Source organism: Pseudophryne corroboree, chromosome 7 (genome assembly GCF_028390025.1).
Source record: "Pseudophryne corroboree isolate aPseCor3 chromosome 7, aPseCor3.hap2, whole genome shotgun sequence".
Lineage (NCBI taxonomy): Eukaryota > Metazoa > Chordata > Amphibia > Anura > Myobatrachidae > Pseudophryne > Pseudophryne corroboree.
In genome coordinates, this window is record NC_086450.1 from 508,059,619 (window position 1) to 508,131,707 (window position 72,089).

The window sequence follows — 72,089 nt, forward strand, 5'->3', positions numbered from 1 at the left end:
ATACAAACAGGCTGATTGGGGCCGGAGATGACGTCACAAGAAAATCGGCTGTGGAATTTCCATAATATGTAAACGCGTCTGCCTCCGACGGATCAGGACCAAACCGTTCATGAGCAATTGCAGTATTAACCAGGCCAATCCACTTCGGCAATATAGGAGCTTAGGAAGACACATGGGTGTATCTGTAATGGATTCAGGGTTGTGCAGAGCACATGGGCCCCAGGGTCCATAGGGCCCACAAGGCACACCCTGCACCCTTTCAAAATACTTATCTCTACGTCGGTGCTGCAGGTATCCAGGAAGCCATCCAGTGCCTAGCTATAGATACACTGGCCAAATCCAGAAGATTGCTAACATACAGCTGATGGCATTGATTCAATACATTCTTAATGTAGAGACCGAATATACATGTCCCAGGATCTAGCAGATGGGTACTGTGATAGAAGCACTGGTAAAGTGGTAAACGGGAGATATGTTTGTCCCAGGTTTCTGGCCTATGTATTTTAAAACACCAAGAAGATATTTGTGGTTGCTCTACTGAGAGCTTTTGGGTTTTTATTAAAAGCCGGATAAGGGTTCCTGGGGTGTGGATGTGAGAGAGAAGGGAGGGCTCCATCCACAAGGCCCATTTCAGGTCTTTAGGCCTTCAGCCTGAGAGCAGGCTAATTAGTGCCTGTAGCTGTAGGATGCTGATATAAGCTCTGTCAGGGCTTGGCTTAGGGTCTCACTACTTGGGAAAACAGACAGCAAGCTTGTTGTGAGACACTGTGATTTACTGACTGTAAGTACTGTGCATATGCCTGTGTTTGTGGTAGGGGCATTAAGTCCTACCACCCTGAGAGAGGGAATCTATTATGTTTAGTTTGTGCCAGATGGGCAAGGATTTATTTTTATGTTTTGTTTTGTGCTGCACAATAAAACTAGCCACGGCTAGATTGCACGAAAAACCCTGAACTGGTGTGCTGTTTTCCTGGCTGCTGTGTGTTTGGAGGTGTCCATCGACCTCAGGAAAGGGTACCCCTACTCTGATTTCCGCACAATCCAGTTTCTAGGAATACCATGGACCACCTCAGACAAGAATGCAGCCATAAGGGGGCAAAACCAGAACAGGTGGCAGACGTCAGCACCTTGTGCACCACAGTTGTTGCGCTTTGTTATTAGTCATGTTCTGCTGAAAGGGATTGATATGGGGGCAAGAAGACTAATGTGTGTAGGATAATATCTCACAGTCCCAAACTTATCTCTAATGATGTGTCACTGTATGTTAACACAATCTTCATTATGTAGGATAACCTGTGTGTTTCCTCTTTATTTCTACACACCGCGTGATGTAAAGCTGAAGTGTCCTCTGTATACCCCTCTCGCCTAATTCCAGGCCACAGGCCTCTACCTGTCCTCTTCTTCATGGTCATTTCCCCTGACCTGCCTCTACCGGGGACATTACTGGGAGACATTCCAGCTCAGACCCTGGGGTGGCCCTGGGAGGAGAGGGTGGCTTTCCCGAGCCAGCAGTGAATTATGTGCTACAGTAGCTCTACTGACTTATTATAAACCACTGAGCTCATTCTCCCATCCACTGTAAAAGGCGGTTTCGTTTCTTTAATATCAGCTGTATATGGTTCCTATTTTGCTTCTGTTTTATTTTAAAGTGACTTAAAAAAAAACATGACTGCAGAGCTGGTAGCGTTGCACTTTCAATGGCAAAAAAGATCATCAAAATTCACAGTTCCCAGCCGAGGGCTTCCGATGTACAGTACGTGCCCGTCACCGCCACGCTGCATTGCCACGCATGAGTCATCCGGTGCTGCAGGGGCGTATGTATAATGGGTGTAGGGTTTGCGATATATACGGGCCCCTGGGACAAGGGGGGCCAGCAACGCACACCCTACACCCAGAACGGTATACCTGCAGTGGATCCCACCCCACTTATGCAGGCAATGCCATATTACACCTGATATATTCAGAAGGACGGCGATGGTTGCACAGTTTTGCTTCTTCTCCCAGTTTGGTCTTACGGGGGGGGGGGGGGATGCAGGCAAGGAGAGGATACACAGGGCTGCCGGCTACATAAATGACTAATACCCCTCACTTGCAGCAAGCAAAAAGCTATAAAGAAGCAGGGACAGCTATCACGTTAGTGCACACGTGAGTTATCCAGTGTGTGCAGTGTGTGCGTAGCCCAGGATTTACTGCTACAGTGCGATACAATCAGGCTGATCGGGGCCGGCGCTGATGTCACACCCCCTACCTGAAAACGCTTGGGAACGTCTGCATTTTTCCAGACACTCCCAGAAAACGGCCAGTTACCACCCACAAACGTCCACTTCCTGTCAATCAACTTGGGTACGCCTAGCAATAAAAAAAATTGCTGGATCTTTCGCAGTTTGGCCTCGCGCGGGCGCATTACGATCCGTACGCATGCACAGTCAATAGATTATAGGCTGCCTTGCAAATTCGCACAGCAGCGATTAGGTCTGAATTGCCCCCTCAGAGCTTGGTGCGTCTTGCAGTTTTGCAGTCCCCATAGAAGCCTATGCTTACTGCTGTCTCCATCAAATCTACAGGCACGCTCTGAATACATTGACGGGATACGTGATTTATACAGTAATTCTCCTACAGCAGAAAATCTGCTTAATGAATATGTTCCATTTATCGTTGTCTATAGTTCTGCTAATTATAGAGATAAACTATTATAATACAGTGGTAATAACATTTTAGGGGGAGATTTATCAAAGCTTGGAGATATAAAGTGATCTGTCATTATTGAAACACAGCCTGTAACATGACAGGTAGGAGCTGATTGGTTGGCGCTTCATCTCTTTCTACTTTATCTCTTTCCAGACTTTGATAAATCTCCCCCCTGGTTTAAATATTTGTGTCACTTCCCAGGACACTTTTTTTCTCCCTTGTGAAGTATACACAAAATGCAAATATTGTTCACGAGGCACCAGAGTATCTCCAGCACAGAAACAGTTAACTTCCTTTTTCTGTCCCCCTTGTATTTATTATGTGTTGTTTGCTTCTGCTCAGAGTTTGGGTTGTGATGGTGAGAGCTGGTCGGAGCCCTCTCCTCTCTCTCACACCCACTCTGCAGGTGCAGGCACCCTGGGGAGCAGTTGCTGAGAAGTTCATGGTTCTGTAACTCTGTGGCCAGTGCTCGGTGCCCTCTGTAATCTCTTACACATTGCGTAGGCTGCGTGGATCATGCTGGTTCTCCTCGTCCTCTGTTTCTGCATCACCTGCACCATCCAAATACCAGAGAACTCCGGGAATATCACTGAGAATACTGAAGGTAAGCGACGGAGCACATCATCTCAGCTAACGCGGATTATCCCATTCTAGGCTCTGTACTCTCTATCATACACATCTCATCTCTGTACTCTCTACTCCATGATGTTCAGCTCTCTGTACTCTCTACTCAAAGATGTTCAGCTCTGTGTACTCTCTACTCCATGATGCTCAGCTCTCTGTACTCTCTACTCCATGATGTTCAGCTCTCTGTACTCTCTACTCAAAGACGTTCAGCTCTCTGTACTCTCTACTCCAAGACGTTCAGCTCTCTGTACTCTCTACTCCAAGACGTTCAGCTCTCTGTACTCTCTACTCAAAGATGTTCAGCTCCCTGTACTCTCTACTCAAAGATGTTCAGCTCTCTGTACTGTTTACTCCAAGATGTTCAGCTCTCTATACTCTCTACTCCAAGACGTTCAGCTCTCTGTACTCTCTACTCCATGATGTTCAGCTCTCTGTACTCTCTTCTCCAAGATGTTCAGCTCTCTGTACTGTCTACTCCAAGATGTTCAGCTCTCTGTACTCTCTACTCCAAGACGTTCAGCTCTCTGTACTCTCTGCTCCATGATGTTCAGCTCTCTGTACTCTCTGCTCCATGATGTTCAGCTCCCTGCACTCTCTACTCCATGATGCTCAGCTCTCTGTACTCTCTTCTCCAAGATGTTCAGCTCTCTGTACTCTCTACTCCAAGATGTTCAGCTCTCTGTACTCTCTACTCCAAGATGTTCAGCTCTCTGTACTCTCTTCTCCAAGATGTTCAGCTCTCTGTACTGTCTACTCCAAGATGTTCAGCTCTCTGTACTCTCTACTCCAAGACGTTCAGCTCTCTGTACTCTCTGCTCCATGATGTTCAGCTCTCTGTACTCTCTGCTCCATGATGTTCAGCTCCCTGCACTCTCTACTCCATGATGCTCAGCTCTCTGTACTCTCTTCTCCAAGATGTTCAGCTCTCTGTACTCTCTACTCCAAGATGTTCAGCTCTCTGTACTCTCTACTCCAAGATGTTCAGCTCTCTGTACTCTCTACTCCATGATGTTCAGCTCCCTGTATGTTCTACTCCAAGACGTTCAGCTCCCTGTACTCTCTACTCCAAGACGTTCATCTCTATGTACTCTCTACTCCATGATGTTCAGCTCTCTGTACTCTCTACTCCATGATGTTCAGCTCTCTGTACTCTCTACTCCAAGATGTTCAGCTCTCTGTACTCTCTACTCCAAGATGTTCAGCTCTCTGTACTCTCTACTCCAGAGGGTTAGGGTTAGGCTGCGGGCGGGCGGGTTAAGCTTAGGCTACAGGGGGAGGTTAGGGTTAGACATTAGGGGAAGGGTTAGGGTTAGTTATTAGGGTTAGGGATAGTGGAGAAATACTTACCGGAATGCTGAAGCATCAGAGGTCTGACCCGGAAAAGACGGTCACATGACCACCAGGTAACGGGAAGACAGTGTTGCATCTGCTTCCGTTGCTTATCGGTAAATCCACTACTGCGTCCCGGCACCCCCCTTTCAATCCGGCACCCGGGACACGTGCCCCATTGTGGTTGTTGGAAGAAGCAGCCAACATTTAAATGTATTTTCCACACTGCTTACGTGATCTGGGGCACTACAAGTACCATCGAGAAATGCCCACTGAGGGCCTAAGCTGCAGGCAATGCAAATGTTCATGGAGATGAGCAATTGTTTGCTGCTGTATGTGAGCAAAAATCCCTAAAAACTCCTGCGAGGCCTGTATTACACAGAGGTGCAGTTGTGACTATGACGCACAGTATCAGGAATATCTTGAAAAAGTGCTGGTCGGCAACTGGCGGTGACTGGGAGGTGGCTAAATAGGCGCAGAGCAATGTTCCGTATTATTGGCGTTATATGGGAGTGTCGCTGAGGCCATACTGTTGGAGGCCATACTCAGATGGAATCCGCACCTGCATAGGGCTGGTGCAAGCTTCGATGGTGCTATCGATGGTGGCATCTACAGGCACATCAGGCGGTATTACAGCGTCTATAGACGCTCATAGCAGGCGTCTCAGTATTTGCACATTTATACGCACAGATGTACACCAGGAACAGCCGCTCTAGCGGTCATAGACAGGTGATCACCATAAGACGCATCTGTGGCCACTTCTGAATGAGGCCCGGAATGTATATGGGGGGTTATTTCCGAGTTGATCGCTCCCTAGCAGTTTTAGCAGCCGTGCAAACGCTATGCCGCCGCCCACTGGGGAGTGTATTTTAGCTTAGCAGAAGTGTGAAAGCCTGTGCAGCCGAGCTCTGCAAAAAGTTTGTGCAGTTTCTGAGTAGCTCTGAACCTACTCAGCGCTTGCGATCACTTCAGCCTATTCCTGTCCGGATATGACATCACACACCCGCCCAGCGAACGCCCAGCCACACCTGCGTATTTTCAGACACGCCTGCTTTTTCCAAACACTCCCTGAAAACGGTCAGTTGACACCCAGAAACGCCCCCTTCCTGTCAATCTTCTTGCGGCCCCCAGTGCGAATGTAAGCTTCGCTAGAACCTGTGCAAAACCACAAAGGCCTTTGTACCCGTACGTCGCGCGTGTGCATTGCGGAGCATACGCATGCGCAGAAATGCAGATTTTTAGCCTGATCGCTGCGCTGCAAACAACGGCAGCTAGCGATCAACTCGGAATGACCCCCATAGTGTTGTTTATTTTACATTCATCAAACGTTCACTCCTAAAGCCGAGAAAATAACGGCCCTCATTCCGAGTTGTTCGCTCTGTGTTTTTCATCGCATCGCAGTGAGAATCCGCTTAGTGCGCATGCGCAATGTTCGCACTGCGACTGCGCCAAGTAATTTTGCTATGAAGAAAGTTATTTTACTCACGGCTTTTTCATCGCTCAGGCGATCGTAGTGTGATTGACAGGAAATGGGTGTTACTGGGCGGAAAGACGGCGTTTTAGGGGCGTGTGACTGAAAACGCTACCGTTTCCGGAAAAAACGCAGGAGTGGCCGGAGAAACGGTGGGAGTGCCTGGGCGAACGCTGGGTGTGTTTATGACGTCAACCAGGACCGACAAGCACTGAACTGATCGCACAGGCAGAGTAAGTCTGAAGCTACTCTAAAACTGCTACGAGGTTGGTGATCGCAATATTGCGAATACATCGGTCGCACTTTTAAGAAGATAAGATTCACTCCCAGTAGGCGTAGGCTTAGCGTGTGTAACTCTGCTACATTCGCCTTGCGACCGAACAACTCGGAATGAGGGCCAACAGTCAAGGGGGTAATTCAGAGTTGATCGTAGATGTGCTAAATTTAGCACATCTACGATCATTTACTCTGACATGCGGGGGGACACCCAGCACAGGGCTTGTCCGCCCCGCATGTCAATCAGGCAGAGATGATCGCAACCCAGAGCATTTCAATGGGCTTCCGGTGTGAGCTTGCGCAGTACGGCCGCTGCGTGTGCGCACTCCACAAAAAGATTCAGACTGCGATCCAGTCTGAATTAGCCCCATGGAAAGCACCGCTAAAGGTGAACGCTGCATTCATCAGATCGCTAAACACGGACTAGAAAAGTGGAAATCAGCGGCCAGCGCATTCTGTGAGTGTAACATAAAAACACTCCGGGATGCGGCAACCACGTGAACAAATACAATCTGTGTGGTTGTCTGCTGTATATTGGCCCTCATTCCGAGTTGTTCGTTCGTTAGTGTTTTTCGCAACAGAGCGATTTGTCGCAAACTGCGCATGCGTAATGTTCGCAGTGCGTCTGCGCCAAGTAAATTTGCCAAAAAGTTAGGTATTTTACTCACGGCTTAACGAAGAAATTTCTTCGTTCTGGTGATCGGAGTGTGATTGACAGGAAGTGGGTGTTTCTGGGTGGAAACTGGCCGTTTTATGGGTGTGTGCGGAAAAACGCTGCCGTTTCTGGGAAAAACGCGGGAGTGGCTGGAGAAACGGGGGAGTGTCTGGGCGAACGCTGGGTGTGTTTGTGACGTCAAACCAGGAACGAAACTGACTGAACTGATCGCAGTGTAGGAGTAAGTCCCGAGCTATTCAAAAACTGCTAAGAATTTTCTATTCGCAATTCTGCTAATCTTTCGTTCGCAATTCTGCAAAGCTAAGATTCACTCCCAGAGGGCGGCGGCTTAGCGTGTGCAATGCTGCTAAAAGCAGCTAGCGAGCGAACAACTCGGAATGAGGGCCATTGTTTTTTAGGTTAATATATTTCCACAGACAGGGACTGCACGTATGTATATGTATGTATGTATGTATGTACATACGTACGTACGTACGTACGTACGTACGTACGTACGTATGTATGGCTGTGATAGGGGATACCGGCAGTCATAAGACCAACATCAGCAAATAAATCGCTTTGCACCGACGCAAATAGCGAGTGTTAGCATACAGCGCCGGCGCAGAAGCCAATTTACGCTGAGTCGGACTCATCTATGGGGGATCTGCCTTTTGTGCGAAAAAGGGCGTTTCAGGGGGAAGGGGGTGATTGCGCGGAGCTGTGATGTGGCAGTGTTATGGCAGAACCGCGGGGGTGTAGCTACAGTTCCGCGCTATTTTCGGCCATGCGTACAGTGAAGGGACGACAGATCTCTTGCACCTAATGATGTGGACGGAGCAGTTTCGCGCCTCAAGCTGTGCAGATCCTCAGTTACCCATTGAAAACTTGCATTAGCATTAGGTAGTAAACAGTGGCACCAGTGAGGTTGGTGACACCCGGTGCGGCCAATAGTAAGAAAAAGGGTGTGCAGCCCGCTCCCCCCTTGTGACACCTGTGGTAGTAAATCATGTTGCCGTGGCATCAAGTAGGCTAAGGCTTTTGCACCTGCCCTGGCAGCAGTACACATTGAGGCATATTCAATTGGCTGCGGTTCCCCACACCTAATTGAATAAGTCCCAGTATATTCATTTATCAACTTCCCAAAGATGGAAAGATATAAGACACACATACAATACAAACATGAGCAGTCGGCTCCAGTACTTAGGGGGTTATTCTGCCCCGATCGCACGCTGCAGTTTATCTCAGCGGTGCGATCGGATCAGAACTGCTTATGCCAGACGGCAAAAGGCTGTCACTGCGCTACGATCGCCTCTGCCAGATTGACAGGCAGAGGCGGTCGCTGGGCGGGGAGGGGGGGTTTGGACGCCGTTTCGTGGGCGCAATCTGGCCAGCGCAGGCATGGCCGGACCGTGCTGGGGGCAGGCCGCAGCGTCTGCGTGACGTCAAACGCAGCCGCTGCGGACTGGAGAGCAACGAGTAGCTCCTGGCCAGCACACTAAAGCTGCACTGGCCGGGAGCTACTCCTAAAGTGCAAATGCTTTTGCACCTCTTCCAGGGGGGGTGCAACACTGACATGCGGGGCAGGATAGCTCTGTGCTGGGCGTCCCCCCGCATGTCTATGGTCATGATCGGATCCCTGCAAAATTTTGCAGGGCTACAATCAACTCGGAATCACCCCCTTAGAGAGGAACCATTTGCAGAACCAGAGGGGTAAAGTGTGGACAAGACCACGTATTCAAATAATTCTGTATAAGGATTTTCTTACATTTAAAGAATTTGAGCAGAATAAAATCAGGAATCCGGTAACAATCCCATCCGCTTGCCCCAGTAACCCATCCACCCTAGCTAGCAGAACCGTCCCATGTGCTCACAAGTAGATAGGTTCGAAACAACCTTAATAGACTTGTGTTATAAGAGAAATCCTGTGGCGTTTTTACAATGTAAGCTTTTCTTAGAACATTGTACAAATCATTTTCATGTTCCCTGTCTCTCGCCTAGGTAACACAACATTGACCTGTGAGTACGTTATCTCCGAGCGGAACTCAGCGAAGTTCAATGTTACTTTTAGCAATGACCAATCATGGCTGACGCTGGAGGTGTACACGTTGATTCTGAAACTAAACACCTCAATTCCACCGTCTCTACTACTCCCAGCAGATGGAAACAGCGTGAGACCCCAGATTTATTCCTGCTCAGCGGACAACAGGGGCAGCACAGTACCCGCAGGTAGGAGGAGCAACCATCAACTTTGATGTTAGTTGTAGCCTGATAATATTTACCAGTCATATTGCAGCTTAGTTACATTGAGAAACCATTTCAGCTGTAAGTTAATATACTCAATCTATACTAGCAGTTTCTGTCCTCCTCTGCATTGCAGTCTGGTCCAGTGTAGCTCCGCCCCTCTGTGCCATTTAGCTCCGCCCCTTTTTGGTCAGGACACGGACACTGCAGGGTGGGGGTAGAAGGAAGCTTCAAGCTGCCGGCGCCGCTACCTGTCAATCGGTGTGACAGGCACAGCAGCCGGCAGCAGTAGCAGGGTCCCAGGTGCAGCACAGGGATGCAAAGCAGGCAGAGCGCCTCTCCTACCTGGCGCCTACCTGCTTTGCATCCCTTTGCTGAGCGGGTAGCGCCAGGCCTGGTCACTGGATAATTATATGACAAGCTCAAATATTCACCTTCTGAGGACCTTATGAATATTAATTATCTGTGCTTCTCATTAATTGACTCACGCCCGCCTCTAATGCTCCATGTCCAATCTCTTTTCTTATATCAAGGTAGGTTGCTATTTAAAACTCGTTGTGTATGATAAGTGGTGCTCCAGCCAATCAGCTCCCAACTGTCATTTTCCAAACACATGACAGGAGCTGATTGGCTGGTACACCATTCATCATATGCAACGCATTTTAAATAGCTAAAACTCATTGGCACACCATAGTGTCTTTTAAGCTGGGTACACACCTGGCAGATCTATCTGCCGACTCACCATTGTGCCGACTGAGTGGCCGATTCAAGTAAGCATACACACTTACCGATCGGCTGCTCGATATGTTGGTCCTGACATCACAGCATGGGTGGGCATTTGAATTTGCCAGCCCAGCAGTGACGTCAATACCTGCAGCCAGTGTATGGGCGGTCGGTGGGTCACCCATACACACAGCCAAACGTGCTTGGACTGGCCCACAGGGGTACAAGGGAAACCACCTGTGGGCCCCACTGCCTGGGGGCCCCACCTCCTGCTCTAAGGATCAGGTTCCAGACTGTGCACTTAAATTATACATTATACATATGTTACCTTATACAGGACTATGGTGTATTCTCTACAGTGCATTGCTGTTATTAATCTGGTACATTATCATGCATGCAGCAGCTGAATTTACTGTATATATTTATGAAGGAGCCCAGACGTTGCACTCTCTAATGGTTAGTCAAACCAATGAGGTGGCAGGCCACACCCCCTCTGCAGACTGACCACACCCATAGCACAGGCCCCTACCACTGCATTCCCCTGGTGGGCCCTACATGCCCCAGTCTGTCACTGCAGCCAAATGTACAGATATATCTTCAAAACCTATAAGCATCGGCTGTGTTGCATGGCCGACGCGATGTCTGAGAACGATGTCATTCACAGACATATCGGGGGTACACACCCGCCGACCTGATCGCGATATATCGTCTGTTCGATCGAACGGACGATATATCGCCCAGGGTGTGCCCAGCTTCAGTATCATGTGTGTGGATGGCCTGATGTCATGCGTGCACCAATGCTCCAATGCAGTTTTCCAAGCCTTTGTATTGCAATGTTGGAATGAAGTCTTCCAGCACAGGTACTGCGGAATCAACGGCAGCTCAAAGAGGAATACTAAAGAGGTAGAAGCAAGGGAGAAATAGGGTTAGATGGAGCGGAGGATGTAATGGGAAACGTGGTGAGAGCCAGAGAGAGAGCAGTCAGGCACCTTGCGGATATTTAGCAGTTTGTGATGCACAGGACAAGAGTTTATTTGATGCCATTGATAGTGCAGGATGTCACTAATCTCACGCTTACACATAAAGCCACTTTCACATCCCTAAACGTGACCCTAATCTCACTATGATTCAGCGAAAAGCCATCACAGACTGCTTTTATTTCGTGTTAACCATTGTTAAATATAAAGTGTTTTTGCCGGGATGGAACACCCTGGGACCTACCTCTCCTCTTCTCCTTATTAAGTGATATGACCTTAGAACGGGTGGTCTTCACAGGGCCATAACTACGTGTGTGCCAGGTGTGCCTGGCACACAGCGCAGTCGCCCTGAGGGCGCAACTGCCCGCAACCCCAAAGTCTGCGCCATTGTAATGAGTCAGACTGACTCATTACAATGCCGCCTGTACTGTGTGCAGCAGCCGCAGCCAACATCTAAAGGGGAGGTGATGTTTGCAGTCAGTGTGAGTGTGCCCGTCAGTGACCCCCGCCTCCTGATCCCTCTGTGCCCGGCTCTCGCCTCCAGATCTTTAAGTTCCGCTGCCAGGCTCCCGCCTCCTGATTCCCCGCTGCCCGGCTCCCGCTACCTGTCCGCAGCTGCCTGGCTCCCGCCTCCTGATCATCAAGTTCTGCTGCCCGGCTCCCGCCTCCTGTCCACTGTTGCCCGGCTCCCGCCACCTGATTCCCCGCTGCCCGGCTCCCGCTCTGTTGCTCCCCGGGTGCACAGATCCCGCACCCACTCTCCGGCTCCTGCCTCCTGACACGCCGGCAGAGGCAGGTCCAGCAGCGGCTCCTGAACGCAGAGGCGGTCCGGCAGCGGCAGCAGCCATGAGGAGGATCTGATGAGATAAAAGAGGGAACTGACAGGGGTGAGTGCCAGGGGGATTTGCCATGTGTGTATATATATATGTGGCTGTGCTGTAATGTGTAAAAAGAGGGACACTGTCTGCCGTACTATGTAAAAAAGAGGGATACTGTCTGCCGTACTGTGTAAAAAAGAGGGATACTGTCTGCCGTAGGCGCGCTTCAAAACTATAGGGGTGTGGCTTAATGGTGAAGGGGTGTGGACACAAAATAGTACCAGTTCATATTACGCTGCACAGTAGTCTCCATTATTCAAATTAAGCCGAACAGTAGCATCACTACACCAGGTAGAGCCCCTATTTTACACAGTACGGCAGACAGTGTCCCTCATTTTTACACAGAATGGCAGTGTCCCTCTTTTTTACACAGTACGGCAGACAGTGTCCCTCTTTTTTACACAGTACGGCAGTGTCCCTCTTTTTTACACAGTACGGCAGTGTCCCTCTTTTTTACACAGTACGGCAGACAGTGTCCCTCTTTTTTACACAGTCCGGCAGTGTCCCTCTTTTTTACACAGTACGGCAGACAGTGTCCCTCTTTTTTACACAGTCCGGCAGTGTCCCTCTTTTTTACACAGTACGGCAGACAGTGTCCCTCTTTTTTACACAGTACGGCAGTGTCCCTCTTTTTTACACAGTACGGCAGACAGTGTCCCTCTTTTTTACACAGTACGGCAGACAGTGTCCCTCTTTTTTACACAGTATGGCAGACAGTATCCCACAAGCGCAGCGAGCCTACAAGGGACTCATTTGCGCTCACCCAGCTGTCGGTATGCCGGCGGTCGGGATTCCGGTGCCGGTATGCTGGCCACCGGAAGCCCGACCGCCGACATCGCATACTACACCCCCTTAGAACATATTTCTAGTTACCTTATAACTGCACATAAATATTCTAGGAAAGAAAAGACTGTGTAACATTTGTGAGGCTGGAGGAAGATATTGCAGACGTGTAGGTACTCCCAGGCTTACGGAGTCCTGTAGGGAGACGGGGGTGGCACTTGATATACCGGCTGTCGAGATCCCAGTGGTCAGCATATCGGCGCCGGAATCCCAACAGACGGTATACCGACACTTAATCTCCCTCTTGGGGTGTCCACGACCCCCCTGGAGGGAGAATAAATAGCGTGGTGCGCTTAGTGCGCCACCGTGCCTGCAAGGGGCTCTTTTGCGCTCTCCCCTCTGCCGGCATTTCGGCGGTCCTGAGGGCTGAGGCTGACCTGGGGAAGCCTCAGATGTAGGGGCTGACGTGTAGGTGAATCGGGGAGGTAGTATTGGGTTCCTAGACATACAGGAGCTCTAGTACCAATTGCGTGACCACGACAACGAAGTTGTAAAAAGGTAAAGTCAGTTTTATTGAACACACAGCTTAAGACACCTTGGATATGCAAAACGTCACAGGAGATGTGCAGTGGTAAATTACAGTACAGTTCCCAGAAGTGCAGGGTAATTAGTGCTGTGGCTTGCAGAACAGAATATCACAGAGTCCTCGCCAAAACAGGAGATGGTAAGTCCGTATGTCACAGCTACCAGCTGAGGAGAGGTATGAACTGGTACTGCCCAGCAGATGGTATACAGAGGCTGGAGCAACACAGATGCACAGAAGTAGATGGTACTTGGTAATTGCAGAGAGTGCCGAATGGAACCGGTATGAATGAAAGGTGGGCAGAACTCACCACTGTAGATTTAGAGTCCGATGGTGACCATCGATGGACGCTGTGGTTCAATGGTAGAATGGTCACTGATGCAGGCGATATGGGAATACCGCTGATAACGTTGAAATAAACTGAAGACACTGTGGAGTACCGCATGCAGAATACCAGCGACTCAGGAGCACTGTGGAAAGCTGGTAGGCCGTGGTAGTACGCTGTGGAGTATGGAGAGCGGTGCTGTAGAAAGGAGGAATTGAAAACGATACCAGGACACCGCTGGAGGCTAGAAGCGAAGCAGGACCAACGCTGTGAGCAGGAAGACGGTGTCTGATCGTAGAGAGTAATCAGGAGCAATGCTGGAACACTGCAGAAGTCAGGCTGCACCGCAGGATGGAAACAGGTGCGCGTCTCTTAGTGGAGCTGAATCACAGGAGCTGGAATACCTGCATAAACAAGCAGTAGAATCCACAAGCAGGAGAGACATGTGTATAGGTTAGACAACCAAAGCACTGATGATTATCCAGCCCAGGAGCAGGATATTTATACCAGCTGGGAAGCAGGCATTGGCTGGATAATTAGACAGAGTCCAGAGTGCAGCGGATAGGTTGTAGAATGTCATGTGATGAGGAAAAACATGGCTACGCCCATGTTTGCATTTGGAGGGAAAGTCTGTTTGTATATTCCATGTGGTAAACAGCAGTAATGGCCGCGGAGGGCAGGAGACGCCATTCTTTAAAACAGTGCAACTAAACTGCCATGACAGCGCTGCGGGATCACAGGGAAGAGACTTGAGGTAAAGATATACAGCGCGATGCACGCAGACAGCGCAGATGGAATCCCGTCTTGGAACGCTGGGCCAGTCTCAGCCTCTCAGGAGACACTTGGAAGGTAAATAATGATGTCCAATAACCCGGATCGTGACACCATTGTATCCAGGAACCATTGGCAGGCTTCCAGGGAGTGGGTCTGATGTGATTTACATTAGTATATTCAGTAAAGAAGTTTGTTAATTAAAATCCTTAAATTATGGAAACCCAGATTGAGGCCCCCACTAATTTGTTACCCATGATAGGGTTCAAACAAGTTAACCATAGAGACTCCATTTTGTATATGTTCTGTCTTTTTGATTCTTAACAACTATGGGGGTCATTCCGTGTTGATCGTAGCTGTGCTAAATTTAGCACAGCTACGATCGTAAACTCAGACATGCGGGGAGACGCCCAGCACAGGGCTAGTCCGCCCCGCATGTCAGTGCCGGCCCCCCGCACAAATACAAAAGCATCGCACATAAGCGATGCCTTTGTATTTGAGGAGTAACTTCCGGCCAGTGCAGCTCCTGCTACTGGCCGGGAGTTGCTCGTCGCTCCCGCTGGCCGCAGCAGCGGCTGCGTGAGATGTTGCGCAGTCGCCGCGGCCCGCTCCCCGTTAACGCCGCTGTTCAGCCCCCTCCCGCCTAGCGACCGCCTTTGTCTCAGAGGCGATCGCTAGGTAACGAAAGCTGCCATGCGCCGGCGCATGCGCAGTTCCGACCCAATTGCTGCGCTGTGACAAACTGAAGCGAGCGATCGGGTCGGAATGACCCCCAATGATTCCAATTAACTGTTAGACATATATGTGTAGCCAGCAATATGTTTATTATTTGTAAAAGCAGTAGCTTGTTAGAGATATGACCTTACAGGGCAGAGAACTCCCTACAAGTTCTCACTGTTCTGTATGTAGCTTGTTAGACTAATAAGTATGAGGACAATGACTATTGTAACGTTTAAAGCAGGCATGTCCAAACTGCGGCCCTCCAGCTGTTGAGAAACTACACATCCCAGCATGCCCTGACACAGCTTTAGCATTCTCTGACAGCAAAACTGTGTCAGGGCGTGCTGGGATATGTAGTTTCACAACAGCTGGAGGGACGCAGTTTGGACATGTCTGGTTTAAAGCCTACACCTGGGTAGTTAGCCATTGTAGAATCGTTATCCAGGACTTGGCTGTACACCCAGACAGGGTAGACCTTGATAAGATGTTCAGAATAAGATAAGAATTCATTAATTGGTTGTAGATGATTGAAACATTGAATCATGTTTTAGAATATATTAATTAGCTTTGTGTGAAATAGGGTGAACTGTATATTCTATATCCTAATTGGTTAAAGCCATAACACCTTCTTTTTGTGTATAAATAAACCACGATTGGGAACCATTTTCAGAACAGATTCATGGTGCTCAACAATATAACTATAACCTATTGTTGAGTGTTATCTGTTCTCCAGCTAGCTATATACATGAAGAATTACTGACTGACATCGAAGGGAATTGTTAGTACAAGGTGACAACTTGTACCCTGTCACCCAGTTGCAGGTGTGTTTGATATCCAGATGACTTTCAGTTATTGGCTTGTATGTGCCACCCTGCAACTTTTACTAAAGATATTGGGGGTCATTCCGAGTTGATCGCTAGATGAAAATGTTCGCTGCGCAGCGATGATGCCAAAAAACTGCACTTCTGTGCATGCGGCGCAATGCGCACACGCGACATACTTTCACAACGGCCGATGTAATTTCACACAAGGTCTAGCGAAGCTTTTCAGTCGCACTGCTGGCCGCAGAGTGATTGACAGGAAGAGGGCGTTTCTGGGTGGTAACTGACCGTTTTCAGGGAGTGTTCGAAAAAACGCAGGTGTGCCAGGAAAATTGCAGGCGTGGCTGGGTGAACGCAGGGCGTGTTTGTGACGTCAAATCCAGAACTGAATGGTCTGTAGTGATCGCAAGCACTGAGTAGGTCTGAAGCTACTCTGAAACTGCACAAAAATATTTTGCGGCCACTCTGCGATCCTTTCGTTCGCACTTCTGCTAAGCTAAAATACACTCCCAGTGGGAGGCGGCATAGCATTTGCACAGCTGCTAAAAACAGCTAGCGAGCGATCAACTCGGAATGACCACCATTGCTTTTCCTTTCTGTCTTCATCACATCCTGTATTACTGTCATTATGCAGAGCTGTTCTGTTGTGTGTTGCACTGGAATATGCCCTGGAAATGCAGATTGCGTCAAGTGTTCTGCAGAGCGTAGTAGGTTGCCACTGGGAGAAATTACACCCGATGTGGGTTTCTCAGATAAAAAAGAGTTATGGTAAAACTTACCTTCGTTAACTCTTTTTCTTTGAGGTCCATGGAATCCACAGGATTAACCTTGGGTATGATCTGGTGGAGACCAGGACTGGAACCGAACAATAAAGCTTTGTGAGCCTCCCAGGATGCACTGGGCTCCTCTCCCTTCATACCCCGCCCTCGTGCTCAGGCACTTCAGTTTTAGTTAACAAGCACAAAGCAGGAGCTGGAGAAAGGAGAGAAGGAAGAAGGGTGCACACAGGAAATCACACTCTCGTAGAGGAGAGACGGGAACTGGTGACCGAGAAAGTAACCCATTGAAGCTAGGTGCGTCAGGGTGGGCGCCCTGTGGATCCCATGGACCTTGAAGAAAAAGAGTTAACGAAGGTAAGTTTTACCATAACTCTTTCTTTTCTTCTTCGGGGTCCATGGTCTCCACAGGGTTAACCGTGTGTTGTCCCAAAGCAGTTGTAATAGACACTACCTTAGGTAGGTTTCCACGTATAGTCTGAAGTACCGCCCGTTCCTAGTGGAATACCAGAAACGGGGAACGACATATGAAAGCTCCCAAGTCAGAGACTCTATGGGCTGAAGCAGTAGTAGTCTTGGCGGTGAGTCACTTGAGGTCTACCATTTCTAGTGGTTCAAATGGACTATGTTGTAAGGCCCGAAGAACCAAGGACAGGTCCCAAGTAGCTATTGGAGGGATGAATGAAGGCTGTATCAGGAGTACCCCTGGAGGAAGGTACGCACATCCAGCAAAGGAGCTAGTCTCTTCTGGAACCAGATGGACAAAGCTGAGACCTAGACCTTGAGAGAAGCCAGGCGATGACCCATGGCTAGGCCCTCCTGGAAGAAGGCTAACAATCTAGGAATTCTGAGAACCTTAGGGTTGTAAGAGTGCCAAATTCGGTGATAAATGCGAGCCGAGGCTGGTTCCCGAGACTGAAGCATAGTTTGAACCTCTGCACTCACCTAGTTACCGCCCTGTTAGACAGTAAAGAGATGTGAAAACATGCAGCACTACTAGCGTAAGTCACATAGGGTGTGTGTCGTTTTACCGGCCGGCAGGGATCCCGAGGGTCAGCATCCCGACGCCGAGATCCCGGCCACAGAATGCCGGCGCGGGGAGGCACAAGCGCAACAAGCCCCTTGTGGGCTCGGTGGCGACCTGCAGTCGACCACAGGTTCTATTCCCATTCTGTGGATGTCGTGGACACCTATTAGTGGGAATAGTCCCTGTTGGTCGGCATGCCGACTGTCGGGATTGTGAAGGGCGGGATGTAAGGGGGAGGTCATGTGACATAACATAACTACATCCTGTCACATACAATGCAGAATAAACAATTTAACTGCAATGGGCACTGATATCAACTACCCTGCTCTGTGGAAGAGACTGGTAGGATGCAGCGCTTGTATAACCTGCAATGTGGTAGAGGTATAAAGGGAGATTTTGCACACTTCTCCTGGAGACCTGCAGAGCTCAGAGAATGGCTGCCCAGCGTCTCTAGGGAGGAGGAAGGAGGGAGGAGCAGCCCAGGGTGGGAAGACCTCTGTGGAATGACATCCTGGCCTGGGGGAGGGGCCGCTGAGGAAGTGCTGACCTCCCCTATGCTGATGTCACCACTGGTTCTCCCGGCCTGTCTGTGTGCCCAGCGCCGGTATACATTACAGTCCTGGTGGTGTAGTGTGGCCGCAGGAACACTTAATGGTCCGGGAGCACCTCCGTGCCGCTGGTACTCTCCCCAGACCAGTGGTAAATGAACTGCGCTATACACAGTACGCCTTACCTGACCCCAGTGGTCCGGTTGCAATTCTCGGTGCCCTTGTGCCCGGTGGGGCTGTTGGTGGATTAGCCCATGCTTCCTCTGGACTGCCAGGCGCTGATTGCTCAAAAGAAAGAAGAAGAAGAAGAAGAAGAAGAAGAAGAAGAAGAAGAAGAAGAAAAAAAATAATTTAAAAAATAAAAGCTTGGTCTGCAGTGTGCGGCCCTTGTTCACTGTAACCCCAAAAAATAATTAAAGTGCCTGAGTATGGGGGCGGGGTATGAGGGGAGAGGAGCCCAGTACATCCTGGGAGGCTCACAAAGCTTTACTGTTCAGTGCCAGTCCTGGTCTCCACCAGATCATACCCAAGGTTAACCCTGTGGAGACCATGGACCCCGAAGAAGATTAGTTACAGATAGCGCTGCCCATTTGACCATTTAACCACAGTACAGTGAATATTGACCATTTTTTTACCCTTCCCCCATATATAGACCTAAACATTACAGCGTTTGACCCCGGAGAGGATGTGAGGGTTTCCTGCAATGCCACTAAACACTGGACAAGCCTGTCGTGGTCTAGAGACGGAGAGGTCATTGCTGTGGTGAGAAGAGGGTGGTGCCCAATGGACATTGAGGCGCTGGGGAATGAGTCATTCCTCTTTATCAGCGACATCACCATACCGGAGTTTGGGAAAGATTTCTGCCCTAGTGAAGGATGGCTGAACATCACCTGCAGCATATCAGTCCTCCAGGTCACTGCGACAGGTGAGGTTGTTATTTTGCAGTCCAAAAACAATAAAACGTTATATCTTTTTTTTCATCCTTCACAATGAATTTTCAGCTAGCGTTTAAAATACGAAAAAAATAAAATGTTACTTTACCTAAACCACCAAAAGTGAACCACAAATGCAGATGGCGAAGCGGAAAGCCAGGAGCAGACCTCAAATGGAAAGTGCAAATGGCGGAGAGGAGCCGCCTGGTTCAAACAGAGCAATTGACGATGGTGCCGACAGCATGTTCCGCCATAGAATTGCTGCAATGCCATCACATCTTGTACTGGCTCCAAATGATCAATCAGGCAGTGGTGTAAGAACAGAGGGGGTAATTCTAAGTTGATCGCAGCAGAAATTTTTTTAGCAATTGGGCAAAACCATGTGCACTGCAGGGGAGGCAGATATAACATGTGCAGAGAGAGTTAGATTTGGGTGGGGTGTGTTCAATATGCAATCTAAATTGCAGTGTAAAAATAAAGCAGCCAGTATTTACCCTGCACAGAAATAAAATAACCCACCCAAATCTAACTCTCTCTGCACATGTTATATCTGTAACAGCCGACGAGATGATTTACAATTGCGCACAGCCTGACAGCTTGCCCTTTCTTACTGACGCTTTGTTTCGTTGCTGACAGGTTTTCAGGTATTTCTGGAGGAGAGATACTGGATCATTGTGGTGACTGTGCTGGGCTACGTGCTGTTTTGCTTGTTGATCATGTGGATCTACCGGTGCATTAGACGCAGTACGTGTTATATACTTATATATATAAAAGGGTTCACTACGGCTGGCCGGCGGTCGGGCTCCCGGCGACCAGCATACCGGCGCCGGGAGCCCGACCGCCGGCTGACCGACAGTGTGGCGAGCGCAAATGAGCCCCTTGCGGGCTCGCTGCGCTCACCACGCTACGGGCGCACTATTTTATTCTCCCTCTATGGGGGTCGTGGACCCCCACGAGGGAAAATAAGTGTCGGTATGCCGGCGGTCGGGCTCCCGGCGCCGGTATACTGAGCGCCGGGAGCCCGACCGCCGGCATACAGAAGACCACCCATATAAAATGTAATCACTCTGCAGCATTCTGTATATTTCCCTGCATTACGCCCCGCTACGCGTGCCGGCCGTGTGCATGGTTCATAGCACAGCTAAGGCAACTGGTGACTCGACGGCTGTTGTGCGACCACAAACACCAGCATGCCCTGCCAGCGCTATGGCAACCGGCGGTTCTACAGCTGTTGGGAAACTATAAATCTCAGCATGTTCTCAGTCCAACTCTGCTGCTGCTGTAGAACTACAAGTGCCAGCATACCTTACTTAAAGAACATAAGAGCCACTGGTTGCCTAAGCCCTCTATAAACAGTCTCTCATTTTGTATTAAGCATTAAAAACACCATACATACAGATGGAGACATCTTTATCTTGGACTTTAATATGATTTAACTAATACTGGCCAGTCGGACTTAGGGCCTAATTCTGAGTTGATCGCAGCAGCAAGTATGTTAGCAGTTGAACTAAACCATGTGCACTGCAGTGGAAACAGATATAACATGTGCAGAGAGAGTTAGATTTGGGTGGGGTGTGTTCAAACAGAAATCTAACTTGCAGTGTAAAAATAAAGCAGCCAGTATTTACCCTGCACAGAAACAAAATAACCCACCCAAATCTAACTCTCTCTGCACATGTTATATCTGCTCCCCCTGCAGTGCACATGGTTTTGCCCAATTGCTAACAAACTTGCTACTGCGATCAACTCAGAATTACCCCCACAATCCTCTGCTGTATTGTTCTCTCTGTATTGTATTGCAGCTGAGAACAATAGATGAAAGGCTTATGCTAATAAACCTTGGTGCACCTAGGTGCAGCAGAGAAGCCTAGATGAGCGTGTCCCCATCTGTATATAATACACCCATACTGTATGGACGCACATGTAAGAGGGGTCCCTGAACTGTGGGCGTGGCCTGCATACATTAATATGACTAATAATGTATACATAGAGCCTGATTCATGGCTAATGCATTCGCATCTGTTATCCCGTATGCAGATACTGCGCTGAAATAGGCAAATGACGCAGCCGCTGTGATTTGTAGTGAGACGCCCACAGGCGGCTTTGTAGTTCCAAGCATCTGCGTACAAAGATGCCACAAACACTAAATTACCAGTTGATTCAGTATGAAGTCATCTTGTGACATTCATCAATACACTGCGTATAAATACTCACCTGCCCCGATGGTGCTGACTTTACTGTATCCTGTCTATATGCCCCACTAAGCCACTTAACATCATTTATGACCATATTTAAAGCGGCAATACTCTTGAAGGTTGGTTTTGCCTTTTAAATTATTGCTGCTTTAAATCTGCAGGCTAATATCTTCAGAGTCCTGCAGCTCCCTGGCTATTCCATGGGGAGCCATGATGGACTATAGCAATCGGGAAACTTCTATGTAAGCGCCATCCCCTTACACAGAAGTGGGTGGGGCTATGGTAGAAATGTCTGTTTTGGAGTAGACCAGAGGCGGGGCTTAGTTTTGCATGTATAAATGTGGGACAGTGGTGTCCTGTAGGCTTCTCCGCAATGAAGCTAGTGACAGGAAGTCCGATATGCATACTGAAAATAAGTGCCCCCTTTGTTATTAATACATTATCTCAAATATCTTCAATTCTCAAACACATATTGGTGACTCTCGTACATCTCTACATATCTGTCTCCTTCACGTATATATGCTTCTGGTTTATGTTCCTCAAACTGTTTTACAGAGAGAAGATCCAAGGAACGGGTTAAAGCCAGGTAGGTGGACACAACATGCAGTGCTTAACTACATACATCCGTACAGGATCAGCTGATATCAGGTTGATATGATAATAATATGCATTATTATACTGTATTTATATCACACACAATCACTCAAATAATTCCTTCTGCCTTTGTCTCAGTTTCATCAAGGCCAACGCTTCCAGGAACCTGTACGTTGAGTCCCTCAACCAGGATCCAGGTGAGTTAGTGGAGATCACGTATGGAAACGCAAAATATCTGAGCATAGCGCAATATCTGTGCCGTTGAGCCTAGATTTCCTTCAGCCAACGGCAGTGGCCGGACGGAGTGAGGACGCCCCGTTGCTAAGTATGGAGTAGACACAGTGGTGCGCTTAGTTTGACACAGCAGTGTCAAAACAAGATTCCATTTTGCGGGCTGAAGATTACCGGGGTGAGGCGAAGGGGTAAAGTGGGCGTATTCTTAGGGACGTCGCCTGTTTTTTGGGGGGAACGCACTCAGCTGCTCTCACCCCACACAGCTCATCCTCTGGAAGACAGAAAAAGTTTATTGAATGACTGTGGTCTGAGTTTGACTGACTCGGAGATGGGGAAACTTCCACACAGACGGCCTCAGGGCTGAAGTTCATGGCGTTTAAATTTTTTTTTCTTACTGGGCACGCACGAGTTTCTCGTTATCACTAACAGGAACACCAACTTATTAGTGCGCTGCTTTAAGTAAACAATATAGGACCTAATTCAGACCTAATTGCTAGGCTGCAATTTCGTACAGCCTGCGATCTGGCCTAAACTGCGCATGCGTATGCATCGCAATGCGCAGGTGAGTCGTACAGGTACAAAGCAGATCGCCGCTCAGCGATGGGTTTGTGCGAAGAGTCCATTCGCACAGGCGATCACAAGGAGTTTGACAAGAAGAGGGTGTTTGTGGGTGGCAACTGACCGTTTTCAGGGAGTGGTTGGAAAAACGCAGGCATGTCCAAGTATTTGCAGGGCGGGTTCCTGACGTCAATTCCAGTCCCGGACAGGTTGAAGTGATCGCAGCGGCTGAGTAAGTCCTGGACTGCGCAGAGACTGCACAAGATCAGTTTGTACAGCTCTGCTACACATGCGATCGCACACTTGCACAGCTAAAATACACTCCTCCTGTAGGCGGCGACTATCTGATCGCAGCAGTGCAAAAATCAGGTCTGAATTAGGCCCATAGTGACACAGTGGGAAAATAGCTAACAATTTGAAACTAGTTTCCATGGCAGCTGGAGAGGCCATTTTGAATTTCTGGTGATACAACCTTGCCGTTCCGCACTGTGGGGTGAGATTGTCTGCAGTCTCCATAGCATGATCTCATTTACACAAAATCGCTCTGTACATGGCCAGAAAGCACCCTCACAAATGCACCTAAGCAGATTTGCAGTAATTTGACGCTTGATCATGCTTGAGTCAGGAGAAGTGGGGTGGGGGAGGATTGACGTTGGTGAATACAGGAATACAGTAAGGGCGTGTTTCTGCATGGAGGCGCACTTACCCCTGAGAATGCTGTGTGAGTAGAGTAGCAGGGACAGGTGCTAACGCTGGATGATACTGATGGTGCGGACAGTCAGCAGCATTCTGATTGGCTGAATGTATCGCTGATGCTCATAGGTGCTTTATTCATTGCTGGTGCATATATTATTGAGGTAGCGAGCTGTACGGTACCTGCTTTGCTATTTCACAAGCAAAGCACACGGTTAAAACCATGGGTGCAAACGTATGTCACGTATGCCTGGCCTAAGCCGGGCCTGTATGTTACTGGTACCGTCATCTGCACATCTTGTCATAGTCGCAGCTTTGCATATGGTCACAATGGTGACTCTTTTAGCGACGCATTTTACCCCTCAGCACCGTTATAGAGTCCGCATTTCACACAGTTTCACAGTAGTTAAACGCAGAGCCGTCTTAACAGCAGTGTAGGCCCCTGGGCACAGCAATGCAATGGGCCCCCTACCCATCCTCCAGTGGTAGGGGTGGGGGTGCTATCAGCGGCAGCTTTGGTGTCCTGCGTGCGGTAGGGGGTGTTCAATCTTCCGCTCAGCATGTAGGACCTGGAGCGGTAATTTCTCTAATTACTCCTTTACTGCACAGATGGGGCTAAACTGTAGAAGAGCATTGGGCTGAATGAAGAAGCCCTGGTACATGACTTCCAGGGTGGTAGGGGGTGTATAATACATAGGGGATGGGTGGCTAGTGGAGTGGGCTTAATATTTATAATTTTCCGGTGGGAGGGCAGCTTGCCTGACTGCAGATATCTCAAGTTCCTGAAAATATATTTCTTAGCTTTGAATGGAATAAAAAACTAGAGAGTCCCACCTTTCAGAAGGTTCTGGGGACTTGGGGATCAGAGTTCAGGAGCCAGAGCAATCCACCAACCAAAATATAAAACTGCATACCAGGCGTGTGGAGCTGGAGCAGTGGGTATTGGGCTGAATGAAGGGGCTCCAGGACATGACTTCCAGGGTGGTAGGGGATGTTTAATATGCAGAAGGTGGATAGTGGAGTGGGCTTAATATTCATCATTTTCTGGTGGGAGGGAAGTTTGCTTCACTGCAGATATGTCCAGTTCCTGGAAATAGATTTCTTAGCTTTTAATGTGAGAAAAAACTAGAGAGTCTCACCTTTCAGGAGGTACTGGGGACTTGGGGATCGGAGGTCAGGAGCCAGAGCAATCCACCAACGAAAATCTAAAACTACTGTGCATACCAGGCCTGTGGAGATGGAGTAGGGACCAGCTGCTGGAAGGCTGATATCTCTGGTTCTGGGCATAGTAGAGACAATCTGCAAGTGGGGAGAGTCACAGCTTTTGGTTTATACCCTCAGAAATACTCTAAGTCAGACAGAACCTGAGATATCAGGCTGGGAAGAGAAATTAATAGGCTTGGATGGGAACCACTGCTTTCAAGTTGGATATCTCCGGTTCCCCAGTGCCGATTTTCAAAAATCTGGTACCCCTGGAAAGAGGAGACCCTCAGCTATCAGCTTAGGGCCCTTATTCTCTTGGGGCCCTTGGGCAAGAGCCCATTGAGCCCATACGAAAAGACGGCCCTGGTTAAACGGAGCTGGCGACGGACACGGCCAATTCATGTGTGGTGGAGACTTCATTATTCTGAAAGCACCAGTGTATGAATGAAAACGATTTGTAAATGTGCCATACACCTAATGATATTTGACGCGTCGCAATGCACAATCATTCCCCTCCTGGTCTCGGTGCAGAAGCATTTCGTGTATAGATAAGAGCCACAGAAAATATATATCAGTACAATTTATGTAGGGTTCTCCATCCACACGTCACTGTGAGTTTTTCCCGGGATCACATGAAATGGCAATTCATTCCTTTCTCCACTAAACAGACGCCAACCTGAAGATGCAAGAACTCACCTATCAGAACGTCACTGAGACTTTGTCTAAAAACACCAACAACCACGGTGATTCAGATAAGAGTTCCTTCCTGGACCAGTCTTTCGGTGAGTAGAATAATACAATTGTGCAGTCTCCTAGCTAACATAATTTGTTTATGCCGAACGGTGATTTTATATAACTGAGAAAAATCAAATAATGTTGAATTAAGTTAAACTGAACCCTAATCTGCACAAGCTCTCGTGTGCCATGCAAGCTTTCTCTCCTGTGGAGAAGGCATCAAGCCTTAACGACTATGCACAGGTTTACAAAAGGAATATTCCAGGATTTTAAACCAACCGATATAAAGAAAAGGGCTTTCCTAGTTTAGATACAGAAGAATAATTTGGTTTGGTTGGAGGTTCGCCTGAAAGCAAGGTACAATATTCAGGTTGAGGAGTTCGGCAAGGGCCACTAGTGGGTCTCTTCCTGTGTGGCGCACTCTTTTTATGTTGTATAGTGAATTATATTAAAACTTAACTTTTATTTTTATTTAATTAAAATAGAGTTTACCTGATAGTCATGACATAGGGTAAATATTTGTCAACCTGGGATTAAAAAGAATAATTAATTAGCGCGAATGCAATTCCTATTTTTTTCTAATATAAATATTTATTAAAAAAAGGAGGCAAATCTACCCTTAAATGTAGAAATATTTGTATTGTTCCTTCCCTATATCTGTTTAGTCAAGAAGGGTATAAAATCTGCGTATATAAGCTGGAACTTGGACTTGTGGTGTCTTTATAGCCGTATGAAGAGCCTCCAAACAATCTGCCATAGTTTGCATAAACTGTGTCTGTATGGATTCCTGATTTTCCAGATGGGAAAGGTTGTTTGCCGTAGCACCGTCTCCTGCGAATTGGTCACCCAACGGATCCATGTGGCCAGTGCTTACTGTTGGGTCTGAGTGTTTTTGTGAATCTGTTAACCCTAGACCAACCAAAGGTGTAGGTGCTGGGGTATGATGAAAGCAGGGAGGACGAAGAAAGTTCAGTTTTATATATTTATTAAAGGCAACAATTCCAATAAGGAGTTAAATGACAATTTATTAGTCACTATATATATACTGACGTATTTCAATGAATGGTATAATGAGGAACAGTCTTAAAGATGCATTGAAGAAATGTTCATACAACTGAGTTTAAACAGGCTTGTGAAGAATTGTCCAAATGAAGCAATGATTGGTGCCAAACTGTAAGGAGTGTTAACTGGATATTGTAGAAATAATGAATAACTGTAGAGACTTGCACTGAAGCTTAAAGGTTAAACTGGAAGGCTGTGAAGAATTGTCCTTGATTGCAGCAACAATGAAAATACAATACTGAATAGAATACTTGCAAATTGTGAAGATAACACTTGAAGCACTGTGAGACTGCTACAGATGACAATGGTGATGAATGAGTTAAAGTGAGAGCTGATTAAACGAGCACCGGAGTTTAGTAGAATCTTCTGAAGGCTGTGTGATTGAAGCAGGCAGACAGGGTAACCTCTCACAAGACTCTGGAAATCCACTTGTTGTCACTGGGAGAGCGATTGACTGACAGCACAGCAGGGAGCTGGTGGATCTTTTGCAGTGAAGGCTGCAGGCAGACTTCTGGGAGCGGAGGTGATATCTGGACCACTGGAATCACACGAAAGTCCCCGGAGAGAGCACAGAGCTAGGGTACAGAGTAGCTACAACAAAGCACTGGCTCAGAGTAACATAATCCCAGCCTACTTAAAGGCAGCACAAGCACGGGATTGGCTAACACTTACCCACAGGTGTTTCACAAGTGCTGTCAGGTGCTCATTTGGTCTCCAACATGGCCACCTCCTATACTGCAGACACACAGCGGTGCCTTTGGCCATTTGGTCCCCGCACTCCCAGCTCCCAGAACCTGCATCACCTCTGCCAATGACCCCGCCGCGTCCCCACATGGCCACACGGCACCGTGAACAACCGCACCAGCAACGGACGGACCCCAGAACCTGCAGTGGTGAGTGATTGGTTCGTGACAATGTCATGCCTATCAGACACTGAAAACTCTATTTTAATTAAATAAACATAAAAGTTAAGTTTTAATATAATTCACTATACAACATAAAAAGAGTGCGCCACAAAGAAAGCCTTCTTAGGCTAAGACCCACTAGTGGGCTTGACGAACTCCTCAACCTGAACTGAAGCTTTCTCACCTGCCTAACCAGTTTTTCTTTTATTTGCGTAAGGCCTTGGAAATTATTTATTTACTTTCTTTGTGATGCATGGGTAGGACCATTACATTTTCATTTAAACAGCTTTTCAATGTACATCATACTCTGGGAGATGTATCAAGCCTTGGAAAGAGATAAAGTAGAGAGTGGCTTCTCTGGACCTTGTTCTTTGCAATGAAACCGTCCATTCAAGCATTCAATCATCTATAATCTGTATATTTTTGTAAAATCTGAATTCAGTTACACCCCGCTAGTCATAGCAGAAGAGGAAATGAGATTGAGGTCTCCTCTGTCCTGTTGTTGTCTGACACGCATGACCAACTCCTTCAAAATAATTCTCTGAAATACAAAGCGGAGAGATCTCTGTATTCTGGAATGGAAGAAGAATGGATTTTCCACTGTCCTATGTGTTTGTTTTGGGGCTTGCACATTATAAGGTGTGGTAACTTTTACTGCATGCTCACATTTCACTTTCAGTCACTTTTCCATGCTTCCCAGCAATGTGTTTATAGCATCGGTCAGTAGTTTAAATTTTAGCAGCCATATCCAAAGACTGCTCCTTGAATACAGTTGCAAAGCAGAGTGGTATTCGAGGTATGGAATCAAATTAATATAACTGATCTTATAAAGAGATTATTAAGCATTAAGCGCATAAAAGAATAAGACATAATATTGTTAAGATGTAGTGAGAATAAATTGAGGAAGTATATTGGTCTCATGGAAACTCTGATGCATAAGGTAATACTAATAATTATAAAAACCCATCACAAACTGTTAGGGTCTCCTGCCCTGTGCTAGCGGAGTAACCTGAGCACAGCTGATACTCCGGTTCGGGTCTTTTGCTGTGCAGTGGTTACAGGCTCTGTGCACGGCAGGGGATCCGGTGCTGGTTTTTGTGCTCACAGTCTGTGAGGTCTGAGTCGGGCGTGGACAGCACCTGCTTTATAAGGCCTCTTCTCAGGTTAAGCAGATGCTGCTGAATCTTTGTTGGTTAGTCAGTTCCTGAAAGTTAGCCAGTACTGTGTAGCTTTGTATTTGTTGTTGCTTACTGCAAATAGGCCTGGGGATTTGGTACTACACTCTGCCAATCCAGACCTAGCAGTAAGACTGGAGTCAGTCGTTTAGCTTGCTGGGGTTCTTTTACTACTCTGTGAACTTAGCAAGTTTGCGGCTGTATTCTAAGACTTGCCTGCCTAAATCCTGTCTCACTGTGCAAGGTGTCAGGTGTCAGTTTAGTGGCAGTAAGCTGAACCTGTGCACTGCAAGTGAGAATTAGAATTGTGGAGACTCTCCTTGTGTCTATCATTCCATCTCTGACCAAGGAGTTTACTGCCACACCCGTTGGTAACCCTTTAGGGTTTTGCTGTTGCCCTTAGCAACAGCATTTCGGGTTCTCTACGTATTAAAACACAACATCTTGCTTTTCCCATCTGAGCATTACTAATACTAGGGAGACACCCAGTTCCTTAGCCTCTGGGCTTCTCTGTTCACTTTGTGTGTATTTTGTTACCCTATCACCTTCTGTGTACGTAATGTCATATTCCCCAGTCTGTCTGTGAGTTCATTTGTTTTGCATACCCATCCGTTCAGACACCAGTACATTCCTGCAGGCACTGGTGTGCATAACAGTTCAAACACCAGTACATTCCTGCAGGCACTGGAGTGCATAACAGTTCTGATACCAGTACATTCCTGCAGGCACTGGTGTGCATAACACAAACACAAATCACCAGAATTACAAATCATCCTAAACTGCATTAAAAAAAATCTAAGGGGAAAAAGAAACTCAGAACGAAACGAGGAACTAGAGGGGTTTATAAATCTACAGCTAAAATAAAAATAAAATAGAGAGATAAAAGAAGGGGGCATCTTTAAGTTAGTTCCTCCCCTCTGCTGCAGCCACACCTAACATTGCTTAACTTATTCACTTTCTCCCTGTACAACATACTGAAGACATCTGACACAAACACTGACCTATGCAAATTCATGAGGAAACACACAAAAATAGAAATAGTTTCTCAAATAAAAATGATATTTTCTTCTGATTTGACGGGAATATCTATAACCAAAATAACCTGGACAGCCATGGGGACAAACGTTGCACCTAGCTATGCAAAGTAGTGTTTCTGACTGGCACCTCTAGAGTCAGCACCAAAATGTATTATACAGGCTCTGTGTCCTTCAGCTCAGGAGATTTTCTGGAGCCTCCCGGCCATTCCGGGAGGGTAGGCACGTATGTCTCAAGATTTAATGGCAAACTTTTCTGCTATTCACTAAGTTTACTATATATAATATGTTGTGTCTGCTCCACAGATGGTTCTTATATGGAGCCGGATGGAGGGGATCAGCTGTCCGATGGTAAGAACGCTACGTAACCTACTAACAAAAACAGGAGAGAATGTAGGTTGCCCAAAATAAGGGGAAAGCCAATTCACTACACGGCCCACATGGGAATAATCTCCCTGCACTTATCTGCCAGCCAGTATAGCCTTCCCCTATATCACGGGTCTCCAGGTTTGCTTTTGGTTCACTTTCTTGAAATTTCAATAAGAAGAAAAATGTTTTTGCCTATTTTGGTTACATTTTTATTTGATATGTTAGAATAAGATAAAGACTAAAGGTATTTTATGAAAACACAAAATGGGCTGATCCTGCGGTGGGAGTAAAGCAAAAATAAAGCAAGTGCCTCTGCACCTGGACAAGGGCGGAACTCCCAGAGACAAAGGAGACGCCTGCCTCCGGGCTCCAAGCCCTGAAGGGGCACCTGTGTGGTACCCTGCGCAATCCAAGTGTGACCGCTGCTCTTCCAGTGGAGCTCTGTGGTGCACCCGCTGCTGCTGCTGCAGTTCCTGGAGCCCTGCTAACACCTGCAATAGGGGACAGGACAACTCCTGCCTGGTACCGCTCAGCCTGTGCTACAGCAGGCAACAGTGCACCCGCCACTGCTACAACTGGACTGTGAGATGGAACTGAAGTCATTTGACTGGTTTTTTTTTTCGTTTTTTTTTAAAGGGAGGGGGGCAACCAAAGTCCAACTTGCCTCCAGGCGACCAGGATGTACTTACGCCCCTGCACCTGGGTAAAACCATGTTACACTGCAGATGTAACATGTACACAGTGCCTGATTCAGATTTGTAGGTAAAGGTCAAAAAAGCATGTAACTTTCTATCTGGAGCAAACCATGGGGGTCATTCCGAGTTGATCGCTAGATGAAAATGTTCACTGCGCAGCGATGATGCCAAAAAACGGCACTTCTGCGCATGCGTATGTGGCGCAATGCGCACGCGCAATGTACTTTCACAATGGCCGATGTAGTTTCACACAGGGTCTAGCGAAGCTTTTCAGTCGCACCGCTGGCCGCAGAGTGATTGACATGAAGTGGGCGTTTCTGGGTGTCAACTGACCGTTTTCAGGGAGTGTTTGAAAAAACGCAGGCGTGCCAGGAAAAACGCAGGCGTGGCTGGCTGAACGCAGGGCGTGTTTGTGACGTCAAAACAGGAACTGAACAGTCTGAAGTCATCGCAAGCGCTGAGTAGGTCTGAAGATACTCTGAAACTGCACCAAATTATTTTGTAGCCGCTCTGCGATCCTTTCGTTCGCACTACTGCTAAGCTAAAATACACTTCCAGTGGGCGGCGGCATAGTGTTTGCACGGCTGCTAAAAACAGCTAGCGTGCGATCAACTAAGAATGACCCCCCATGGTTTGCTCCAGATAGAAAGTTACATGCTTTTTTGACCTTTACCTACAAATCTGAATCAGGCACTGTGTACATGTTACATCTGCAAATACAAATAGGGAGCAAATACATTTATATTGTTTCTGTGCAGCGTAAATACTGGCTGCTTTTGCATGTAGCTCACAAATGTTAGCTTTATTTTTACACTGCAATTTAGATTGCAGTTTGAACACACCCCACCCAAAACTAACTCTCTCTGCACATGTTACATCTGCCCCACCTGCACTGCAGTATGGTTGAGTCTAAATTCTTACACTCCTCTTCCACAGCCTAAACCTAACCATCCCCTCCTGGCAGACGAACCTTAACCTTCCCCACCCTTGCTGCCTGACCCTCCCTGCTGCAGCCTAACCCTAACTGTCCCCTCTCCACAGCCTAACCATAACCTCCCCCTCCCGTTGCTTAACCCTCCCCTCCCTGCAGCCTAACCCTAACCTCTCCCACCCCTGCAGCCTAACCCTAACCCTCCTGCTGCTTAACCATCCCCTCACTGCAGCCTAACCCTAATCTCTCCCACCCCTGCAGCCTAACCCTCCCCTCCTGCTGCCTAACCATCCCCTCCCTGCAGCCTAACCCTAACCTCTCCCACCCCTGCAGCCTAACCCTCCCCTCCTGCTGCCTAATCATCCCCTCCCTGCAGCCTAACCCTAACCTCTCCCACCCCTACAGCCTAACCCTCCCCTCCTGCTGCCTAACTCTCCCCTCCCTGCAGCCTAACCCTAACCTCTCCCACCCCTACAGCCTAACCCTCCCCTCCTGCTGCCTAATCATCCCCTCCCTGCAGCCTAACCCTAACCTCTCCCACCCCTGCAGCCTAACCCTCCCCTCCTGCTGCCTAACCCACTCCTCCCTGCAGCCTAACCCTAACCTCTCCCACCCCTGAAGCCTAACCCTCCCCTCCTGCTGCCTAACCCACTCCTCCCTGCAGCCTAACCCTAACCTCTCCCACCCCTATAGCCTAACCCTCCCCTCCTGCTACCTAATCATCCCCTACCTGCAGCCTAACTCTAACCTCTTCCACCCCTGCAGCCTAACCCTCCCCTCCTGCTGCCTAACCATCCCCTTCCTGCAGCCTAACCCTAACCTCTCCCACCCCTACACTCTAACCCTCCCCTCCTGCTGCCTAACCATCCCCTCCCTGCAGCCTAACCCTAACCTATCCCACCCCTGCACTCTAACCCTCCCCTCCTGCTGCCTAATCATCCCCTCCCTGCAGCCTAACCCTAACCTCTCCCACCCCAGTGGCGGATCTAGACTTAACTTTTATGGGGGGGGGGGGGGGGCGGTTTAAGAATTATGACTCCTCCCCCTAATCATAGCCCCTCCAACTTAGTAATGCCCTTCCCGTTCGCTTCTAAAATTTCCTATTGTTGCCATTACTAATAAAATGTTGCCAGTTAGTGGAGAGAACCCTGCGCACTGGTGATACAGACTGGCGAATCGCCATTCCTTCCATCAGAGGTGGTAGAGGCTAAGACAGTAGGGCAATTTAAACATGCATGGGATAGACATAAGGATATTCTTACAAAGAAATAAGGATCAGATAAGGTTAGAGATAAAAATAATGTAAAAAAAAAAAAAAAATGGGCAGACTAGCTGGGCCAAGTGGTTCTTATCTGCCGACAAATTCTGTTTCTACAGCACACAGAATGAGCCGAAATTCACATTATAGCACACTGTATGAGCTGAAATTCACATTATAGCACACAGAATGAGCCGAAATTCACATTATAGCACACAGAATGAGCCGAAATTCACATTGTAGCACACAGAATGAGCCGAAATTCACATTGTAGCACACTGAATGAGCTGAAATTCACCTTGTGGCACACTGAATGAGCCAAAATTCACATTGTAGCACACAGAATGATCCGAAATTCACATTGTAGCACACTGAATGAGCTGAAATTCACCTTGTGGCACACTGAATGAGCCGACATTCACATTGTAGCACACTGAATGAGCCGAAATTCACATTGTAGCACACTGAATGATCCGAAATTCACCTTATAGCACGCTGAATGAGCCGAAATTCACATTGTAGCACAGTGAATGATCCGAAATTCACCTTATAGCACGCAGAATGAGCCGAAATTCACATTATAGCACGCGGAATGAGCCAAAATTCACATTATAGCACGCGGAATGAGCCAAAATTCACATTATAGCACGCGGAATGAGCCAAAATTCACATTATAGCACGCTGAATGAGCCAAAATTCACATTATAGCACGTGGAATGAGGCAAAATTCACATTATAGCACACTGAATGATCCGAAACTCACACTGTAGCACACACTGAATGAGGCAAAAATCAAATTGTAGCACAATGAATGATCCGAAATTCACCTTGTAGCACACTGACTGAGGCAAAATTCACATTATAGCACACTGTATGAGGCAAAATTAACGTTATAGCACACTGACTGAGGCAAAATTCACATTATAGCACTGTATGAGCCAAAATTAACGTTATAGCACACTGAATGAGGCAAAATTAACGTTATAGCACACTGTATGAGGCAAAATTAACGTTATAGCACAATGTATGAGGCAAAATTAACGTTATAGCACACTGTATGAGGCAAAATTAACGTTATAGCACAATGTATGAGGCAAAATTAACGTTATAGCACACTGTATGAGGCAAAATTAACGTTATAGCACAATGTATGAGACGAATGATGCAAAATGCACACTGAATGAGGCAAAATAATGCAGGGAGAAGAGAGAAACACACACACACACCTCTACACACACACACACCTCTACACACACACACACCTCTACACACCTCCTCATAGGTAGAGGCCTGGCCGGGTCCCGTCGCGGTATTGGGAACGGGTGGAGAGCGGTGCAGTGCGGCAGGTAACGTAGACAGAGAGAGAGCGTCTTGACGCGCGTACAGGGAGGAGGGGGCGTGCTCAGAACAGAGGCCGCTGTACGCACGTCAGGACGCTCCTCTCTCTCCTCCTCCGCCGCCGCGCTGCACCGCTTGTCAGACTCCAACCCGTTCCCAATACCGCGGCGGGACCCGGCCTCCATCCCGCTGCCGGTATATGTAGGGGGGGCGTTCGCCCTAATCGCCCCCCGCTAAATCCGCCACTGTCCCACCCATGCAGCGTAACCCTAACCTCCCCTTCCATAGGCTAACCCTAACCATCCCCCTCCTGCAACTTAACCCTAATTCCCCTCCCCCGCACACACACACACACACCTGCAGCATAACCCCAAACGTCCTCCCGATGCTCTGAATCCTCCCCCTCATGAGCAGGTGGATCGCAGGTCACATGGCTGTGACAAAAGAGAACCTTTACCCCACTTGGATCTAGCATCTACTGTGCAGCATGACTTTGCCCAAACAGTTAGATTTGGGGTGGTAGTTTCCAATCCCAAATCTAATATGCAGTTTGTGTGGGCTACATGTAAGAGCAGCCAGTACTTACCCTGAGTGCAAAAAAATAAAATAAATGCATTTACCCCCCTTGTATCGCAGCATGGTTTGTCCAGGTGCAAAGTTTCTTTTTTTTTTTTTTTTTTTCTTTTCCCCTAATTCAGAATCAGCCCCAGTCTTCTGCCGCATAATACATCTGTGATATTCGTGTTGCAATGTGAGGAGCGCAAACATCCACAATCCCAGGGAAGCGGTTATAGGAATCATCTCAGTTTTTGGATGGCTAGGAAGGAGGAGGAGGGCGTAATTTGGTGAGGATGTGACTGATGCCTCTGTTCTGGTTCCTTTCAGATGGGGACTGCTATGAGAACGCCTGCGAAGAGATAAAAGATGGCTCAGTGGGTAAGGATGACAGTGCAACAGTATGCGTGTACTAGGCTTGTGTGTCTGTGTCACAGATCCATAGCAAGTAGTGGTTCTAGCATTGATGCCTTTGTATTACTGGGCAGCTGTGTGGTTCCACACAGTAGCGGATCTTGCCACGGGCAAGCAGGACTTTTGCCCGGGGCGCCGCCTTCCGGAGGGTGCCGGTGCCATGGCAAGATCCGCTGCTGCTGTGCCCCCCGCTGATCGCTCTGTCCCGCTGCCGCTGCCCCCCGCTGTGAAGGGAACTAGACGCGTAGCGTCTAGTTTCCCTTCATGGAGAGGACCTTTACTGTGCGGTGCGCGATGACGTCATCGCGCACCGCATAGCAAAGGTCCTCTCCACAAAGGGAAACTAGACGCGAGCGTCTAGTTTCCCTTCGTGGAGAGGACCTTTGCTGTGCGGTGCGCAATGACGTCATAGCGCACCGCACATCATTTCACTACTGTACAGTGGGCGTAAATGACCATGCCCCCTGTATGAAGCCATGCCCCCTTTGCCCGCCCAGGGCGCTGGAAGACGTAGAACCAGCCCTGGTTCCACATGAATGCAGCGTGGCATCACCGGGTGGGATCTTATCCCCTTGCACAAGATGGCAGAGTGCTTACTAGTCGCTGCCCACACTAACTGCCACTTATTACACGCCTGCGGTCCGGGTGGAAGATGACGTGGAAAGATGAAATGAAAAGGAAGATAGAATTGAACATACATTAATGGAGGCTGGTAGTTGGAGGACTGAATGAATTGAGAAAAGAAACTCAGATATGAGGGACCTTTCTGATAATAACCTACCTCCAGGGGTGGGAAACCTGTGGCACTCCAGATGCTGTGGAACTACACATTCCAGCATTCCCTGCCACAGTTTTGCTGTTGGGGCATGCAGGGCATGATGGGATGTGTAGTTCAACAGCAGCTGGAGTGCCACAGGTTGCCTAAACCTTGTTTGTAAGAGGAGTGTGCTCATGCACAGGCTCCTGTCTTCCTGTGCTCCAGGGAGGCTTCATGCCTTATTCCAAGATGGCCGCTGAGATCCCTACTAAGTATGTGTAGGAGCCATCCTGAGACTATGTGAGACTGTGTAGTGTGACTCTGCTTAGCTCCTATAAGAGAGTGGATGAATACCTGCATATGAAGCCTTTCCAGCATCCCTCCACTGACACCCATTTATAGCACACACTCACTGGCTGGTGAGCTGTATAACCCCACTCCGCTCCATCATCAGTGTACATGTAACAGTGAGTACGGCTGTGCCTGCTTTCTATCACTAAACCAACACCACTGGATAAGTAACTGGGCTGCTCATAGTCTGACCCATCCGCTGGTGTGTGCCTATATAACTCTGCAATATCAACACCTGCACACACGTCATTCCCAAACATCCTGGCCCTACGTACCGCTCCCATGTCTCGCGCACGTGTGATACAGATATAGAGACTGGATGCGCCAGTAGAAGGGAGGAGGAGGGTAACAGAAATACATAATTGGGGATAACAAACACTGGGGCAGATGTATCAACCTGGAGAAGGCATAAGGAAGTGACAAACCAGTGATAAATGCAAGGTGATAAACACACCAGCCAATCAGCTCCAATATGTAAATTGACAGGAGCTGATTGGATGGTGCGTTTGTCACCTTGCACATATCACTGGTTTATCACTTCCTTATGCCTTCTCCAGGCTTAATAAATCTGCCTCACTGTGTTATATCATGTAAAAAGCCTTCCATTATATATACTCTTTAGCTGTATATAACATACAGGGAATGATTGTCGGGTTAGAATGTTCAGCCTTTTGGAATCTCATTTTATAGATAAGAAATCGCATAATGATAGATAGCGCATGCGTGATGCGTGCGCTGCACATGTGCAGATGGCCAAATATCTTCCGTTTTGCATTTTTCGTCCGTCTGCATCCATCTCTGAATAGCCCCCAATGTGCACCGGGTACACAGATGTCTCCATTACAGCTCTGAGGTTTGGTCATCTGATTATACAATTGCCGCTTGTACATAGGTAAGCACCTATTGGAAGGTGACGTGAGTCAGAGTTGGGTGAAAGGTAAAAACAATGCAATTATTTCTTGGGTGAGCTAAACTGTTTGGACAAATAGTATATGCGGCACAATCCACCTGCAGTACAGTCCAGGAATAGATTGCTGTAACTGATAGAAGCTGGTCTTGTGTTACAGGCTCGGTGTCATATGAAGACATGAATGGATCCATCTGTGTAGGAGATACAGGCGAGACACCTGGAGACGGTAAGATAACGCAGGGGGACAGTGAGATCTTCTTTCCAGTATAATACATAGGAGCTAGTAATGCTTCATAACACACAGGAGCTAGTACCTGCTGTATAACACACAGGAGCTAGTACCTGCTTCATAACACACAGGAGCTAGTACCTGCTGTATAACACACATGAGCTAGTATCTGTTGTATAACACATGGAAGCTAGTACCTGCTGTATAACACACAGGAGCTAGTACCTGATGAATAACACACAGGAGCAAGTACCTGCTGTATAACACACAGGAGCTGTATAATGCTGTATAACACACAGGAGCTAGTACCTGCTGTATAACACACAGGAGCTAGTACCTGCTGTATAACACACAGAAGCTAGTACCTGCTGTATAACACACAGGAGCTAGTACCTGCTGTATAACACACAGGAGCTGTATAATGCTTTATAACACACAGGAGCTAGTACCTGCTGTATAACACACAGGAGCTGTATAATGCTGTATAACACAAGGGAGCTAGTATATGCTGTATAACACACAGGAGCTAGTATCTGCTGTATAACACACAGGAGCTAGTACCTGCTGTATAACACAAAGGAGCTAGTACCTGCTGTGTAACGCACAGGAGCTAGTACCTGCTGTATAACACACACAAGAGCTAGTACCTGCTGTATAACACAAGGGAGCTAGTACCTGCTGTATATCACAAACAGGAGCTAGTACCTGCTGGATAACACACAGGAGTTAGTACCTGCTGTATAACACACACAGGAGTTAGTACCTGCTGTATAACACACACTGGAGTTAGTACCTGCTGCAAAACACACACAGGAGCTAGTACCTGCTTTATAATACACAGAAGCTAGTACCTGCTGTATAACACAAGGGAGCTGGTATCTGCTGTATAGCACACAGGAGCTAGTACCTGCTGTATAACACATGAGGGCTACTACCTGCTGTATAACACAAGGGAGCTAGTACCTGCTGTATAACAGACAGGAGTTAGTACCTGCTGTATATCACAAACAGGAGCTAGTACCTGCTGTATAACACACGGGGGCTAGTATCTGTTGTATAATGCACAGGAGCTAGTATCTGTTGTATAACACACAGGAGCTAGTACCTGCTGTATAACACACAGGAGCTAGTACCTGCTGTATAACACACAGGAGCTAGTACCTGCTGTATATCACAAACAGGAGCTAGTACCTGTTGTATAACACACACTGTAGTACCTGCTGTATAACACATGGGAGCTAGTACCTGCTGCATAACACACACAGGAGCTAGTACCTGCTTTATAATACACAGAAGCTAGTATCTGCTGTATAACACACAGGAGCTAGTACCTGCGGGATAGCACACAGGAAGCAACACAAACTGGGCCTGATTCTCAGCCGCAGGTTGTCCACGCGCAATGTCAAGGAAATGTACAGGAAACGGATGACTGCCGCATCAGAATGTTCTTTTGTAATATTATTTTAGAGCCAAGAAGAAATGTTCCCTAAATGGATGGAAAAATCATAATAGCTAAGCACCTATTAGCAGGTGACAGTGAGCCAGAGAGGCGGTGAAATGCGTTAATAGAAAGGTGTAAAAGCTACAACTATTTCTTGATTGAACAAAGCGGTTTTGACAAATAATGTGTGCAGCACAATCCACCTGCAGTATGGTCCATTAATAGATTGTTGCCATTAAATATAGGGGTCACAGGCTCAGAGTCGTATGAAGACATGCAGGGATCCATCTGTATAGGAAATGAAAGCGCGATGCCTTGCGTTGAAGAGATAACGCAGGAGGACGGTGAGATTTTCCTTTCCGTGTCTTCTCTACAAATGCTGGTTTTATTTTATAAAAGGACTCCTCCAGAAATTGGGGTTTTATTTCATATACTGTTAATGATAAGAGCATTGGCAAATTGTTTTTACTCTTATTGATGAAATACATCACTTTGCTTTTCTGTGTTCCGATCCTAGTCTGACAGCACTAAATAAGAGCTAGTAGGAGAGAGGGACAGTTAAAGACCATCGCTGTCACAGAATAAGTTGGTACAAGTGAGCTGTAGGCCTAGATTCACAAATGGAAATAACATTAGAAGTAGTCATAAGTGCTGTATTTCAACCATAAGCTAGGAATAGAAATCATTATTTACTGCCAGCTCCATTAAAATGTGCTGATGGGGACGCACACTTGCAAGTTCCCTCTTTACTTTCATGATCTAGTCTAAAGCGTGATTTTCGCCTCCAGGGGGTATGTTTACTAAAATTCGATTTTGGAAACCACTTTAATCTTCAAAATCGATTGAAATCGATTCCTTTTGGAGTTTCTAAATTTTTTGAAAAGTCCCTTATTTACTAAAAATGGATTTTGCATTCAATTTTCAAATCAAATTCAATGTGGATTCATGTTTGGAAGGGATTTTGAGTTCAATTTAGGAAATCTCTTCCTAAATCGAACCCCCATTGAAATCCCCAGCAAAATCGAATGTAAAATCGAAAGGAACTTCCTCATTGCTTCCTATTGGTCCAAATGTATCACATGCACACTAATTAAAGGGGAAGCTCTCTCTTTACACTGTTTTATACATGAAAACATGACTGATGATTACAATTTTGTGTTTTGTTCTTTTAAACTATAGATGATATAGTTGGTAACAAGATTACTCCTAATCTGCCTTTCTGCTAGCATTCAACTGCATGTGTTCACATAGTCAAAAAACCTCTGCCTGCTCCCTGTTTATTACATCATTTTTTTATTTTTATTTTTTGCGGGGGGGGGAGCGGTATTCTTTTTGCTTGATTATGCAATAGATGGCAGCACAGCACAATGACAAACATTTTTGCTAAATGATATAAAATAATATGCCTTTCAAAACAAATTAAAAACAAAGATGCATTCTGGATTGGGTGGCGATATGTGCCTCTTCATACTTATGTTCAGCAGTAGTTCGTGGATTTGACAATGGAGTCAGAAGCCAAGAGCAACAGCCATAGCCTAAATATCCTTTTTTGGGGGAAGGGGAACAATATAGTAACATTTACTATTAGTTGCTTTATGAGCACGTACTAGTATCTCACACAACAATCATCCCTTTGGCATTTGTCACAATTTTTTGTTGCAGACAGGGATGAATGGCTGAGTATGTATACATCATGGGTTGAATCAGGATAGCCAGTTACTTCACTCATGATTTTAATTTTCTATATATATTTCCTGCCAAATTGCCCAATATTGTGCTCTGGTGCTATCTATTGCACAATATTGTGCTCTGGTGCTATCTATTGCACAATAATGGAATAAGTTTGATGTCTATAAGTATAAATATGCGCACTATTCAACTCATTAAGCTGCTGATGGTGCACTGATTGATCCTCCAGGGAGTTCTCAGTCAGTTGGTGATTTGCATTGTGTAGGTAGGTGCACAACATGCCATAACCTTGGCCATCCATTATTGCTACTTCTACATTGCCCTACATGCTTTTGGGTACTTAAAAACTCATCACTATCAATATCCTATCATTAGAATGGGTTTAGAATTGAATGTCTAACATCATTCTAAACATTTGGGGACTTGAGGTTTGATTTGGAGTTTGATTTGGAGTTCGATTTGGAGTTCGATTTGGAGTTCGATTTAGAGTTTGATTTCAAATCGAACTTTAGTAAATGATGGAATTTCATGTTGGTCTATGGGGAAACATCAATGTTTTTCAGACATTCGATTTCTATTGGGATGTGAAGTTGAATCTGCCTTTATAATAGATTTGACATTCGATTTGGTCTTTTAATCTGTTCAACCCAAATCCAATGGAAATTGAATTGAAACAGAATGCCAAATTCCTTGAATCACCAAAATCGAACTTTAGTAAATTTTGCCCCAGCTGCTTAGTGGTCACACGCATGACCAGACTTAGTGACAGAGAACTAAGCCCTGTGTGAGCCCCTGTGTCTGTCCTATGGCTATATGTTTATGCATATCCGTCGATGGTGTAGTGGCCCAGCGCCACAGGTGACTACACTCATTTAGCACCATTATATTTTGTACTTGCAGATGCCGATTCCTATGAGAACATGCAGACTCCAGTGTGTTCCCAACTAAATCCCGCCCTGAAGTCCCAGAACAAACCAGACGAGGAGAAGTTCAAGGACAGGCCACCATGCCAGCACCAATGGAATGGGACCATGGAGCTTAGCCAACAAAGTCAGTTCAACTCACCTAGATCCAAAACTGATGGACTGGATTGTTAAATAAAGACATGTTTAATGTATTTATGTTATTAGCCATCCAGCTTTTTATGGCTCCCTCGTCCCCCCATGCCAGTGGCTTGACATGCAAAGGAGACAGACTCAGCAGATAGTCTGATAGGTTAAAAAGGAAAGGTGGTTTAGTTACAGTAGACGTGGGAAGGTAAATGAAACGGCATTCATTCTAGTTCCAACTAACAAATACACATTTGTTGTTACTGAGGCAATACTGAAACATTACGGGGCTGATTCACAGTCTGCGTCGGAGTGCGGCCTCCAATGTGCGCGATTAAGCGCCTGAGTGCACTACCATTTCTGTGACATTCTCATAGTATGCCCATAAGATGATGCATTTCCTGTGAGTCTCAATAGCCACTGCCCGGTCGCCGGCCAATAAGTTTCCAATACATTGTGCGTTGTGATCACTGCTGCGACTCCGAGCACACACACCATGGGACGTATGCGCTGTGCAACTTTTTAGCAACTTAGGGGGATTTCAATTACCTGTGATAAACCATTAACTTAACGCACATATCGCCCACTAATTTCGCTCATTGCCTGCATGCATGCTTCCATTTTTTGTGCAATTCAATTAGAAAACAGCGAAATTGGTATACACCTGATAATCCTGGCTGGTATTACTGGTGTAAACTGTAGGTTAAAATGGGGAAATCTGCCTGTACCCAGAAAAGGTAAACTAATACAGGATAACAGTATAGAAGTCTATTAGTGGCCATACTAACGGTATTTGGGGTTCTTAAAATGTGTTAAATGGCTGCTATATGCATTATTCTCTCATTAAATTCGGGGTGCATAAAAATGCCAATTAGTAGGGTTTTGTGTCATTTTAGGGGACTTTTTAAAAAAAATCTAAAAATAAAAAAAACACCTGTAACTCCCACCTGCAAGCCTAAAAACACTTTCCCCATTCATGCAGTTTCCCAATATAACTGTCCCATACCTTCAAACCCATTATTCTGCACTTTGCATTTTTTCACCCCAAAAGTGACATAATTATTGGCCAAATTAAGCTAATTAAATAAAAGCAAAGTGCCTACTTAGGCATTAAGGGGGTTGTCCAAGGGGTTCTGAACCAAGTCCCGACATTTTACCTTAAAATAGGGATTTTTACATGCTCAGGAGGTGGTGAATAGAAATCCCTGTTAAACTTATGGAGAATTACCGTGAGTAAAGTTTCTAGGACAATTGAATAGCTGCGTTTTTGCAGATTATGGCCCTCATTCCGAGTCGTTCGCTCGGTAATTTTCATCGCATCGCAGTGAAATTCTGCTTAGTACGCATGCGCAATATTCGCACTGCGACTGCGCCAAGTAATTTAACAATGAAGATAGTATTTTTACTCACGGCTTTTTCTTCGCTCCGGCGATCGTAGTGTGATTGACAGGAAATGGGTGTTACTGGGCGGAAACACGGCGTTTTATGGGCGTGTGGATAAAAACGCTAGAGTTTCCGGAAAAAACGCAGGAGTGGCCGGAGAAACGGGGGAGTGTCTGGGCGAACGCTGGGTGTGTTTGTGACGTCAAACCAGGAACGACAAGCACTGAACTGATCGCAGATGCCGAGTAAGTCTGAAGCTACTCTGAAACTGCTCAGTAGTTTGTAATCGCAATATTGCGATTACATCGTTCGCAATTTTAAGAAGCTAAGATTCACTCCCAGTAGGCGGCGGCTTAGCGTGTGTAACTCTGCTAAAATCGCCTTGCGAGCGATCAACTCGGAATGAGGGCCTATGTGAGAAAATCCCGTTCTAGCGCAAAAACGGGTTGTAGCTGCTAATTGAATTCCCTCAGTCGCATACAAGGTTGAAAAACATCTACCATTTGCACGAATATCAGCAGAAGCAGGTGCTATGGGGGAATATAAAATGTTGCGAATTTCCAGCGAGTTTAAATGCGCCAGAAGTCGCTGAGTGATTCAGGTGACTTTCCACTCAATGTCACCAGGTGTATAGAAGGCATTTTTTTTTATTATATGGACAATAATATTTTGATATTAATTGGGGCCATTATCATTAACGACAGAGGCACTAATTCAATTACAAATTTGGGGCACTACAACTGCCAGCATGGATGTACTGTACTTCTATCATTAGTTAATATGGCCTCATTTGACATATAAATATTATTGCTTCATAATTTAAAATGTATTTTTTCTCATAATTGTCCCAATAATAATGAAATAATTGTATCCCATCAAGATATTTATTATTTTCTGAGACCTCTTAATTGAGTATTAATTAGCAGCAAAGTAATACATATGTTGCTCTGTTATGTTACACCGGGGCAGACAGGATAGAATGTGCGCAGTCTGCGCAATCTCGCCAGCCCCTCAGGAGCCCCTCCTCTATTCTGCAAGTTTTTCCTGTGCACTTCCGTTGAGCTTACAAGCAGCAGAGGAAATTATATCTGCGCCGCCTCTAGATCCCGCGACGCACTGGCTAGGATTGCGTACACCTGAACTGATTAAGGCTTGATATCTCAGTTCCTCTCTTTGTTTTTACAGGCGGAGATTTTTACATATCCTATGAAAGCAAAAAGCTATGAGAGAATCCGAAGAAAGGCGCACCCCAAATTTCCCGGACAGAACGCTAAATCCGGTACCGTAATTTGAAATCGCCAACTTAAATTACAAGAAGACTGTAGCATTTGTGCTAACAATGGCTTCTTCATCACTAAGACAACATCCGGTGTTATGTCTGCCCAGAGCACCTTACACGGCAAAATGGCTGCTTGGGTCATGTGACTCACCTCTGCCAATCACTAACTCTGTTTCCTGAGGACCATTCGACCACACACTGTGCCGTTCATCGGTTGCAACGTGGTCATTTATGGGGTTCCTGTAATGCTAAATCGGGAGAAGTGACAGCGATGATTCGTGAAATAATGACTTCCCACTGAAACAGGCCGAAACCACTCAACAAAATTTGCCACACCGAGAACCTTCTTGTTTTACCATCTGAATATTATTATTTCAGTTCTAGACTTTGCAATTATATCACAACTTAAATAACTATTACTGACATTTTGGTTTATATAGACCAGTACTTACCTGTGACACTCGGAGGAGATAAGGGCTTGGCGGCTACAGCGTGGGGAATAGCAGTATCGGATCATGTCGTGTTTAAAAACTTTTCAGTCCCCAGTTTTTACAAATCATTATTCCCGGGTTCTAGAGCGGTCAGACAATGATCCTACCAAGCAAATAGTCCAGGACATCGCACAGATATCCGGTCAGTGCCGCAGAGCTGACATTTTACATTATAAGAAGGAAAAGAAGCGAAGAAGCATCCAGCTATGGAAAGATCACAAGACTCGCACCTTGCCCCGGGAACGGTGATCGCCCCGTTTTCCATGGGCAGTCCCCGGAAGTCTCTGCCCCTGTATAAAGACTGACCTACTGTACCGTATGTTCTTATATTGTATCCTGTAAGTCGTTCAATGTGAACAGAGCTGTAATATGATGATCAGTAAATGGGACATGGGACTGGGGCCGTGGAAACACTACCCAGCAATGGTGTCTCTGATATCTATGGTGATGGGATGGGTAAGAGACTCCGAGCTCCCTCAATACCCCCCCACGGTGCATTTATATATCAGATATAGGACAGGCAGCCAGTGGCTGTCAGGGCATGCTGGGACTTCTACTTCTACAAGTCAGAGCTACACAGATTGTGAACCACCGGTCTGGAAATACGACCTGGTAACTTGTACTGCAGTGTTTCATCACTTAGGGAACTAGTTATTTGTAGCTGGATAACTGCTAGAGGGGTGAATGTATAATGTGCCTGATCTGTTAGAGGGGTGCGTCGTAGTCCCCCCAATAACGTGCAGCTTTTAAATACTGCTGGCCAGTAGGGGGGCCCCATGCAGGTCATATTTGCCTACTTTTTGGACGTTCCCTCTGAAACATTCCAAAGTGGTGGTTCAGGGGCTGATGTGGGGCAAGTACACTATTACGGCCTCAGCACCCTGCAGCGTAATGACGTAGCCGGATCACCGTGCAGCAGGGAGCTGCAGAGGCGCGAGTTGCACAATGATGCAAATTGCATCCTTGCGCAGGAAAGTCGGGGCCTGATGATGTTCCATGCCATCAATGCCCCTGTCTCATCCTGCAGAGCTCGCAAGGAAGAGAAGCGGGATTCCGGAGAATGGCCTCCGGTGATGAAGAGATGGAGTCTCCTGGACATTCCGGGAGAGTTGCTAAGTACCCAATGGCAAGTATGATGCAAGTGAGAGTGGGCATTTGCCTGTATGCTTGCAATAATACTTGACCTCTAACCCTTGCAGTAACACAGATGCACGCTCTGCACCAAATGCTAAATCATCCGCTCAGTGTTAATCATTTTTATTCATCTGTTCTCACAGTCCCTCTGCTGATTTATGTTCATAAAAGCCAGATTTCAATATTCTTGGTATATTCTATTACATTACTTGTTTTCTGAATGTGTAAATATTGATACATTTGTTGTTAACTTTTAAATAAAATGTGAAATTATTTGACGCCTCAGTTCCCTCTAGTGGTGATTAATGAGCGCCCTCCAGTGGTGACTAATGAACATATCCCATCCTCAGCACACTCCAGTGATGACTAACGAGCAGCTCCCCTCCTCAGCGCCCTCCAGTGGTGACTAATGAACATATCCCATCCTCAGCACTCTCCAGTGATGACTAACGAGCAGGTCCCCTCCTCAGTGCCCTCCAGTGGTGACTAATGAACATGTCCCATCCTCAGCACACTCCAGTGATGACTAACGAGCAGGTCTCCTCCTCAGCGCCCTCCAGTGGTGACTAATGAACATGTCCCATCCTCAGCACTCTCCAGTGATGACTAATGAGCAGGTCCCCTCCTCAGCGCCCTCCAGTGGTGACTTAGTGCTGTACCCTCCTCAGCGCTCTCCAGTGGTGACTTAGTGCTGTACCCTCCTCAGCGCTCTCCAGTGATGACTAATGAGCAGGTCCCCTCCTCAGCGCTCTCCAGTGGTGACTTAGTGCTGTACCCTCCTCAGCACCCTCCAGTGGTGAATAACGAGTGCCGTCTTCTCCTCAGCACCCTCCAGCAGTGACTAATGACCGCCGTCCCCTCCTCAGCGCTCTCCAGCGGTGACTAATGAGCATCATCCCCTCCTCGCCGCCCTCCAGTTGTGACTAATGAGTGCCGACCCCTCCTCAGCACCCTCCAGCGGCGACTAACGAGTGCCGTCCTCTCCTCAGCGCATTCCTGCGGTGACTAATGACCGCCATCCCCTCCTCAGCGCCCTCCAGCTGTAATGAGTTCTGTCCACTCCTCAGTACCCTCCAGCGGTGAATAATAAGCGCCATCAGCTTCTCAGCGTACTCCAGTGGTGACTAATGAGCACGTACCCTCCTCGGTACCCTCCAGTGGTGACTAGTGAGTCCCAGGGATGACTAACAAGCACCATCTTCTCCTCAGCGCCCTCCAGTGGTGGCTAATGAGCACGTCCCCTCCTCAGCGCCTTCCAGTGGTGACTAATGATCGCCGTCCTCTCCTCAGTGCCCTCCAGCGGTGACTAATGATCGCCGTGCTCTCCTCAGTGCCCTCCAGCGGTGACTAACGAGTTCCGTCCCCTCCTCAGCGCCATCCAGCGGTGACTAACGAGTGCCGTCCTCTAGTCAGCGCCCTCCAGTGGTAACTAACGAGTGCCGTCCCCTCCTCAGTGCACTACAGCGGTGAATAACGAGCGCCATCCACTCCTCAGCGCCCTTCAGCAGTGAATAACGAGCGCCATTCGCTCCTCAGCGGCCTACAGTGGTGACTATTCAGCACGCCCCCTCCTCAGCGCCCTCCAGTGGTGACTATGAGCACTGTCCCCTCCTCAGCGCCCTCCAGTGGTGACTATGAGTGCCATCCTCTCCTCAGCGCCCTCCAGCTGTGAGTGATGATCGCCGTCCTCTCCTCAGCACCCTCCAGCGGTGACTAACGAGTGCCATCCCCTCCTCAGCGCACTTCAGCGGTGACTAACGAGCGCTATCCTCAGCGCCTTCCAGCTGTGAATTACGAGTGCCATCCGCTCCTCAGTGCCCTCCAGCGGTGACTAACGAGTGCCGTCCCCTCCTCAGCACCCTCCAGCGGTGACTAACGAGTGCCGTCCTCTCCTCAGCGCATTCCTGCGGTGACTAATGACCGCCATCCCCTCCTCAGCGCCCTCCAGCTGTAATGAGTGCTGTCCACTCCAGCGGTGAATAATAAGCGCCATCAGCTTCTCAGCGTACTCCAGTGGTGACTAATGAGCACGTACCCTCCTCGGTACCCTCCAGTGGTGACTAGTGAGTCCCAGGGATGACTAACAAGCACCATCTTCTCCTCAGCGCCCTCCAGTGGTGGCTAATGAGCACGTCCCCTCCTCAGCGCCTTCCAGTGGTGACTAATGATCGCCGTCCTCTCCTCAGTGCCCTCCAGCGGTGACTAATGATCGCCGTGCTCTCCTCAGTGCCCTCCAGCGGTGACTAACGAGTTCCGTCCCCTCCTCAGCGCCATCCAGCGGTGACTAACGAGTGCCGTCCTCTAGTCAGCGCCCTCCAGTGGTAACTAACGAGTGCCGTCCCCTCCTCAGTGCACTACAGCGGTGAATAACGAGCGCCATCCACTCCTCAGCGCCCTTCAGCAGTGAATAACGAGCGCCATTCGCTCCTCAGCGGCCTACAGTGGTGACTATTCAGCACGCCCCCTCCTCAGCGCCCTCCAGTGGTGACTATGAGCACTGTCCCCTCCTCAGCGCCCTCCAGTGGTGACTATGAGTGCCATCCTCTCCTCAGCGCCCTCCAGCTGTGAGTGATGATCGCCGTCCTCTCCTCAGCACCCTCCAGCGGTGACTAACGAGTGCCATCCCCTCCTCAGCGCACTTCAGCGGTGACTAACGAGCGCTATCCTCAGCGCCTTCCAGCTGTGAATTATGAGTGCCATCCGCTCCTCAGTGCCCTCCAGCGGTGACTAACGAGTGCCGTCCCCTCCTCAGCACCCTTCAGCGGTGACTAACGAGTGCCGTCCTCTCCTCAGCGCATTCCTGCGGTGACTAATGACCGCTATCCCCTCCTCAGCACCCTCCAGCTGTAATGAGTGCTGTCCACTCCAGCGGTGAATAATAAGCGCCATCAGCTTCTCAGCGTACTCCAGTGGTGACCAATGAGCACGTACCCTCCTCGGTACCCTCCAGTGGTGACTAGTGAGTCCCAGGGATGACTAACGAGCACCATCTTCTCCTCAGCGCCCTCCAGTGGTGGCTAATGAGCACGTCCCCTCCTCAGCGCCTTCCAGTGGTGACTAATGATCGCCGTCCTCTCCTCAGTGCCCTCCAGCGGTGACTAATGATCGCCGTGCTCTCCTCAGTGCCCTCCAGCGGTGACTAACGAGTTCCGTCCCCTCCTCAGCGCCATCCAGCGGTGACTAACGAGTGCCGTCCTCTCCTCAGCGCCCTCCAGTGGTAACTAACGAGTGCCGTCCCCTCAGTGCACTCCGGCGGTGAATAACGAGCGCCATCCACTCCTCAGCGCCCTTCAGCAGTGAATAACGAGCACCATTCGTTCCTCAGCGGCCTACAGTGGTGACTATTCAGCACGCCCCCTCCTCAGCGCCCTCCAGTGGTGTCTATGAGCACTGTCCCCTCCTCAGCGCCCTCCAGTGGTGACTATGAGTGCCGTCCTCTCCTCAGCGCCCTCCAGCTGTGAGTAATGATCGCCGTCCTCTCCTCAGTACCCTCCAGCGGTGACTAACGAGTGCCATTCCCTCCTCAGCGCACTTCAGCGGTGACTAACGAGCGCTATCCTCAGCGCCTTCTAGCTGTGAATTACGAGTGCCATCCGCTCCTCAGTGCCCTCCAGCGGTGAATAGAGCGCCATCTGCTCCTCAGCGCACTCCAGCGGTGAATAACGAGCGCCATCCGCTCCTCAGCACCCTCAAGCGGTGACTATGAGCGCCGTGCCCTCCAGCGGTGAATAACGAGCGCCATCCGCTCCTCAGTGGCCTACAGTGGTGACTATTCAGCACGTTCCCTCCTCAGCGCCCTCCAGTGGTGACTATGAGACTGTCCCCTCCTCAGCGCCCTCCAGTGGTGACTATGAGTGCCGTCCTCTCCTCAGCGCCCTCCAGCTGTGAGTAATGATCGCCGTCCTCTCCTCAGCACCCTCCAGAATGATTAACGAGTGCCATCCCCTCCTCAGCGCACTTCAGCTGTGACTAACGAGCACCATACTCAGCGCCTTCCAGCTGTGAATTACGAGTGCCATCCGCTCCTCAGTGCCCTCAAGCGGTGACTATGAGCGCCGTCCCCTCCAGCGGTAAATAACGAGCGCCATCCGCTCCTCAGCGGCCTACAGTGGTGACTATTCAGCACGTTCCCTCCTCAGCGCCCTCCAGTGGTGACTATGAGACTGTCCCCTCCTTAGCGCCCTCCAGTGGTGACTAAGAGGGCCATCCCCTCCTCAGCGCCCTCCAGTGGTGACTATGAGCACTGTCCCCTCCTCTGCGCCCTCCAGCGGTGACTATGAGTGCCGTCCCCTCCTCAGCGCCCTCCAGTGGTGACAATGAGCACTGTCCCCTCCTCAGCGCTCTCCAGCTGTGAGTAATGACTGTCGTCCCTTCCTCAGCGCCGTCCAGCGGTGACTGTGAGCGTCGTCCTATTAAAAACTAGCTTACCCGGCATGCAACGGGCGGAGTTCGCGTCGCGCCTGAATGACGTCAGGGGACGCGGTTGCCGGGGCAACCAGACGTCACGGCCTTGTGATGGCCCCGGAACTGGCGGTGGCCCGTACTCTCTTGCTCGCTGCTGCCCTGTGTTGGGAGGTCGGGACGGTGAGCGGAGCATCCAGCAGTAAGTGGCCGCCCGTTACCGCTACTCTAGGGGTAACACCGGGTCCTGGGGGTCTCTGGGGGAGGGGGCAGATCCACAAGCTGTACTATATGGCGGCTTCACAGTGCAGCCAGTGATGAGAAAGGGGTAGTGTGTTTATGATGTCATCACTAAGGAAGGGTAGTGTGTACATGATGTCATCACTGAGGAGGGGTAGTGTGTGCATGGTGTCATCACTGAGGAGGGGTAGTGTGTGCATGGTGTCATCACTGAGGAAGGGGCAGTGTGTGCATGATGTCATCACTGAGGAGGGGTAGTGTGTGCATGATGTCATCACTGAGGAGGGGTAGTGTGTGCATGATGTCATCACTGAGGAGGGGTAGTGTGTGCATGGTGTCATCACTGAGGAGGGGTAGTGTGTGCATGGTGTCATCACTGAGGAGGGGTAGTGTGTGCATGGTGTCATCACTGAGGAAGGGGCAGTGTGTGCATGGTGTCATCACTGAGGAGGGGTAGTGTGTGCATGATGTCATCACTGAGGAGGGGTAGTGTGTGCATGATGTCATCACTGAGGAGGGGTAGTGTGTGCATGGTGTCATCACTGAGGAGGGGTAGTGTGTGCATGGTGTCATCACTGAGGAGGGGTAGTGTGTGCATGATGTCATCACTGAGGAGGGGTAGTTTGTGCATGGTCTCATCACTGAGGAAGGGGTAGTGTGTGCATGGGGTCATCACTGAGGAGGGGTAGTGTGTGCATGGTGTCATCACTGAGGAGGGGTAGTGTGTGCATGGTGTCATCACTGAGGAAGGGGTAGTGTGTGCATGGTGTCATCACTGAGGAAGGGGTAGTGTGTGCATGGTGTCATCACTGAGGAGGGGTAGTGTGTGCATGGTGTCATCACTGAGGAGGGGTAGTGTGTACATGGTGTCATCACTGAGGAGGGGTAGTGTGTACATGGTGTCATCACTGAGGAAGGGGTAGTGTGTGCATGGTGTCATCACTGAGGAGGGGTAGTGTGTGCATGGTGTCATCACTGAAGGAGGGGTAGTGTGTGCATGGTGTCATCACTGAGGAGGGGTAGTGTGTGCATGATGTCATCACTGAGGAGGGGTAGTGTGTGCATGATGTCATCACTGAGGAGGAATAGTGTGTGCATGGTGTCATAACTGAGGAGGGGTAGTGTGTGCATGATGTCATCACTGAGGAAGGGGCAGTGTGTTCATGGTGTCATCACTGAGGAGGGGTAGTGTGTGCATGGTGTCATCGCTGAGGAAGGGGTAGTGTGTGCATGGTGTCATCACTGAGGAGGGGTAGTGTGTGCATGATGTCATCACCGAGGAAGGGGTAGTGTGTGCATGATGTCATCACCGAGGAAGGGGTAGTGTGTGCATGATGTCATCACCGAGGAAGGGGTAGTGTGTGCATGATGTCATCACTGAGGAGGGGTAGTGTGTGCATGATGTCATCACTGAGGAAGGGGCAGTGTGTGCATGATGTCATCGCTGAGGAAGAGGTAGTGTGTGCATGGTGTCATCGCTGAGGAAGGGGCAGTGTGTGCATGATGTCATCGCTGAGGAAGAGGTAGTGTGTACATGATGTCATCACTGAGGAAGGGGCATTGTGTGCATGATGTCATCGCTGAGGAAGAGGCAGTGTGTGCATGATGTCATCACCGGGGAAGGGGTAGTGTGTGTATGACATGAACAGTATGAGTTGGTGGATGGTGATGACTGCAGTTGGGGCACAGTATAAGTATCCCAGGTGATCCCTACAGACTGGGAGTGTTCGGAGATTTACCTTTGTCCAGTGAGAAGTGTTTTCTGTCCGCCAGGTGTGACCTTCTGCTCTTGTGACCTGACACCTGGGAGCTGTGATATAAACTGTTGCTGCGACCCTGACTGCACCGCAAGTAACCTGACCGCGCTCTTCTCCTTCTGCTTGCCTGGCAGCACCAAGTAAGGCCGGGGGAAGGGTCTGGCAGAGTGGATATATTACCGGGGCAGACAGACATTGCGTTCTGCTTTTTCTGTGTCTCTGTGCTGATAAACACGTGGAACGCCGGACTCGGGGGGGGTAATTCTGAGTTGATCGCAGCAGGAATTTTGTTAGCAATTGGGCAAAACCATGTGCACTGCAGGGGGGGCAGATATAACATGTGCAGAGAGGTTAGATTTGGGTGGGTTATTTTGTTTCTGTGCAGGGTAAATACTGGCTGCTTTATTTTTACACTGCAATTTAGATTTCAGTTTGAACACGCCACACCCAAATTTAACTCTCTCTGCACATGTTATATCTGCCCCACCTGCAGTGCACGTGGTTTGCCCAACTGCTAACAAATTTGATGCTGCGATCAACTCAGAATTAGGCCCTCGGTCACAGTCAGTCTGAGCATATAAGTTGCTATAAAACGGATGCAGATTCTGCACTTTCCGTGTGCCCGGCACCGCAATAATCACTGAGTGCCAGAAATCAATGACAATTATAAATAAAACGTTATTTTGAGCATTATTTGATCATTAAATGTGTGCTATACACAGCTGTATTAACCTTCATAGCTTATGTATATTACAGGACTAACTCTGTCCATTATACGTAGGGCGGAGAGATGGGTGTGTCTCTCCAACTGGCTGATCTTCCGCAATAACACCCCATACACCACAGCCGTTGTTGGCTCCCCTCCTACGGAACTGTTCTGTGTGCTCTCAGCTGGCGGTAAGAGCATTTTTGCAGAACCGACATCTTTTATTTATTGTTGCCCCTCCTGCATCAGAATGGGAACATATATGTATATATACCGGTTTCACACTGACGTCACCCACGTTTTACCTTCTACGTGCAGTATTGTAACGCTCTCGCTATATTCTCTCCGTGCTTGCAGCCTCCTTGAATTACTTTGTCAGCCCCCAGACAGTAAATGCGTCAAACTTCCCGACCCTCAGCGCGGCATACCAAGGCCCGTCCTTCTCTGCCGCCTCTGTGGGCGTGCCGCAGTTCCCCAGCTTCTACAGGGTGAGTGCAGGCGGGCAGCATTAGGGTGGGCTGCAGGGTACATGTTTTCTGACAGTCGATGGTTCTCTATAGGCTGACGATCCCGTCCTGACCGTCTCTACGTTGGGAGCGCTCTCCGTGCTGAGACAGCCGGCGCCACTGGGGGCTCAACGTGTTTGTTCCAGCAACAATCCTGCAAGTGAGTGACTGGTTCTGATGGAGCCAAACTGATGTTACACCAGTGTCACTGTCCTCACTCCCCTTCCCTCCCTCTCCTCACATTGCTATATACTATTCTATTTCCCAGAATTCCTCAGGTCGGGCAGCACGTCGTGTATACATGTCCTCAGTAACCTGACTGACAGCTGTGGGACCGACCTCTCCTTGGACGCGTCCTATTATTACCAGGATATCACAGTGCTGCCGGTGAGAACAGCTGCGCTAGGACAGCGGCCTCGTTAACGGGGATCAGGCCATAGGGATCAGTTGTTCCGACCACCGCTTGCAAATTACAATGTAAAGAAAACATAACTCATTCTAAGACTCAGTTGATAGGTCTGAGGGTGTATTCATATTGTAATACCAGACATTTTGCAGCATGTTTATGTCTTATATTTAAAAGGGCAATGCTTTTACTAGTTGTGTCTTGCTAGTAGACAGCATTGCCCTTTTAATATCGAGCATAAACACGCTCAGAAGTTTTACCACCCGACTCTGAGAGTCCTAGTTGTGTTTCTCAGCCCGGTGTAAGCGCCCGCTGTTTGTCAGCAGGGATGATGCATGTTACCTGGGGCACGGTTCCGGATACGCCGGTGTAAGTGCCCGCTGTTTGTCAGCAGGGGTGATACATATGACCTGGGGCATGACACCAGGCACGTGTAACACACCCATAGACTCACCTGTATGTAGCTCATGCGAAAAAGAATCCAAAAACCTGAATTCTCTTTCTGTCTCCAAAGGTTCCAGCGGATGTGACGAATCAGACAGCCAGGGGGGTAAGAGCAGGGTGTCACGGAGCGGCCAGGAGATACCTCGCAGAGTTAGTCTGTGCCCCCTGACCTTTTATCTCGCTCCCACAGGTCCCCATAATCAGCACTGCGGCCGACTTACCCATCCTACAAGGAGACTATTGTAACAACGTCGTGACCCAGGTGACGTCTCTTTATGGGGATATATATATATATATATATATAATATATATATATAGGGGTCATTACTGAATGAAGTGTGAGATCATCTCTTCATCATCTTTCCCTGCTGTATATCATCCAGTATCTATACCCCCCCTAAATCACCTTCTTCTGTATATGGTACGTCAAACACCCTGTGGCCCTCTGTTGTCATACTAGGCATAGCATACTGAGACTTGTAGTTCCATTGCAGTCCATCACCCTAACAGCCCATCTTTGGGATAGTGAATGCTCTCTGCTGTATGATATTACATGGCTATACTGACGCCCACTGTCTCTGTGCCAGGTGGAGTACACCGTGCTGTACAATGGCACGCAGGGCATCACCAATGTCAGCGTTGTTTTCACTCTCACCAACGTGTCCACGACAAGTCCCTTCATAAATCAGATCTTCACCGTGGTGTATAAGGTAGGTGATGCTTCTCTTACCCCATCTATGTAGGATACTGTGTGCCCCATTGTGGGGGCTTCTGCCTCTGTGCCCACCTGGTCTCTGCCTGACCTGGATTGTAGTACGCCCATGTCCGCCCAGATCCAATATTCCGGAACCAGCGCTCCCAATAATGTTCTCTCTCGTAACTATATATACAGATGTAGCCACGCTCATCATTGCAGCAATGTGTACACACGGGCACACGCATCGCGCCAAGCTAGTGTACGCGGCGTCCGCTCACAGGGTGTCCTGCTGGGGTATTCCCCCTCTGTCCTTCTGTATAACGGGGTGTCCTGCTGGGGTATTCCCCCCTCTGTCCTGCTGTATAACAGGGTGTCCTGCTGGGGTATTCCCCCCCTGACCTTCTGTATAACGGGGTGTCCTGCTGGGGTATTCCCCCCTCTGTCCTTCTGTATAACAGGGTGTCCTGCTGGGGTATTCCCCCCTCTGTCCTTCTGTATAACAGGGTGTCCTGCTGGGGTATTCCCCCCCTGTCCTTCTGTATAACGGGGTGTCCTGCTGGGGTATTCCGGGGTGTACTGCTGGGGTATTCCACTCTGTCCTTCAGTATAACGGGGTGTCCTGCTGGGGTATTCCCCCCCTGTCCTTCTGTATAACGGGGTGTCCTGCTGGGGTATTCCACTCTGTCCTTCAGTATAACGGGGTGTCCTGCTGGGGTATTCCACTCTGTCCTTCTGTATAACGGGGTGTTCTGCTGGGGTATTCCCCCCTCTGTCCTTCTGTATAACAGGGTGTCCTGCTGGGGTATTCCCCCCCTGTCCTTCTGTATAACGGGGTGTCCTGCTGGGGTATTCCACTCTGTCCTTCAGTATAACGGGGTGTCCTGCTGGGTTATTCCCCCCTCTGTCCTTCTGTATAATGGGGTGTCCTGCTGGGGTATTCCCCCTCTGTCCTTCTGTATAACGGGGTGTCCTGCTGGTGTATTCCCCTCTGTCCTTCTGTATAACAGGGTGTCCTTCTGTATAACGGGGTGTCCTGCTGGTGTATTCCCCTCTGTCCTTCTGTATAACGGGGTGTCCTGCTGGGGTATTCCCCTCTGTCCTTCTGTATAACGGGGTGTCCTGCTGGGGTATTCCCCTCTGTCCTTCTGTATAACGGGGTGTCCTGCTGGGGTATTCCCCTCTGTCCTTCTGTATAACGGGGTGTCCTGCTGGTGTATTCCCCTCTGTCCTTCTGTATAACGGGGTGTCCTGCTGGGGTATTCCTCCCTCTGTCCTTCTGTATAATGGGGTGTCCTGCTGTATAACAGGGTGTCCTGCTGGGGTATTCCCCTCTGTCCTTCTGTATAACGGGGTGTCCTGCTGGGGTATTCCCCTCTGTCCTTCTGTATAACAGGGTGTCCTGCTGGGGTGCTCCCCCTTGTGTCATCCCCTTCGCAGTAACAGCACTGACATGTGACCACAGGGTCTAGCAGGGGGCGGACGCACCACCTGACTTGTGGGAAAGGGGGCTCCCTATGGCAGTGCTGCAGCAGTCACTGAGCTCTATAGAATGGCCCATACTGACTATGGAGATTGCATGGCTGTGATATTATACACACACTCACAGTAGCTGTAGCATGTATGTCCTAACACACTTATTGGTGTATGTATCAGTCACATGTTCTCTCGTCTTTCATGAAATTGCCGTATGACACCAGGTATTCTGTGTTTTGCTGTCACTGCCTATGTCACAGAGATACTTGGTGATGTCACATAATCCCGCGCACTCTAGGTGGTGCCACATAGGTGTTGATGATGTCACACTGTCGTCCACAGCCGCTTTCTTCAGCCGCTCAGACTTCGGCGCAGAGCAGAAGCGGGAACCCGGGGTACCTGGTTGGATTCCCTGTGCTCAGCGACAGTGGACACGTATCCTTATTCTAGCTGAAATGTCTGTGTCCTCTCCTGGCCAGGTGTACTGTAACAGCGCCCATTGCCTGGGCTTAGTAGTAATGAGAAAGTCAGTACGGACGACATGACCGAGGCACGAGGCACTTAGCGTTCAGTCTGTGTACTAAGAAGCAGCGGCGCCGGTCTCCTGGGCCTCATAAGAGCTCCTATGAGGGCTGCACCCATCAGATTGTATCTATTACAGATGTGAACCTCATATATCATGTCATTATTACTGTGTAAATACCATATAATCATTATTACTCACTCAATCTCTCCTAATTATCCATGCAGGATTAGGCCACCATTAGCTGGCCAACTACAAATCCCAGCCAGCCCTTTTAAATAAAATGTAAACAGGGAGAGATGGTGTCCTTGTGGGATAATGTAGTATTGGAATGATTGCTCTCTGGCTCCCCCTTGTGTCTATATTACATTATTCACCCTGACGCCTGGCAGCTGTCACTACTAAGGTCTCTGGTGGGAGAGTCGTGCGCTTACAGCCCTGTCCGGTTTGGGATGAACTCGCTGAGTGGCTGCATGATCCGGTAAGCGTCCCTGTGTTCCTAGGCTGCACACGAGGATGCTTTGTGGTTTCTAATATGTCCCCTCTCTTTCATAGTGGTACGACCCAAGAAACATGTAGTGATCTCCAAGCTCGATCATACCAATTGCTGCTGGGGGGGAGTGCGCCACAAAGCCTGGCCATGTTTGGTAACACCACCACTACCCAGAGCGGCAGCTGGACGCCTATCCTATACGAGAACTGCAGCAGCCAGGTTACTGCTCCCATTTATCTTTCCGTGTTCTCTGCTCAGTTAGGAAATAGTGGCAGTGTAAGAAATTGCATAGCATAGGTAGACAGGCCTTATTTTCAGCTTACAGAAGAAGGGTTTAGCAAACCGTCAGTAGGAAATTAGGGGGAGATTTATCAAAGCTTGGAGAGAGAAGTACCAGCCAATCAGCTTCTACTGCCATGTTACAGGTTGTGTTTGAAAAACGAGATTTATAAGCTGATTGGCTGATATATTTCTCCACTATCTCCCTCCAAGTTTTGATAAATCTCCTCCATATATTGCACTAGAGCAGGATGGGTTCCGGTCACCAGGCTGGTTCTAGTATCAGACGGGGACACAACCTATAGCTTCCCATTTGTTGCGGGACGAGATGTCCCAATTATTTGTTAAGCTGGGACTTGTAGTTCCAAGCACAACTTTAAAGCCACAGGTTTCTAATGCCTAGCGTCCATTTCACCCGTTGACATCAGCATGTAGCAGCACGCCATTCTCAAACCTTGTGGTGTAACACAGGTAGGCAGCTAAACTGTATCAGGGCATGCTGGGGTGTGTAGTTCCACAGCAGCTGGAGACTAGGGGGTTGCCTACCCCTGGTACAACATATACGGTGATAGGAAGTCTCTAATAGGCCCTATACTGGTTCACTGTCACTTTATTCCTTTCTAATCACCCTCTTCATAAGTCAGTCTGTTTTGCTTTGATCTGGGCGCAGACTGGCTTTGTCTAGTGGTCTAATCTCATCCAATGGGCACAAAGTATGATGCTGTGGGATACAGCCAGGGATTAGCACTACAGGTCACCGGGACAGTGCAGTACACAGGTAGCCAGCGACCTGTGCTGAGATCTACCTGCCCTGTGGGGGAGTGTAACTGAAGGAACTTCTTGTGCAAGAGGCTGACACTCTGCTCATTCATCTCCCCAGGGTGACTGCTCATCCAACTGCCTCCTCCCCGTCTCCCTGCACATGCAGATCTTGTGGGCGAGCGTTGGGCTTCTTGCTAATCCCCAGTCACAAGTGCTTGGTGCACGGTTCAGCTACAGGTGCCAGCTTGTCAAGGTGAGTCTCAGACATGATCCTTTCATCTCCTTGTGCGGTGTTATGGGATTAGACAAGGACGAGTGAATCACTGTACTAGAGGCAAGGCGCAGGACAGCGGTTCCCGCGTCACACCAGTGACTGAGGTGTAAGCTGCCTGCAGGGTCACTCTGATGGGGGAACAGCGTGTACAAGGGTCAGACAGCGGTCAGGTGACTGTGCTATAGAGGTCTGACAACCAATTGTGTGGTTTAGATCTAATTGGTGTCAATCTGAAGTGTGTGCCGCAATTTCCAGCATCACTTTATCCTGGCAGAAAGTGTTACCCAGCGATCGCCACAATCTATAATGGTACAAATTGTGCCCCATATAATCTATCCACATATGTGGGCAAGCAGCTGGCTCTGCCTCAGTCTGTAACACTGTCCGCTGCCACATATAACTGTACAAACCACACAGGACAGTCCGTGCAGGCTTGGGTAAGAGTCTCCTACCGTGCCAGCTTGCCCGCTAGAAACTGGGATGCCAAGCTATTGCACACATAAATACCTAGATTAAAGAACCAAGGTTACTGGTCTTTTAAATGGGGAATTGTTATTAAAGCATAAAAGTCCCATCACTTTGTGTTATTAGTGGTCATTCCGAGTTGATCGCTAGCTGCTTTCGTTGGCTGTGCAGCAATCAGGCAAGAAAAACGGCACTTCTGCGCATGCGCGTCGTACTATTACAACGAACGAACAACACAAGGTCTAGCGAAGCTTTTCAGTCGCACTGCTGGCCGCAGAGTGATTGACAGAGGTCGTTTCTGAGTGTTAACTGACCGTTTTCAGAGAGTGTTCGAAAGAAACGCAGGCGTGCCAGGAAAAACGCAGACGTGGCTGGGCGAAGGCAGGGCGTGTTTGTGACATCAAAACAGGAACTGAACAGTCTGAAGTGATCGCAAGCGATGAGTAGGTTTTGAGCTACTCTAAAACTGCACAAAAAAAAACCTTGTAGCCGCTCTGCGATCCTTTCGTTCGCACTTCTGCTAAGCTACAATACACTCCCAGTGGGAGGCGGCATAGCGTTTGCACGGCTGCTAAAAACTGCTAGCAAGCGAACAACTCGGAAGGACCCCCATTGATCCTTGTACAGAGGCAGTGTTGTGTCGCCGCGCTGTACAGCCACTGGGGGCTGCCTGGTTATACAGGCTGGACATCCCGCTACTACAGTAACAGACTGGGGAAGAGCCAGGGACATCCTGGCAGTGCATTCTTATGAACAGGTCTGGTTATTGTAAATGCTGAGTGCATGTTTCTCGTTATTTCCACAGTGTCAGGATGCCACCGTTCTCCAGACTCGAGTCTCTTTCACAGATCTCACCCTCCGCGGGCCAGCCCCACGTGCCAACCCCAGTGTTACAGGCCGAGACCCCCTGGGATTCTTCTCTCCATTCCAGAGTAGCGGTACAGAGGCGAAAGCAGGGTCTCCGCTCCTGGCCCTAGGGCTGCTGGTTGTATGCTGGGTCGGAAGGGGGTAGAAAACGCTCCCTGTCCCCCCTCACACTATAATGCTGGAAATTACTATTCGGATTGTTTATATTAGATGACTGAGCGGAACCAATTTTCCACAAGTGATTGTGTTGGTTGATTGTTACTTTATATGTTTTTCTAAATAAATTATTTTTGTTATTAAACATCTTACCTCTGTGTTTGGTCACTGTATATACCTCCATCTTTTCCAGCCACATAAAAATAGTTAGCACCTTGGCATTTTTCACAAAAAAATTAAATGTAATTGAAACCCTGATCAAGACCAAGTTATCTAATATCAAAGGAATATGGAAGTTTTTTTGTTAATAACAAAACTCAACTATTGCCTTTTTGCAAAGTTTCAGGAGGTCACACACTTGATTTATTGTACACAAGAAGACCCCAATTAGCCAATTTCAAATGAAAATGCTTGGTTGTGAGGAGGTCACACTGTTGGCTAATGTTTGTTTAAACAAGAGCTTCATCATGAATTTCAAAGCTTCATCATGAATTTCAAAGAAAAGCAAAGTTATTAATAAGCACCATTTAAGGGAAGGATTGATCACAGTGTTTGCGTTCACATTCATCATAACAAAGTGGAGAGATTCTCACCACTGCAATCTATCTAGAACATGGCATTCTCCAAAATGAAGACTCCATGATAGAAAGGAACTTCTGATGAAGTCCAATGTCTGCAGCCTTCCACCAAACAAGTGGTAGACACTTTCAATAGTATAGACCATAAAAATCACACTGTCCTATAAAGAAACCCAATACTGAAGCAAACGCGTGAAATCTAGCATAGAATATACCATGGCCAAAGAGAATATGATCTTGACATTATATTAAATGCGAGCCTCAGTAGTAGGACCTCCATTTGGGATGATTCGGCCTTATCTGGCGAATATTGTCCATATAATGACACATGGTGGCCGGAGCACAAAGTTGGTATGGAACCAGTCATAGATAAAGGTAGACAAAGATATAGGGGGTCATTCAGACGTGATCACACGCTAGGTTTTTTTTTCTTTGCTGCGATCAGGTCATAACTGCGCATGTACCGCAATGCGCAGGCGCACCGCACGGGTACAAAGCGGATCGTTGCTGAGCGATGGATTTAACAAAGATTCCATTCGCACAGCCGATCGCAAGGAGATTGACAGGAAGAAGGCGTTTGTGGGTGGCAACTGACCGTTTTCTGGGAGTGGTTGGGAAAACGCAGGCGTGTCCAAGCGTTTGCAGGGCGGGTGTCTGACGTCAATTCCGCTCCTGAACAGGATGAAGTGATTGCAGCGGCTGAGTAAGTTCTGGGCAACTCAGAAACTGCACAACATTTTTTTTGTACCGCTCGGCTGCACAGGCGATCGCACACTTGCAAAGCTAAAATACACTCCCCTATAGGTGGCGACTATCTGATCGCATCGCTGCAAAAAAATAAGAATTTACTTACCGATAATTCTATTTCTCGGAGTCCGTAGTGGATGCTGGGGTTCCTGAAAGGACCATGGGGAATAGCGGCTCCGCAGGAGACAGGGCACAAAAGTAAAAGCTTTAGGATCAGGTGGTGTGCACTGGCTCCTCCCCCTATGACCCTCCTCCAAGCCTCAGTTAGGATACTGTGCCCGGACGAGCGTACACAATAAGGAAGGATTTTGAATCCCGGGTAAGACTCATACCAGCCACACCAATCACACCATATAACCTGTGATCTGAACCCAGTTAACAGTATGATAAACGTAGGAGCCTCTGAAAAGATGGCTCACAACAATAATAACCCGATTTTTGTAACTATGTACAAGTAATGCAGATAATCCGCACTTGGGATGGGCGCCCAGCATCCACTACGGACTCCGAGAAATAGAATTATCGGTAAGTAAATTCTTATTTTCTCTATCGTCCTAGTGGATGCTGGGGTTCCTGAAAGGACCATGGGGATTATACCAAAGCTCCCAAACGGGCGGGAGAGTGCGGATGACTCTGCAGCACCGAATGAGAGAACTCCAGGTCCTCCTTAGCCAGGGTATCAAATTTGTAGGATTTTACAAACGTGTTTGCCCCTGACTAAATAGCCGCTCGGCAAAGTTGTAAAGCCGAGACCCCTCGGGCAGCCGCCCAAGATGAGCCCACCTTCCTTGTGGAATGGGCATTTACATATTTTGGCTGTGGCAGGCCTGCCACAGAATGTGCAAGCTGAATTGTATTACACATCCAACTAGCAAAAGTCTGCTTAAAAGCAAGAGCACCCAGTTTGTTGGGTGCATACAGGATAACAGCAAGTCAGTTTTCCTGACTCCAGCCGTCCTGGAACCTATATTTTTAGGGCCCTGACCACATCTAGCAACTTGGAGTCCTCCAAGTCCCTAGTAGGCGCAAGACACCACAATAAGCTGGTTCAGGTGAAACACTGACACCACCTTAGGGAGAGAACTGGGGACGAGTCCGCAGCTCTGCCCTGTCCGAATGGACAAACAGATATGGGCTTTTTTGAGAAAAAAACCCACCAATTTGACACTCGCCTGGTCCAGGCCAGGTCCAAGAGCATGTTCACTTTTCATGTGAGATGCTTCAAATCCACAGATTTGACTGGTTTTAAACCAATGTGTTTTGAGGAATCCCAGAACTACGTTGAGATCCCACAGTGCCACTGGAGGCACAAAAGGGGGTTGTATATGCAATACTCCCTTGACAAACTTCTGGACTTCAGGAACTGAAGCCAATTCTTTCTGGAAGAAAAATCGACAGGGCCGAAATTTGAACCTTAATGGACCCCAATTTGAGGCCCATAGACACTCCTGTTTGCAGGAAATGCAGGAATCGACCGAGTTGAAATTTCTTCGTGGGGCCTTCCTGGCCTCACACCACGCAACATATTTTCGCCACATGTGGTGATAATGTTGTGCGGTCACCTCCTTTCTGGCTTTGACCAGGGTAGGAATGACCTCTTCCTGAATGCCTTTTCCCTTAGGATCCGGCGTTCCACCGCCATGCCGTCAAACGCAGCTGCGGTAAGTCTTGGAACAGACATGGTACTTGCTGAAACAAGTCCCTTCTTAGCGGCAGAGGCCATAAGTCCTCTGTGAGCATCTCTTGAAGTTCCGGGTACCAAGTCCTTCTTGGCCAATCCGGAGCCATGAGTATAGTTCTTACTCCTCTACGTCTTATAATTCTCAGTACCTTAGGTATGAAAAGCAGAGGATGGAACACATACACCGACTGGTACACCCACGGTGTTACCAGAACGTCCACAGCTATTGCCTGAGGGTCTCTTAACCTGGCGCAATACCTGTCCCGTTTTTTGTTCAGACGGGACGCCATCATGTCCACCTTTGGTAATTCCCAACGGTTTACAATTATGTGGAAAACTTCCCCATGAAGTTCCCACTCTGCCGGGTGGAGGTCGTGCCTACTGAGGAAGTCTGCTTCCCAGTTTCCATTCCCGGAATGAAACACTGCTGACAGTGCTATCACATGATTTTCCGCCCAGCGAAAAGTCCTTGCAGTTTTTGCCACTGCCCTCCTGCTTCTTGTGCCGCCCTGTCTATTTACGTGGGCGACTGCCGTGATGTTTTATCCCACTGGATCAATACCGGCTGACCTTGAAGCAGAGGTCTTGCTAAGCTTAGAGCATTATAAATTTACCCTTAGCTATATTTATGTGGAGAAAAGTCTCCAGACTTGATCACACTCCCTGGAAATTTTTTCCTTGTGTGACTGCTCCCCAGCCTCTCGGGCTGGCCTCCGTGGTCACCAACATCCAAAACTGAATGCCGAATCTGCGGCCCTCTAGAAGATGAGCACTCTGTAACCACCACAGGAGAGACACCCTTGTCCTTGGATATAGGGTTATCCGCTGATGCATCTGAAGATGCGATCCGGACCATTTGTCCAGCAGATCCCACTGAAAAGTTCTTGCATGAAATCTGCCGACTGGAATTGCTTCGAAGGAAGTCACCATTTTTTTACCATGGCCCTTGTGCAATGATGCACTGATTTTAGGAGGTTCCTGACTAGCTCGGATAACTCCCTGGCTTTCTCTTCCGGGAGAAACACCTTTTTCTGGACTGTGTCCAGAATCATCCCTAAGCACAGGAGACTTGTTGTCGGGATCAGCTGCGATTTTGGAATATTTAGAATCCACCCCTGCTGTTGTAACAGTATCCGAGATAGTGCTACTCCGACCTCCAACTGTTCCCTGGACTTTGCCCTTATCAGGAGATCGTCCAAGTAAGGGATAATTAAGACGCCTTTTCTTCGAAGAAGAACCATCATTTCGGCCATTACCTTGGTAAAGACCCGGGGTGCCGTGGACAATCCAAACGGCAGCGTCTGAAACTGATAGTGACAGTTCTGTACCACGAACCTGAGGTACCCTTAGTTATAAGGGCAAATTTGGGACATGGAGGTAAGCATCCCTGATGTCTCGGGACACCAGATAGTCCCCTTCTTCCCGGTTCGTTATCACTGCTCTGAGTGACTCCATCTTGATTTGAACCTTTGTAAGTGTTCAAATTTTTTTAGATTTAGAATAGGTCTCACCTAGCCTTCTGGCTTCAGTACCACAATATAGTGTGGAATAATACCCCTTTTCTTGTAGTAGGAGGGGTAATTTGATTATCACCTGCTGGGAATACAGCTTGTGAATTGTTTCCCATACTGCCTCCTTGTCGGAGGGAGACCTTGGTAAACCAGACTTCAGGAGCCTGCGCAGGGGAAACGTCTCGACATTCCAATCTGTACCCCTGGGATACTACTTGTAGGATCCAGGGGTCCTGTACGGTCTCAGCGTCATGCTGAGAGCTTGTCAGAAGCGGTGGAACGCTTCTGTTCCTGGGAATGGGCTGCCTGCTGCAGTCTTCTTCCCTTTCCTCTATCCCTGGGCAGATATGACTCTTATAGGGACGAAAGGACTGAAGCTGAAAAGACGGTGTCTTTTTCTGCAGAGATGTGACTTAGGGTAAAAACGGTGGATTTTCCAGCAGTTGCCGTGGCCACCAGGTCCGATCCCAAATAACTCCTCTTCCTTTATACGGCAATACACCTTTGTGCCGTTTGGAATCTGCATCACCTGACCACTGTCGTGTCCATAAACATCTTCTGGCAGATATGGACATCGCACTTACTCTTGATGCCAGAGTGCAAATATCCCTCTGTGCATCTCGCATATATAGAAATGCATTCTTTAAATGCTCTATAGTCAATAAAATACTGTCCCTGTCAAGGGTATCAATATTTTTAGTCAGGGAATCCGACCAAGCCACCCCAGCTCTGCACATCCAGGCTGAGGCGATCGCTGGTCGCAGTATAACACCAGTATGTGTGTATATACTTTTTATGATATTTTTCCAGCCTCCTGTCAGCTGGCTCCTTGAGGACGGCCCTATCTATAGACCGTACCGCCACTTGTTCTGATAAGCGTGTGAGCGCCTTATCCACCCTAAGGGGTGTTTCCCAACGCGCCCTAACTTCTGGCGGGAAAGGGTATACCGCCCATATTTTCTATCGGGGGGAACCCACGCATCATCACACACTTCATTTAATTTATCTGATTCAGGAAAAACTACGGTAGTTTTTTCACATCCCACATAATACCCTCTTTTGTGGTACTTGTAGTATCAGAAATATGTAACACCTCCTTCATTGCCCTTAACGTGTGGCCCTAATAAGGAATACGTTTGTTTATTCACCGTCGACACTGGATTCAGTGTCCCTGTCTGTGTCTGTGTCGACCGACTAAAGTAAACGGGCGTTTTAAAACCCCTGACGGTGTTTTTGAGACGTCTGGACCGGTACTAATTGTTTGTCGGCCGTCTCATGTCGTCAACCGACCTTGGCGCGTGTTGACATTATCACGTAATTCCCTAAATAAGCCATCCATTCCGGTGTCGACTCCCTAGAGAGTGACATCACCATTACAGGCAATTGCTCCGCCTCCTCACCAACATCGTCCTCATACATGTCGACACACACGTACCGACACACAGCACACACACAGGGAATGCTCTGATAGAGGACAGGACCTACTAGCCCTTTGGAGAGACAGAGGGAGAGTTTGCCAGCACACACCAAAAACGCTATAATTATATAGGGACAACCTTATATAAGTGTTTTCCCTTATAGCATCTTTTTTATATTTCTAACGCCAAATTAGTGCCCCCCCTCTCTGTTTTAACCCTGTTTCTGTAGTGCAGTGCAGGGGAGAGCCTGGGAGCCTTCCCTCCAGCCTTTCTGTGAGGGAAAATGGCGCTGTGTGCTGAGGAGATAGGCCCCGCCCCTTTTTCGGCGGCCTCGTCTCCCGCTCTTAACGGATTCTGGCAGGGGTTAAATATCTCCATATAGCCCCCGGAGGCTATATGTGAGGTATTTTTTGCCAAAAATAGGTTTTCATTGCCTCCCAGGGCGCCCCCCTCCCAGCGCCCTGCACCCTCAGTGACTGCCGTGTGAAGTGTGCTGAGAGGAAAATGGCGCACAGCTGCAGTGCTGTGCGCTACCTTAAGAAGACTGAGGAGTCTTCATGCCGCCGATTCTGGACCTTCTTCTTGTTTCAGCATCTGCAAGGGGGCCGGCGGCGAGGCTCCGGTGACCATCCAGGCTGTACCTGTGATCGTCCCTCTGGAGCTAATGTCCAGTAGCCAAAGAAGCCAATCCATCCTGCACGCAGGTGAGTTCACTTCTTCTCCCCTAAGTCCCTCGTTGCAGTGATCCTGTTGCCAGCAGGACTCACTGTAAAATAAAAAACCTAAGCTAAACTTTTCTAAGCAGCTCTTTAGGAGAGCCACCTAGATTGCACCCTTCTCGGCCGAGCACAAAAATCTAACTGAGGCTTGGAGGAGGGTCATAGGGGGAGGAGCCAGTGCACACCACCTGATCCTAAAGCTTTACTTTTTGTGCCCTGTCTCCTGCGGAGCCGCTATTCCCCATGGTCCTTTCAGGAACCCCAGCATCCACTAGGACGATAGAGAAATAGCAGGCGATTAAGTCGGAATTAGGCCCGTAGCCCATTAGGTGTCCAAGTCCAGCAGCTATAAGACAGGGAGATAGATCACACACTGATGGAGGCTGCAAGCTGTACATTCATTCCTATGGGGATTTGCATTTATGAAGCAATTTTCCTGGAGACAACTACCTTTGCCCCCACTGTTTCCTGGGCAGAACCCTCTGTATCCATCCTGGCAATTGTGTTTCTGCAACACTTCCCAACACAGGCTTTAGTCAAGCCCCTGTTACAAGAACACGTTCTATGGGGAAGAGTCTGCAGCTGCTAATCCATATCCCTATTACAGCAATAATCATTTTCCAAAATGTTCTCTGCTTCCTTACCTTCCGCTTAGACGGCGTTCCCAAACGTATGTAGCCACCCTGACATCAGTCAGTATATTAAGCTTTGGCTTTTTTACAACAGATTGAAAATTAAACAAAGAGGGGTTACTGATGGCTGTGCTGTACCATTCCGTATCAGCACATCGCGGGCCATGGTTTCAAAATAAAACAAACTTTTAGTTATTCAATGCACACTGCCTGTCTCCATCACAGGATAATAATTTGCCGTTATTGTAAGGAGACATCCGGCAGCGGCGGACAGGCAGATACAGCTCCTACAAATCACACACAAGAGACCAAATCCAGGAGGTGTGACTAAGGGTACAGAGGAACCAGGTCCTGACAGCTTTTTAGAGCTGCCCCGTGATTTAGACAATGGGCTGATATATACTGTACGTTCAAGCTGTAAAACCAGTATTTTGCTTCTATGTATGACAATAGAGGTGGGTTGGGGGAATCCTGCGGATGGATCTCCAGCCCTACCCAGGAAGCCTCATTACAGGGACTCACACAGGACCAGCTGCCGGCAGATGCTGAAGACTACAGCGTTTTGGCCCAGTGGTCGAACACAACTTAAAAATATAGCTCTTCCGGGATTAGTGGTGTCTGACATGGTCCAGATGTTTAGAGGTTAAAGAAACTTCTCCTTAGCCAACTAAGTATCCTGAAGAGATGCTCAATGTTTAGCCTAAGGTACGAGAATGTGACCTTTAGGCACAAATTCACAGGTTTGATGTTCCCTGATCTGGTCTTTGGCACGAAACGGATCTGAATTCTACACGTAGAACAGCTCCATACTACAGCATGCTAGACGGAACACATCTTCAGGCCCCTGACAACACGGCCCTGTGGTTCCAGGGTCTATTACAGGACAAGACTGTCCTGAGGGTACGTACATGTATGTATGTAGGGGGTCATTCTGAGTTGATCGTAGCTGTGCTAAATTTAGCACAGCTACGATCATTCTCCCGACATGCGGTGGGATGCCCAGTACAGGGCCCCCCCCCACAGAAGTGCAAACGCATCACACAGCGGCGATGCTTTTGCACTTCAAGAGTAGCTCCCCGGCCCGCAGCGGCTGAGTGACTGCACGCAGCCGCTGCGGCCCGCCCCCCGTTAGGTCCGGCCACGCCTGCATTGGCCGGACCGCTCCCACGAAACGGCGGCCATACGCCGCCGTCCTGCCCCCTCCCACCCAGCGATCGCCTCTGCCTGTCAATCAGGCAGAGGCGATCGCATCCCTGCTACGGCCTTCGGCCGTCTGGCATGCGCCAGCTCAGTAGGGACCCGTTCGCACGGCTGCGAGAAAAAGCAGCGAGCGGGTCAGAATTACCCCCGTAGTACGGGAAAGCTACAGTGCACTGACTTCATGCCTAGGCAAAAACACTGCTCTAGGAGAAAGGTGTAAAGCATTTTGTTTTTTGTTTTATAATTACTATGTATTTCAAGGAGCCCACATTAAATATTGTTGTTCTCTTACTGAACATCCCGTCTTTTCCATAAAACAATGATATCATGTGCTTATTACTGCTGCCATGGGCCAACAGTAATATCCACTAAGGGGGTAATTCCAAGTTGATCGCAGCAGGAATTTTTTTTAGCAGTTGGACAAAACCATGTGCACTGCAGGGGAGGCAGATATAACATGTGCAGAGAGAGTTAGATTTGGGTGTGGTGTGTTCAATCTGCACTCTAATTTGCAGTGTAAAAATAAAGCAGCCAGTATTTACCCTGCACAGAAATAAAATAACCGACCCAAATCTAACTCTCTGCACATGTTATATCTGTCCCCCCTGCAGTGCACATGGTTTTGCCCAACTGCTAAAAAATTTCCTGCTGCGATCAACTTGGAATTACCCCCTAAGTCTCTGTACTGACATGTTGTATTAGTCCGACACTGGGCGCAGAGAGACATCTAGAACTTTAGAGAGATTGTTCGTATTATACCCTGAATACAGGGACACTGTCACTACTGTATGTGGGTAACTTCTACATTACTGTATTTCCGGTAGCTGCATGTTAGATAGAGATCTCCTGTGAAATATCAGTGGCTGGATATAGGAGGAGTGTTAGAGCCATCAGTACGCAGAGCCCAAGGAGAAAAGTGTGTTACATATCCACAACCAGTACATAAAACGTCATTTTGAAGCCACTTCCAGCCCCCTTGTCACACACAGATGTAGGAGACTCCATTCAATTGAAGGGGATGTTGCTTTTATACGGTAATGAGTGTCTGGAGCTTTTCAATTGGCTGTGCTGCAAACCTGTAACTAGAGGATTTCCCCTTACACCTTCCTGGGGTGCGAGCAGAAATCAGACTTTAACCCAATTTTTTTAACCTTTAGGTATCCTCAACCCTATTTGATCCTTAGTTCTTTGTAAGGATATTCATATGCCTATCCCATGCATGTTTACATTGCCCTACTGACTTAGCTTCTACCACCTCTGCTGGGAGGCTATTCCACTTACCCACTACCCTTTCTGTGAATTAGTTTTTCCTCAAATTTCCCCTTTAACCTCCCTCCCTCCAGTGTCAGTGTATGTCTTGATGTCTAATACTTCCCTTCCTTTGAAGAATGTCTGCCTCCTGGAACTTGGTAAAACCCTTGGTATATGGGAAAGTCTCTCCTGTCCCCCCTTTCCCTTCTCTTCTGCAAACTATACATGTTAAGATCTTTTTGTCTTTCTGGGTATGTTTTGCGATTAGGCCATGCACGATCTTAGTTGCCCTTCTTTGTACACCCTCTAATGTATTTATATCAATCTGGAGATATGGCCTCCAGAACTGGACACAGTATTCCAGATGAGGCCGTACCAATGACCTATACAGTGGCATTATTACATCTTTCTTGCTGCAGATTCCTCTCCCTATGCAGCCAAGCATCTGACCAGCCTTCCTCATTGCTTTGTTACATTGCACACCTGCCTTTATGTCACCTGAAATAGTGACTTCTAGATCCCTTTTCTCCTCAGTGGTTTCCAGTATAGTGCCATTAATACTGTATTTAGTATTTGGAGACCTATGATTTTGCAGTTTTTTGGCATTAAACTGTAACTGCCATGTTCTTGACCATTCCTCTGGTCTTCCTATATCCCGTACAGATCCCTGGGGTACTCCACTGGTAACATTTCCCTCCATAGATTGCACTCCATTTACTACAGTCTGTTTCCTATCCTGAAACCATGTTCTTATCAACTGATTTAGAATACCATCCCACACATTCGAGTTTATTTAGCAGTCTGCTGTGGGACAGTGTAAAGTGCCTTACTAAAGTCTAGATATGATACATTTACACCCCTCCCAAGATATTTTAGTCAGTCAAAAAAAAACTCAGTAAGATTTGACAATCTTATAAATAGTTGGCTTTAAAACATTTCACAGCTCTTTATTTTCATAGTGTTTCCATTACTTTCCCCATCACCAATGTACGGCTCATTGGTCAGTAGTTACTTGCCTCCACTTTTGTGCAATGGACCTACATTCACTCTTTTCCAGTATTGCACCTGTATCTAGTGCCTGATTAAATAATTCTGATAATGATGATACCAGCACATCTTAACTGTATCCAATCTGGCCCCATTTATTTATCCACTTTTCGTTTTGAGAGTTCTGTTAGGGCCTTCTCCTCTGTAAATGTACTTTCATCTACCTTATTTTTGTAGGAAAAAGGGGAGAAAATTGCTGCGCCTGTGTCTACCAATTAGGCTGATCTCATATCCTAAACCTGGAATTAATAATGTCAAACGTACGTTCGCCTCTATAAGGAGTTGTGTGATACTCCTATAACTAGATAATCAGAAAAAAGAATTAATAGACGCGCTCATTTCATTTTGACATCATGAAGTCCTGAATTCTTTCACAACCAAAGAGTCAGATGAAAATAGAATAAATATTTATTATCAAAATAAATCAATAAAAAACACTGTTTATAACAAGCTCATATCTAAATTGCAATTCATAATCCCTGTCCTCACTAGATTGCCGCTTATGTAAAGATTTGAAGCTCACATAAATTGCATATATTATTTCAACAGCACTGAGGGCAATAAAACAAACTGAATATCTGACGGCAGTCAAAATCATACGGCGCTATGCTGATTATCTACGCGCCTGTGATGTTTTAATATACTTTTCTATCTTGCTGGTTTGTCAGGCGCCGCGCTGACTGTCAGGGCATTTTTGAAACACTGAAAGACTTATAGGCTTGGTATAATAAAGACTTACAATTCTGCACAGTGCCACAATTATAATTAGTTCAAACAGACTGTTTTTTGTATTACAAGATTGATACAATTAGTGCTGATCATGTGAATGTATGTGGAACTCTGGTGTATCCACTAACACGACACGACGAGGATTGGTAACTGTACACAGTTTCGTGCCTATAATCAGCAAGATCTGTCGGCACCTGGTTTTTCATTATGAATATTACATGATTGGCAACTTTTGTATCAGTGGTACAAGTTGTCACATTCACAGACAGTCAGGAGAGAGAATTGTTGCTTTGTTCTGTAACCAAAAGTAAATAT

The 72,089-nt window shown here is 48.0% G+C and overlaps 2 protein-coding genes across 2 annotated transcripts; both read left to right on the plus strand.

Moving 5' to 3' along the window:
• Window positions 1–3,043: 3,043 nt before the first annotated feature.
• On the plus strand, window positions 3,044–46,042 carry LOC134945862 (B-lymphocyte antigen CD19-like). Its single transcript, XM_063935404.1, has 13 exons — window positions 3,044–3,292; window positions 9,045–9,272; window positions 18,872–19,144; window positions 19,788–19,895; window positions 21,902–21,932; window positions 22,079–22,137; window positions 25,297–25,410; window positions 29,846–29,890; window positions 35,016–35,066; window positions 37,275–37,343; window positions 39,033–39,131; window positions 41,377–41,526; window positions 44,094–46,042. Exons 1-13 carry the CDS (start codon window positions 3,205–3,207, stop codon window positions 44,132–44,134), a joined length of 1,356 nt encoding a protein of 451 aa, XP_063791474.1. The 5' UTR covers window positions 3,044–3,204; the 3' UTR covers window positions 44,135–46,042.
• Window positions 46,043–50,264: 4,222 nt separating this feature from the next.
• Window positions 50,265–60,413, plus strand: TCTN3 (tectonic family member 3). The gene is made up of 14 exons (XM_063935405.1): window positions 50,265–50,415; window positions 52,227–52,350; window positions 52,992–53,107; window positions 53,274–53,404; window positions 53,477–53,582; window positions 53,691–53,809; window positions 54,343–54,378; window positions 54,463–54,534; window positions 54,860–54,982; window positions 56,785–56,877; window positions 57,358–57,446; window positions 57,521–57,677; window positions 58,618–58,752; window positions 60,044–60,413. The coding sequence occupies exons 1-14, from the start codon at window positions 50,277–50,279 to the stop codon at window positions 60,248–60,250; spliced, it is 1,647 nt and encodes a 548-aa protein (XP_063791475.1). The 5' UTR covers window positions 50,265–50,276; the 3' UTR covers window positions 60,251–60,413.
• The last annotated feature ends 11,676 nt before the right edge of the window (window positions 60,414–72,089 follow it).

Coding starts and splice junctions, on each gene's coding strand:
- TCTN3 (XM_063935405.1), top strand. CDS start 50,277: ATGACGTCAGGGGACGCGGTTGCCGGGGCAACCAGACGTCACGGCCTT. Junction 53,108..53,273: donor CTGTGTGCTCTCAGCTGGCG/GTAAGAGCATTT, acceptor CCGTGCTTGCAG/CCTCCTTGAATTACTTTGTC. Junction 57,678..58,617: donor ACGAGAACTGCAGCAGCCAG/GTTACTGCTCCC, acceptor TCATCTCCCCAG/GGTGACTGCTCATCCAACTG.
- LOC134945862 (XM_063935404.1), top strand. CDS start 3,205: ATGCTGGTTCTCCTCGTCCTCTGTTTCTGCATCACCTGCACCATCCAA. Junction 9,273..18,871: donor GGGCAGCACAGTACCCGCAG/GTAGGAGGAGCA, acceptor CCCCATATATAG/ACCTAAACATTACAGCGTTT. Junction 21,933..22,078: donor AAGGAACGGGTTAAAGCCAG/GTAGGTGGACAC, acceptor CCTTTGTCTCAG/TTTCATCAAGGCCAACGCTT.